The following is a 72,089-nucleotide window of genomic DNA, read 5'->3' as shown; positions in this document are numbered from 1 at the left end:
ACCTGGACTTAGTAGTGCCTACACAGGGTATCAGGTAACATTATCTCCACCAAAAATATCGCCGTATATATGGTCGTCGGGACCGGCAATAGGTGATATTTTTAGTGGGGATAATATTAGGGTTTTTTGGGAGCAGCGGTTGAGGCGGTGCCCCCTGCTCCTTTTAAAATAATACAGGGGTTGTGGGAGTGTCCCCCGCCGGTTCCATGCCTGAATATTGCCGCAAAAATAGGGCAATATTTTAGTGTGGCGATATTTTTGCGGGGATCTTAACACATGGAACCCTACGCAGAGGTTGTCTTGCTCTCTGCGACTGACTGGTCTAATACCAAATGTAACTGTGGTCGGCCCCCTCCCCCAAATAACCGAGGTGAGTCTCTGATGGATAGCAATTTTTCCACGCTAACGGGGGACAACTTGGAACATAATGAGGTCATGAACTTTGCACTTGAAATTGTGCAGTCACATATACAACGAAATGCAGGGACATTCTACCTTACTTGAGGATTTCAGCAAAAATGCGAGTAACTGCTCAGTATTTCGTGGTCATTTGACCAGTGGTGGCATAAATAAGAATGAAGATGACGCAGAGGGATTGTGGAGGCTGTGGGGCCTGTGGAAACAGAATGAACGAATGATGGTATATCTGAGTCTATATCGCTGGAGCAGCCAAATGAGCTTGGAGCACGAAGTGCATGCAAAGAGCGCGCGAAGGGCCTACGTATGGCTCGGTGCTCACTAGAAAAGAACGCCGTAAATTAAAGACAGCTGAAAAGGGAAAAGTAAGGGAAAATCCTAGCGATGAGCCACCACCACCTCCTGTTGATATATCTGAGTCTCAACATGGCAGTGAGAAGCCAGTCAGTAAATCAAAACAAGTTTGCAAAAGAACGGCTAGAAGAGCGAAAAGTGAATGGAAATTTAAGATGTTGACTTCTAGGGACTGATATGATATGGCATTTATAACTCGCCTATACACAAGTGTTTCAAGGCGCTAAAGAGCGAAAGAACAAATCAGACAAACAAGCAACATCTAACACAGAGGACGAGGGATCAGAGAATGATACCTCAGTGCCAGCTGAGGAAATTGATTCTATGATAGTTCTGGAATCTATTGGATCTGTGCCACCGGTAAACGTAGAGAATGTGGTGGAAGAAGTGGTCACTAGAGATAGGACAGTGCTTACCCCTACGACTGACCCGTTACCATCGACGTAATTCACAGTCACCAGATTATTTGATGTTGAGAAAATGCCGGTGAACAGATGATGTATAATGCAATTGTTTAGTCATCTTCCTGCCCTGAGAGTTCTTAAAAGCTCTGACTTCAATTATGTTGAAGGATATGAAGCCCCTCTGACTAAAGTACACTGTCAAGCAACTGATGGTAGGTATAACCTTGATTTGTACAAAGGCAACATCATTGTTGAAATGTCGTCACAATATCGATCAGATGCCAAAATGGGCCCCTGAAGATAAAGGTCGGGGAAAAAGATGTCTGGGAATGGCTCTTATCTTTTCTACCTCCTTTGCTGAGTAAATCCTGATAAACATTTGACTATAAAATCATGGAATACTAGTGGGCCTTCACATTTATTCACACAGGGCGGCTCCACAGATCTTCCTTGGTCTGCCAACATAACCATGCTACAAGAGACATGGCTTATGGGGGAGGCAATGTTTGATGGCTTCCTAAGCTTTTGTAAGGCTGCCAGAAAAGACCAAACTGGACCACCATTTGGTTGGTTGAAAATATTGTGTGCGAACAATTTTAAAGCAAGAGAGATAAAGGTTGGAGATGATAAACCTCTGGGTATTAAGCGTGTTATAAATAACCTATCATATCATTTCCTAACATAAGCAATGATGTGAAAACAGTTTATTTCGATGCTATGTATTGAAACATTGAAAAGAGTTCATTCCAGAATCTGGCCTACAATCAGAGTTACAGGAATCAGTGGTCCAGCTACAGCTCACTTGTTCTGGTTGTAGCTAAGTGTAGCCGGTGAGGCGGCTCAGTGGGTTGAGTGCTCATTACTGTAATCTGTGTTTGATCTGCAGTTTGCAGGTCAACTCACCCTTTCATCCTTCTGAAGTCGATAAAGTGAGTGCCAATTTCGATTGGATAATAGTAATATATGTTCTATGTAAAGCGCTTTGGGCAAAAGTGCTATATACATCAGTTATTATTATAACAAGTTATAGCCAAGTACAGTACAGACCTAAGACATCTTTCTGTTGACACTTGGCTGATCTCAGACACATGCTGTTACAACTATATCACTGCAGTGCTAATCTCACTGCACTGACGCTCCGGAGAGCAGTCTATACTCAAGACAATTTCAGTCCCTTATACATCCATTGCATGCATCTCACAAGTAGCGCACAATCTCCTTAATTCCAAGTTCCTAAGAACTCCACACTGAAGTGTGACTTGTCTCTAGATCCCCAATTCCAAGAGACAACACATCCTATTGTTAGGCTCTCTTTACGTGGTTGGGGGGGAAAGTAAAACCATGGGATATTTTTAATTCTGCATTTCTTCACAGACCACCAGTTTATGATGGTGAGGCCTTCTCCCAAGACGCTGAGTAATGCACATGCGAAATTACATGAGTATGTAGCACAGGTATATATCAATACACTAATTAGCAGTGATCCATGTGACCTAAACTCCCAATGGTCAAAGGTAATCAAAGTCTAATACCAGTTGGTTATTCACTCATTCTTGGATCATCCAATTATAATTGCACACAACGAGCCTCGGGGCTTTTTTTTTTAGCAATGTAATATTAGGTTTAAATGTGCATACCCAGCCTGATGTTAGGTTTACACACACACACATAGCCAGCCGACATGCGTTTCAACCTCTACAAGGTCTTCATCAGGGCTGTTATCATGTTGCAAAGTAACATTGTTTTTCAGAAACAGAACCTTGTACATATGTATTCAGATCACCAGTACAGTGATAGTCCCAAACAACAAACTATGTCAAGGAAAATTGTCTTCTCTCGCCTTCCAATAGTAAAAACCACAAACGTTTGTTTGAATTGAGCTCTATTTAGAGCCTGTCCCCAATTGACTTCATTGCTGGTTTCTCAAAACGAAGCTCAAGTAGCCATCCTCCCCATCTCTCAACTTCAAACTGCTGAAAAAGCTCAGAGGCTCTGTGCGTCACTATCAGCTGTGTGCAATTATAATTGAATGGTCCAAGAATGATTGAATAGCCAACTGGTATTAGACTTTAATTAGCTTTCACCATTGGGAGATAAGGTCGCATGGATCGCTGCTAAATATTGCATCCTTACTTATGAGTATCCTTGGGCTTAGGTCAATAATGTGTATCCGTGCACGTACCCTCCAAGGGAATACATTAGCACATTTCAGTGCAATAGAACAGGTAGTTAGCTCAACTCGATAACACCCCCATGTAGTTTTCTTTACATATATCAATACACCCAAAACATGTGCAGAAAATAGCATGCAATAACAAGTTTGTGTACCACACCAAAAACTCGGTGAACACTACAAAATGTCCTCATATACAAAGATGGTGGGAATGACTTCCAGATGAGGTCACCACATCACATCAAAAATCAAAAGAACATCATGGATCAACATGATCTGGGTTGGAGCTTTGCACCTAAACCTACAAGAGATAATGATAACTATGGATGGAGCAAAGGGCCAGCCGCAGCAAGAAGGGTTTTTGAGGAGACAGTTCAAGTAGAGGATGGAGATAAAGCGAATGAAGCGGTCAGAGGGAGCGAGCATGTGCCTGGATGCTCAGCAATGAGTCCTGCACATGATGAACAGGCAGCCCATCGCCTTCAACCTGCAGCTCATCCCGGGAGAAATTGAGAGCACCATTCCCATTCGCACCGGCATACCCCTGTCCTGAACATTCAATCACACTGTTGAATTACAAGATGGAATGCCAAGCATGCATTGTTTTTAGTTCTCAGCCAGGGTTACAATGCCCTTCTGACACATGCCCATAGGTACACCTCTTAGTTTCCATCTGCCAGACCGGAATCTATGACTCCAAATGTGGTTGCTTTGAAATCACTGTCTTCCCCAACATTATGGATGCAATGGACTGTACTCACATGCCGCTCTAAGCCAGGGGGAACATATTTGAAATGCGAGACAGCAGCACAGCAGAAGCATGCCAATGGCAAGTAATGTTAATCTCTACATCGAATGTGGTGCACACATCCCAGGCTCCACCAATAACTCCATGACCCTGCGAAAGAGCATGCTGCTTGCTGTATCGATTGCGTTATGCCCACAGGGAGCTGGCTGCTAGGTGTGTGACATGCCCACTGCCACTTCCACCACAACCCTTCAAACACCACACCACCCTTCCCTATTTGCATGCACGCCCTCCACACTTGTGCACACCACACCACACAGGGTTACCCCACTCACTGGATGGGAATGCATGTGCCTAAGAATGAAAGGCAGAGCAATGAGGGATCACCATCCTTTCATGAAAAACATATCTTTTTTTAATTTTGTTATTTGCATATGGTTAACAATACATCCAGCCTTTTTCAAAGCAAACAATAAAAACGATCAATTAAAATAGTTCTGTGATGTGAGTAAGGTGCATGAAGAACATGATCGCGCACCACCCATAAGGATTTTTCTTTCTCGTGAAAAGGTAAGGCCTTATGGGCCTGTAAATCTGTTATAAGACCTCATGTTCTCTGGGCCCATAAAACTTGGTAAAGCCCCCTAGGACCGGTTCTGCTACATTTAGTTATCCCCCTGGAATGTGCTGTGCTGTCTTTAGATCAGCCAATCCACAGTAGCCCACAAATTATCCAGCTAGCCTACTATCAATGTAGAGTGTACCTTAAACCTTGTTAAACTCCCCTGTTGTGCTTGGGCCTTTAACAGTCTTTAGGGCTCATAACACTTGATATGGCCCCCAGACATGCTCTATAAAGCTCAGTTATACCATGGGAATGCTGTCGAGCCATTGTAAGCAAAGGGCATTCACCACTGTACAAGGCTTGATGTTTGTCGCCCACGTTTCACTGCAATGCTCAGTGTCTCTCTAGGCCAACATTCCACCGGGACATTGCTCAATGCAAGATTCGGAGCACCTTCGCCAACCGTTTTGATTTGTTTCTACCTTGTTTTCAACCACCTGTTTTTGTGATGTTTTCCATGTCATTTGGACATTGCAACCTTGGGGGCAGGGGCTGTAACAGGTGGTATCGTGCCCTACCCTCCTTATGCACCCTCAGCCCATACCTTCGGAGTTGCCTGGCAACATGTTACAGTTCTCTCCACCTTGGCTCTAATGCCTCATGTAGAATTGAGTGAGGCCTCTTTCCTGCCTGTGTCATGGAATGCCTTATAATACCGCACTACCATCCAAATCGATGGTGTTTCCCAGGGTGCACCACTTTCCTCTTCATCCTAATGCATCCTTTGCTTCTCTCTGAAAATTGGGCTAATGAACACATTACCTCACCTCTGAATCTCGCAAAATCACCTATCCACACGTCATAGAAGAGTACGGATATAATATATCACAGCAGTCTGCAAATGTTGGCTCTCCAAATGTTTTGGACTACTGCTCCCACCATCCCTAACCATCATAGTCAATGATGAAGGATCATGGGAGTTGTAGTCCAAAACATCAATGGAGCCAAAAGTTGCAGAGCCCTGACATGATGATTGATATGATTGATTGATATATGGCCTACAACTCCCCCCACGCGTTACATTATGAAGATATTGCACGTTACATTATGAGGATATTGCAAGTCACTGGGTAGTACTGTGACCAAATAGAGGCACTCTGAGGTGACTTGCGAAATCCTTATATTCTAAAGTAGGCAGTGCCTTTTTTCTTATGATGCAGTCACATCATAAGCTGCATTAATATTTGATATTAACCACTGTCATGCAAAAGCTCTTCCAATTGGTGCAATGTGGATTACATGTGTAATCAGCTTGTTTGAAAAACCAAGCTATTGTACAGATTGTAATGTTTAGCAAACTCACATTTTAAGCATTGTAATAAATACACATCTAAAAGGCCAGCATTGTGGTTATGAATAAGTGGTCATGTGCAGAGATTCCCGCTCTCCTCCCCTGTGCTTATTCGCAGCAGTTCGCTAGATACCCAAGTGTCCATGAAGGCCTCCTTATGTATCAACCGATGACGTGACAGCACAGAAAGCACGTTTACACGGCAGGATTGTGAAACGCTGGTCATTGCTTTAATTAAGTGTCTCAGGGGCAGCGTGACATCTGCCCAGAGAGTTTCCATGTGTGCGTTGTGCTGACTGTGAGGACAGGAGCAGTTCCATCACGAATCACCTAAAAGAGGAGTGACGCCATTTTCTTCTTACGTGATGTTATCACGTTCCTGCTGACCTGTAATAGTATGATCAGGCTTTTTTTACAGGTGTCCCATACTTCTGTGGTTTCTGTATATATCTTTCCTTTTTCTCCCTGGTGCGAAACTGTGATTTTGCAACCTGGTTCTGAATGCCAATGCAATCAGTGCCCTACAATGATCCTGCTTCCCAATGCCCAATGGATTTTGCATTACTGGCTCCTGGAAATTGCACCTTGAGCTTGTAGCAGGCTGGGTTCTTCCTAGGGACCCCATCTGGACACAGCCCTCTATGAATCCCTGTTCTCACCCACTGTCCACTTGCTGAGAGTGTCTGCTGCAAACACCCTATATCTTCCACTCCTTCCCCGTGTACCCCCCACTTCCATCAAGGACCAGTCACTGGGCACTGCCCGCTGCCAGAGGCCCCAGCCCACACCAGGGGGCCACAGCACATCTCCTTGCAAGTACCTTACGTGAGGGGCACTGGCACTGAGATGTCGCCCACAGAGCACTCCTATGCAGAGGCTGCCATAGCCCACCAAATGTTCTCACTGGACCCGCCGCTAATCTCGCCCTAGCAGTATCCCTAACTGCTAGGCTCAAACACACTGCACCAGCTAAGCCACTCACACACGGCCATTGAATAACCCTCCCAAAACATATAGCCCGCTACAAATCTTCTATTCCACGAGGTTACATCTCATAGTCCAGGCCAATGCATCCTATCATCACCTCCGGATTCACATCCCTCCATGTGAACACTGGGTGCCTAGAAACAGACACACATTCAGAGTACAGACCACTTCCAGTCTGCATGCATCATAACAAGAGCAAGGGTGTCTAGCATGCTCCCTCACTCCCTCCCTCCCTTCTAACCTAACCTAACCTATCCCCCACCCCTTCCGCAGCACCTGGACACCATGCAAACGGCAACAGGAGGCGGTATTAATCGCAGTAACTCCCAGTAACCGAACATATAACAAATATTAAGAACTACTTGCATACCATTTTTTTTAATTTGCATCTTATGTTATACAAGGTCTGCGCCTGTTAACATACTGCAGTCATTTGCTGCTCAAGAGTGAGTGTTCCAATTAGAGCTAGCGAGTCAGTTAACATATTTATATAGCGCCTCTCCACATTGAACTGTTCCTAGGCGCCGGTCTTTAGATGCTGTTAGAAGGTTCGAGTGATTTACGCAGAGAACTCGAAATGGGCCTCCTTATGAGCTAAGTAGCGACAGTAAAATAGGCAGGTTTTCCAAATACTGCCTGTTGTACCCTAGGCCAGTTTATGGGCCTGCAAACTCATAAGCAAAAGAAACGACCTACTTGTGCATGTTGGTATTACCTCCACAAAGAATGGCAGTAATGTTACCGGCAGTATCACCGCATCTGGTATTACCGTCATTCCCCAATGACATCCAACATGAATTCTGAAGGGGTAATAGCGAAATCTCATAATTAAGTGGCAATGCCACCTGCAGCAGCCATAAATACATTTGAGAGTATTAATGAGTATTGCCACCAAAATCATAGTGCGATCCTATGGCTATGAATACACACATTTGTGTTTTACGTACTTTGTGGGAGGATAACAAAGAAGGGGAATTTGGCAATATCACACGCAGAATACTACATGCCTCGAACCCCCCTCTTCCCCCACTCTGCAAACAGCACACCTCTATTCCCCCCTGCTGGCAAATTTAGCTGTGGGTAATTTCTGTTGCTGATTGCAATTACCTCTAAGAGATAGAATAGTAAAAACCTTCTGTGTTCCATATGTTTGAGGGTTTGGTCCGGGAGGCTTCTAAAGACCAAATGGAATCCTTTAAATAGAATCCTGTTAGGTACAGGGGGACCAATGGAGATTCCTTCTTACCTCTGACCCCATCACACGTCTCTTCACACCTTAATGGTGTGCACAGCACAGTGCACGACTTTTGGAAATGTGGTTTTACAGACACTGTGGCAAATCCTCATACATTTTGCAGCTGTAGTTGAGGCGGGAGTGAGTCGTAGCTCCTCCTACCACTGCATGTTGATCGTTACAAATAAAAAGCAAACTCCTCTACCTTTTCATTTATCTGGAGGACCATGCAAAGAGAGGATAATAGAAGCATTCCTAGGCTTTAGATCATGTCTGGAGAAAGCCGGTCCTCTCCAGATATGTTAGTCTACTACCGGGTCTTCTTCCAAGTGTTACAATGGTGACTTTGGTTTCGGTTGTATTACATTTGAACCAGCTCGTCTACCTCCAAGCTATGCTAACGAGGAAGGATATGACAGGAAGCCAACAAGGGAAGGAGCTTCAGTTTTGGGCCAAACAATTAGCAACAATTATGCATTATTTTTACTTTTACCTATATCAGATTTGCCATCTCATTTTTGGTGGTGGTAGAAACAAAAGGTGATTCATCAATTTGTTTGCAAGTCAAACAGACAAGCCCCCTGCCCATTAACCCATTCCCTCCTAACTGACTCGACACGCACTCCAGGAGGTCCATCCTCTTTATATGGCATCAATCACATGACCACCGAAATATAGAGAACATCAAAGCTAGGTCTTCTGGCATGCTATTCCCGCCTACCGCCAACACGTATTCATGCAGACACCTCGGTTGTCTTCTCTGCCTATGATGATTGGCAGTGTACCTCTGGCTTACTGTATCCTAATAGAAGTACTTATGGCCTCGTCCTCTCAGGTGAGGAGAGTAGGGCCTTCAGCCTTGTGATGACATTCAGCTTGTGAAAATGTCTAATTGTCCGATACGGCCTGAGCTGACATGATCCACTGGCCTTAGTCCAGCAACCTTGTTCCAGTCACCTCGGGCAATAAAAGGGCTTAAAGTCAGCAGTCACTGCGGCTCATGCGCAGTCCAGTTCATAACGGACAACCATTGTCTTCAGTAAACTGGGGAAAAGGGGCGGTCTAGGAAAGTCTGCTAAAAGAAAGGAAAATGTAATGAAACACTAAGGGCAGGTGCATAGTCCCATATTATTATAAGAGGTGTTAAAACACTCCTTACAAATTGCGATCCTGAAAATAAAAGATCCCATTTTCCTCACCCCATCCTCATTGTATTTTAGATTACTTATTTATTCAATACTTCGGGGGGGCTGTTTGCTGACACTCCTAAGATGCCTCATTGTACGAAAGATCACCAAAATTGAGAGCAGATACTCATGGCCAAGAACCACATTTGCCTTCAAAGATTGCTTTACTTACCGTAGAACACCTGTGTTGAGAATCTGCTTCAAAATCCATGTGTCTTTTCTCTAATTAAGGAAAGACACAATTGCAATGTATTCCGTTCAAAGTGAATCATTATGGCATTGAAAAGGTAATCAATGTAGTGTAGAGGAGCAGGTAGACATGTCATCCCTAGCTCCTGCCCGCTTACCTCCGTCATCCTGGAACCGTAGGAGAAGAGCCCTATGTGGGACACCAGGTATCATCTTAATACTGCATACCGAGTGTATGAGAGACGATATGCACTCAGACATCCGTATCAAATGTACCCTCGCACTGAGAGGGTGAATGGATGTCTGCACACAGCATTGGAAATCATAGAGCTAAAAGTGAAATTTAACAAGAGCAGAGTGACATCCGAGAGGAAAGATACTGAGATTCACTGAAACGATATGCAAATACTCAAAGAATAAATGTGTAACTGAAGTAACAAGAGAAACATGTAATCAAATATGAAGAAATCGTATATGCAAAGAAGATAAAGTAACCTGCTGACTAATAAATGTATATACGCACAGAAATGCAAGGTAGATGAGATATATAGAAGCTGGCTTGTTAGATGACTCCAATCAAGCAGTCCCACTAAGTCAGTGCCTTGTCTGGGATTGCTCAAGGGAAGCCCTTATTTATATATTTTTATGTCCAGTTTGTGTACTCTGGATGACAACCCTTATATAACACCCCTCTCTTAGAATCCCCCTGACCCCACTGAGCCAAGAAGTAAGTTTGTTTTGCAAATTTGAAAGGTTTATTTGAGAATTAAACAATATATATATATATATATATATATATCGCACTTTTATAATAAATTAATAATTGATATCACACTTAGACATATGACAGTGAGTGATCAACAATGGATGATGTGATACTAGCACACTGGGTAATTACTTAGGAGTAGTATAGAGGATAAGGTAGCTGAGAATGCTTTATATGGTACAAGGAAATGCAAGGTGGAAAAAAAGCAACACAGGAATAAACTTGATATGATTTCAGCAAAAGGTAATATAATCACTTTTCCCCTTTTGGCAATTCACCCCCCCTCTATGCAATGTAAGGAGGTGGAAGTAACACAAACAGTCTTCAGGAATACAATCACAGTACAATACGAATTCAGTTCCCCCCTAGCAAGCTTAGAGAAACAGGGATGATTTTAAACACAGGCAAAGTACTTTAAAGGTGGTATGCAAAGAAGGGAAAAATATGCTAAAATGATTTTTATTCCCTCCAGAGGTTCAGGGTGAGTGATAGCTACTTTAAATTAGTTCAGGATCACTTCAGCAATGCTCTATGAATGATTGTCAGGTTGCAAACGAATTTCAGCAAAGGAAAGCAAGGACAAATATTTTTACACGAGGCTGAAATGAAGCAAAATGTCAAATCGCGGCAATTTAGTCACGTGCGTCGAGCGCAATTACGGAGGAAGTATAAGGAGTAGCAAGTCGGTTTAGAGCTCAGCCCGGCTGTTTTACTCTGATGTGCCCCTTGGAAGTCTGGGGTAAATCAGTTTTGCAAAAGATTTTGAGGCCTGCTGACAAATTCTGAAGTCTGAATTCAAAGTTCTGGTCTCTGTCTGGATTTGAAGTCTAAGTGCTGGATCTGGTGTCTTCTGGCAAAACGCTCCGCAAGAAATCAGCTTGAAGTGGGAAGTGAATGTCCCTACCTGTCCTGCACAGTCTCCTTTTATGTGTTTAGAAAGTGAGAGGGTCGGCTCATCTTCTATGCCCAACCCTCTCAACTTATCATTGGCCAGTTCCTCCTCTCTCCCTTAATTGGGGGAACTGGGTTGTGAGTCAGAGTGATGAGGTAGGTTTATGGTCAGAGGATCCTCCCCTTGTCAAATTGCACACAAATCTATTTCTGATCCAAATACATATTTAGCTATGTACCATTTTTCTAATATTATATGTCCAGTTAACATATCGTCTGTAGCACCAAACCATCCGATCCCTGTCTTTGTAAGATGTTGTGTCCACTTATGACAGAATTCTCCCCTTTTCATCCAGATAACAACCTCTAAACCTTTCCAGATTTTACACAAATGTGCACCAGGGATATGGGTTTCAGATGATAAAGTGTCAGATTTTTAACATGCATACATTTGGAGTAACAACCTTTTTTCCGCTACTATCCCCAAGAACATACACCAGAGTCCTAACACCTCTTAAAATGTGCACAGAAAAATCACAAGAATGATGATGTTATTTATATAATTTTTACAAGTCCGCACTATGAATTATCCATCTTTTTAAAATTATTCTCTGGCCCCAAAGGGGAGTGGTTTTCCAAAGCACATGGTCGAATTTCTGCTTTATCCACTTCCCCCAAGCTCAGCTTGCTCACATGCAGTGCCCCTCCCCGTTTCCTTCCAAGAGGAAGCCATTTACGACCCCCCTAATTTAACATTTGTCTGGGCCAAGGACAGTGCTTTGTTTAGTTTGGTGCTCTTCCCCTGATTAAATCAGGGAGGTGTCAACTCCTTTTGGTGGGGCAGCAGAATGCAGCCAGGGAAGAGCGGCTGAGCAAGTTTCAACTCCTGTCGGGGGTAGTTGCCGGGCAGAATTCACTCTCTTCAAGCCAGGCTTCAGCTAAATGTCACTTTAGTTCCCAGTTTTCTACATTCCAACCAAACTTGCCATTTTTTACACATGCAGCTAGAACGCTGATTCTAAGTTCAAAACTATGGCATTTAACAGTTGCAAACTATGTGCCACTCAACAGTAGGTCACTCATTTATTTTAAACATTTAGATTTTAGTGTCTTTCAGTCCAATTTCACTTTAGCTGCTGACATCCACAGCTCAGCCAGTTTTGTTATAAACATTGTTTTGGGCTCTTTCTCTTTCCAGATTTTGTATGCACACAAGTCTACCTTCTGCTAAATGTCTGCTGGTGTTCATTGAGATTTTTTAATATCTTGCAATGTTTAAAATAGGCATTTTTAGCTTGCATTTCAGAGAAACAAAGGTGATTTCAAAGCGCTTTTTTTTTTTTAGCCACCGGTACTGCTGTTTTTCCTTTGGCACACATTTCACTCATGGCACTCCTGGCCTATCACGCTCGTACTGGTGGCTGGCAGGTCAGGCGACCATTTTGGTGTGCGCAAAACTGCGCGGTTCTCCTGGTTCTGGGATAGAATGGTGGGCGGCGACAGCTCATCCCCACATCTACCCAGTCTATTGATTTAGCTTTGTTCTGGGATAGAATGATGGGCGGCGACAGCTCATCCCCACATCTACCCATTCTAATAATTCAACATGGGTCAAAACCCTTGACAGGCTGCAGATGAAAACATAACATGGCCAGAGTGGCCATGATGGAAGATGGACGCCAGACTTGTATTAAAACCAATCAACCTACCTCAGAGACAGATCAGGGCTGTAGAGTCAGGAGATGCTGGAAAAACAGCTTTGTGTGAGGAATAAAGAGTCGTCTATTGGCCTGGGATCAAGTATGCTACTTCAAGGAATAATTGCAAGGCACAAGGGGAGTCAAAAGGATAAGCCATGTACGTAACACATATTATTCTTAGATTAAGCAAAGGAGAAAACAATTGCAAGAGCTAAGTATTAGACAATTAAAGATGCAGAAAACCTATGTAAGATCGAGTGAACAAGTTTCCAGGGGCCAAGAAGTGTAATGACACCCAGCTCAATTGAATCAAATAACAGTAAATAGAAGTTCGAGGTGGACTCATTTGTGGTCTCCTCACACGTGAGTCAGAAGTTGAAAACAAGAGGTATTCATTAACCTCTTTAGTGCCAAGGATGAGTTATCTCGTCCTTGACATTACCTCTGTGTTGCCAAGGATGAGATAGCTTGTCCCTTTAGGCACAAAACAGTAATCCAACCCCCAGGCTTTGTGAGGGAGCGGTCCTTCCTCACGTCCTGGGGGTTGGATTACCTTCAGTTTCATGTCGGCGTGCATAATGCACGCTGACATGAAACTGAAAGTAATTTCAATGCGGCATCCATTTTCAGCTGCCGCAGTGAAGAGAGAAGGTAAGACCCCTTCTCCCTCTCCCTCGATCTCCGGCTTTATTGAGCCGATGAGATCAAGGGAGGTGTCGTTGGAAAGGGGAGACTCTCCCCTTTGCAACAACACCTTTTTTGTAAGCATTGCTGGTCACAGAGCGCTCGATCCGCGGCCAGCAATGCCACTAGACCACTAGGGATCTATTTGTGACATGGGGGGCTGCTTACTAGGTAAGCAGCTCCCTCCCCCAAACCACCGAAGCATGGGGCTGTAGGTTTGGGCCCCCTAGGGAAGGGCGCAAACCTCCTAAAAATATAAATAAGATGCAATTGGGGTGGGGGGACCACAGGATCACCAGGCAATTTTGTGAAAAGAAAGGGGTGGCCATCTCCCCCCACCCTAAGTGGATGGGGGCACATAATGCAGCCCTCCCTGGGGGCAGATTTCTACTGTGCCCATCTGCCCCAAGGGAAGTTGGGTAAACAAAAACACATTTTGAAAATGGTAGGGTGCATTTTAGGGGGGACTGAGGAGCACCCTAAACCACCAGGGAATTTCGTAAAGGAAAGGGGGGGCACCCCCTAAGTGGATGGGGGGCACTTCATGTAGCCCTCCATGGGGGCAGATTTCTGCCCCTAGGAAGGGGCAAGTGTGTTTTTACTGTGGGGGTGAGGGTCAGTAGACCACCTGGGATGGCTTGAAAAGGGGGCTGTGATCGAAGAGTAGTAGTGATGATTTGTTTTTGCTGGGTTAACCATAGGTAACAAATGTTGTTTGTTTAGTTTACAGCTTTTTCTACGCGAGCAGCTGCAACGTTATGTGAGTATTGTTTTTTATTATTCTACGGTTAGGGCCCATTGTCAGTGGAGTGGGTGAGACTTGGGCTGGATTGTTGGTGGTGTGGGTGGGAGTGGGCTGTCTGGGGAGATATTTTGGCGGGTTGGGACACAATTGCAGGGGCAGGCCACAAATTGCCCCCCATGCCAGAAGAACATTGGTATTTCCCTGGGAGCGGATGTCTCCGCAAGCCCAGACTGCACCTCTGGCTGTGCTACGTTACAGATGTCACCTCTGGGGAGGAATGGGGATCCTGCCAGGGCTCCCTGGGACTGCAGTTGCACTTGGGGATGGTCAACCCACATGGGAGACGGGTACCCAAGGCCAGGTACATGATCCCTAACCATCCTGGTATTCTGGCGGGACTGTGTTACAGCTTCTCCCTCTGGGAAACGACGGGGAATGTCCTGGGCCTCCCAGGAACCACTGCTGGGCTTGGGGACATTCAACAGGAACCACTGCTGGGCTTGGGGACATTTTGACACCCTACACCCCTTGAGCTCTGGCTGGGTTGTGTTACAGCTTCTCCCCTCTGGGAAAGGACGGGGACCCTGCTGAGGCTCCCTGGGACTGCTGCTGTACTTGGGGATGGTCAACCCACATGGTATATGGATGTCCAAGGCCGGGGCCATCACCTCCAACCGTCCTGGAGTTCTGGGTGGGCTGCGTTACAGCTTTTCCCTTCGGGGAGGTATTGGCACACTGCCGGGACTTCCTGGTGGGGAAAATCTGTAACACAGGCCAGCAAGAAGTCCAGCACGGTTGGAGGTGATGTCCCCAGCCTTGCACATCCGTTTACCATGTGGGTGTACCGTCCCCTAGCACAGAGGCATCTACAGGGAGCACCGACAGGGTCCCCTTCCCTCCCCCAAGGGAAATTATGTATCGCAGCCCGCGCTCCAGGATGGTCGGGGATGATGCCCCTGGCCTTGGGCAGCTGTCTCCCATGTGGTTTGACCACCCCCAAGCCCAGCAGTGGTTCCAGGGAGCCCCAGCAAGGTCCCTGACATTTCCCAGAGGGAGAAGCTGTAACGCAGGCCAACCATAGCTCCAGGATAGTCGGGGGTAATGTCCCTAGCCTTGGTGGGCTGTGTCCCATATGGGGCGACCATCCCTAACTCCAGTGGCAATTCCGGCAGGTTCCGCATTCTTCCCTGGAGGGAAAGGCTGTAACGCATCCCAGCCAGAGCTTCAGGCTGGGCTTGGGAATGGTCGACTCACATGGGAGAAGGGTGTCCAAGGCCAGGGACATCACCCCCAAGCATCCTGGAGGTCTGGCTGGGATGCGTTACAGAATTTACCAAGGGAGGGGGACTCTGCCGGGGCTTCCTGGGACTGCCGCTGCACCTGGGGATGGTCAGCCCACATGGGAGATGGGTGCCCAAGGCCAGGTACGTGATCCCCAACCTTCCTGGTATTGTGGCTGGCTTGCATTACAGCTTCTCCCTCCGGGAAAGGACAGGGAATGTCCTGGGCCTCCCTGGAACCAACACTGGGCTTGGGGACGTTCAACCCACATAGGAGTCAGCCGCCCAAGGCCAAGGATATGACCCACTACCACTCTGGAGCTCTGGCTGAGAAAGGACAGGGACCCTGCCGAGGCTACCTGCGACTGCCGCTGCACTTTGGGATGGTCAACCCACATGGGAGACAGCCGTCCAAGGCCAGGGACAACACCTCCGATTTTTCTGGAGCTCTGGCTGTCCTGCGTTACAGCTTCTCCCTCTGGGAAAGGTCGGGATCCTCCCGTAGCTCTCTGAAACCATTGCTGGGCTTGGGGACGGTGAAACCACAGAGGAGACCACCGCCCAAGGCCAGGGACATTACCCCCGACTTTACTGGAGCTCTGGCTGGCCTGCGTTACAGCTTCTCCCTCTGGGAAAGGTCGGGGACCCTGCCGGAGCTCCCTGAAACCGTTGCTGGGCTTGGGGACAGTGAAACCACATGGGAAACCGCCGCCCAAGGCTAGGGACATCAGCCCCGACCATCCTGCGATACATAATTTCCCTTTGGGAGCGGGGACCCTGCGGTGGCTCCCTGGAGTTGACACTGAACGGTACACCCGCCTGGTAAACGGATGTGCAAGGCTGGGGACATCACCTCCAACCGTCTTGGAGTTCTTGCTGGCCTGTGTTACAGCTTTTCCCCCCCACCCTCAGTGCAGTCCCCCCACTAGTGCACTTCTCCCACTCCCCCTCTGCCCCTTTGCACTTATCACCTTCTCAATCACTTGCACGTTAGGATTGTCACAAGGACAATATAACCGTTTCTTTGTCCTTGTTGCTGTTTTCTTATTATATACCATGCCCCCCCCACCCCCCTTGTGGCACCTGCAAACACTTGTGTATAGGCGCCATACAAATGGCCAATAAATAAATAAATAATCACCCAGCTAAAACTGATACTCATTTAATGACCTCGGAAGGATAATAAACTTAGTTGGCGTTGCTGTGATCGGAACCTACAAAACACACAAATATCTGAGCAGGGAGCACTTCACCCACTGTGCTATCTTACCAGGCAATGATTATTTAGGATCTTTTGTGATTTAAGTTGCACTATTTATATGGGCAGGTGTGTCCCTCCTTTACATCCCCTACTCAGTTGCATTCCTCCAGAAACACCCTTTTTGCTTATTTAAGTGGGTGTGTCCGAAAGTGCACCCGCCCCCTGCCCATTAACCCAGAGGTGCACTTTATTTTTAACTTCTACAGACCACAGATAGCTATCTTCATGGTTTTGTGAATGAAACACAATTAGCACAAGCCATCAATTTGGGGATTCTTGCTGCATAAATGCGCGTGCGCCCATAAAAACTGCTTTGCGAATTAGTCCCGATCATGTTCCTTCAAACACCGAGCCAGGATGTAGAAAGGCCGGAGCCCTGGCAAGGTAGGCAGCAACTCCTGGAGCTCCAGGCCGGGTCATTTGGGAAGCAATAGGCAGTGCTCCTGGCAGTGGAGGCCTCCCAGTTCCAGGCTTTTATCCAATTAGCATTCGAAAATAGCCCCCCATTGTTCCAGCCACACCTGTTGAGTGTTTTATGTGGTTTTAAATGTTTATTTCAAGGATGGTTTGCATAAAATGGACACTTAACCCACTGACAAATTATTTCTGCCCTTGATCCACTTATAAAGCGGCCAGCACGAGCGTTCAGGCCATCAGCTCTTTAAATCACTTGTGTGCTGTTCCTTAATAAATGGAAACGCGTTACACAGGCGGGATGGGCTTTGCTCAGATCTGAGATTTCTCTCCGGCTCATATTAATAATACTAATGATGTCACAGTTTTATGTAGCACTTCAAGCAGGATTTCTCCCGCTTCCAAGCACTATAATAAGCGGTGTTATTACTACTATCCAATTTAAGTGTAACCTACCTGCAGGGTTGGACCATGCCACCACGCGCCCCCATTTGACATGGGACTGACTCTCGGACCCCGGTGATGCTTGATACATTGTCCCTCAACCTATCCGCTTTTGGCAGATGCTGGCCTGTCTGCAACTCTGACCGACCTCTTCTAGGCCAGCCTTTCATTGGTTAATTGCACACACACTGTTGCCAAGGCACCAAGTGTGAATATACCAAACCCGCCAGTTATGCATAACTCCAGTCAGGCAGGTGCATTTTGAGTATTAATACTCGGTTCTCGATGTCTCAAAGGCTCTATTAAGTGTTCCACTTTTTGGCACTGACATCTCAGAACACAATGAACCTTTAACCGGCCCCTAGGAAGGCAATTAGCCGGCTGCCTTCGCCCTTCCTTCCTAGCCGTGAAGTGGTGCCTTTAGCCACGGGACCTATGAAGTCGCAGGTTATGCAGCTCTGACGTCAGCCCTCCAATCAAATCCTGAGGTCAAAGGCTCGGACCCAGGAAGCCCGAACTCAGCCTTGATTTCTATTCGGTTAAATGAAAGCGCCGTAGGCCCGGAGTGACACTGATGTCTTTATATGGCCGCTTGCTTACCCCGTGGTGACATAGCACAGGCCATCTTGGGGGATATTTAACACAGGCAAAATGCATGATTTGTTTGGAAAAAACCTCTGTTCTCTTCCCCCTCTCCATCCACCGTTTCTCTCGCCCTTCCCCCTCCTTCCACAGCTCGTGTTTTTTAACCGTCACAGGACCCTTTTTAAAATTCTGCCTCCACCACGAGCCCGATGACTCCCGTCTGTATCCCCACATGTATGTGTTGCATGTTCAGGTATGCCAGACCCTCCTCTCATCATCATTGTGGCCGACTGCACAGCTAGAGTCCACATTTCTCCCAAAGCACAACACAAAAAAACCTCGAAAAAAGTTCAAGCTGTTTATCGTGACTTCTCAGCTTTAAAAATCAGCCCCTCAACATCACTCAGTCAGTCAGTACAATGCCATAGATCCTTGTGGGTAGTGAGTGCGAATATTTACAGGGCCTCTGATTGATATTAGTGTAGTGCCCTCCTATTGTCTGCCTGCAGCAATGGGGATGTTCATGTCCTGGTCCTCTTCCTGACGATTCCTATCTGGAGTTCAGGCTCACTGTCTGAGATGTCTCCATAGTTTTACTCTACCGTCGCTCGTTTCTCTTTTTTGGCTTTCGTGATAGTTGCTGTATTCCTGCTCACCTTTACGGACCTTTGTTGCGCTGTGATCTTCGTTCCACGTGGAGCTACCACTGTGAGTGGCCAAGGCTGGAGGGCCTTCTCTGGTTGCTAGTAGGCCTCCAATTAATCACAAATGCATTTCCCACTCATAACGTTGATTCATGGGCTCATTAGAATCTCCTTACCTGGACATTGGTTAGGGCGCATTGGTCGGCGCGCACCACAGACATTGTGCCGAGACGGTCGGCTTGATGACGCACCACACTAGAATAGACAGTAAAAGACAGTCAGCAATTGCCTTCACAGATAGGCCTCCTGCTCATGTGCAATTTGCCATGCTTGCTTGATCCGGCACATAAACCTTTCTGCGTCTCATTTCGCTCGTGGTCACCTTGGGTATAGGCCTGATTCCCCATGAAAGGAAACCCTCTGTCCAGTTTCAGCACCTCCGAGAGTCCATGTGTAGCTAACATCTTTTCCAGATGGGGAAGCACGGACAGTGCAGAGCTAAGGACATCACCAGATCCACGCCAAGAGCTAACGGACAGTGGAAGCGAGTAGATGCAAACCTCTGCCCATTGCTATCAGGCAAGGTCAGTTAGGAGACTGGGGTGGCTGTTGCCTTACACAACAATCACGGGCGCACTATATCTTCTACCATGGACTCAAGGCCAGGAAACCATACCTGCTTCCGAAGTTGAGCCATTATTGTGGCCATCCCATGATGATCCAGCAGGGTCACACTTCTCGTTAGACTTTGAGGGATAACAATTCAGGAGTTACAAAGTACCATCCTCGCCGGGCTGGTGCGAGCTAGTGGGCGACCATGAGCATGCTTTTCAGCTTTTTGGGTGCAGCTGTAGGATGATGAAGCTGGTTGTCTAGAAATTCTTTCCATTTGTATCCTTGTAAAGGCCCTTTGAAGCACAGGTTTTCTTGAGATACTTGAGATACAGGGCCTGAGTTACAAAATGCTTTAACACGAGAAAGTCCCACTGACATTTGTTTTGTAACTCAGGCCCACATGACCCACCACAAAGCAAATGTGTTAATCCAATCTCTGAGCTTCACGGGTCTCACAAACTAACCCTGGGAAGCAATATTTAGGAAATGATCACTGTGTTGCCGAGTTTGGTAATTTTGGTGATGATTTCACCTGCTGTGTGAACCTTACCAAAATCTTGTCCTTCCGTCTTCCTCAATTTGAAGGACTCAATTGTTTCAAGAGGAAAAGCATATCACCCAATTTGTCTTTATTATTATTTTTTCATAAAACCTTGAATTCAGTTAAAAAAAAAGATATGTAAATCTTTTTTGTACACTCATCTCCGATAATTCCCAACACACCTTCCCTGTGTGGATGTAATATTGTATGCAGTGTATTACCTTTCACCCACTAGGGATCACGTGACCTAGAGTTTTCAAGGTTTTAATTCCTCTACAGAGGAGTTTGTCACCATAGTGGTAAACATTTCCCCAGTATTTGTATACCAGTGGCGATAGAGACGTTTATTGACGCATGTCACATTACCCACTTCAAATATATGCACATATCTTTCTACACTGTGTTTCGGCCTATTCGTCACTCCAACCTATTTATTTATTACCCAGCCTTCCTCAGGCCATCCAGATTGCACAAAGTAAATCATTAGTCATTCAACTTCAAAACCTCCACAGGGGTTAGATACTATTCCATGTATGCTAGTATTCTTCCTAGAGTTGAAGTCTAGACATAAAAATTATGTTCACATTATGGCACTTATTGAGTGGCAACTGTGGTAGTCGTAAACCCACGGGATGTCAGTAGCTGATGTGTAAATAAACAACTCACCTTCTGTGTAGAGCGGAAGATGTACCCAGTAGATGGGGGAGACATATTCTTCTTCATTGTTATAGGTTTTGCGTGTTGAGGAGAAAGGGTAATTTCTTTATTCCAATTAGTCCAGGTCCCATATTCTTGAAAAAATAGCATAGTGGTGTATGTGAATCTGACTATTTTCATTTACATAAATAAAGCTTGTTATGAAACAAATCCCTGTAGTGAAATCTATTCTAATTCTGCTGAGGATCCAGAGCTCATACCTTTTGGCAAATTTCCACATTCCCCAGACACAAGTACTTGGGTACTCTAGTATATATTATTGCATTTGAATGCATTGAATGTATCAATTGGAAGATCATTTGGAACAGAAATTACATACATAGGAAGTGATACAGATACCAGAGGCAATTCCTGGGTACGGGTGTTTGCAATGGGGTGATGTGGTGGCAGTATACAAGCAGGGACGTCAATTCACCAAAATGCCAGGAGTAGCGGAAGTGACATCAGATGTCTGATGATATCACAGGAAGTGATGTCACGTGACCATTGACCGTGGTGTCATCCATTGCCATTTAGCCCTTGTGAGATCACAAGAAGTGGCTTACAAGTGTAAAAAAACATACATTAACTTACAATTCATAACATGCCACATACGTACTAAGCAGTCATATGATAAGTAAAGCCCTACTTTCAAGTTTCGGCGATGTTACAGTATGCCAAATGTAGCCCCTATCTGTGGTTACTTCCATCTTCTACCTTTTATAGCCTTACATCCTAGGTATAATCAGAATATGTAAGTTACAACTGTACATTTTTAGTTGCTTTGATCATGTGCTCAGTGCAGCCTCCTATGCCCAGTAATGCCATTCAAAGTTATTTGATGTCTGATACACCTGATATAGTTATCATTAATTGTATCGTCACCAAAGGTGATGCACAGCCTCAAATTTCCAGTTATTATTATTCATTTATTATGATTTATATAGCGCAGATCCACTGACCCTAAGGCTTAAGGGTGCTGACAAATACACAAAAACAAATAAAACAGCTAAAAAGCCACAGGAGCTGAAAGAGGTGCAAGAAAACAGATGCTCAGACCCAGATAGTATTAGTTAAACAGGTAGGTCTTCAATCCTTTTCTGAACACTCTGTTGGAGTTTTCAGTTCTCAATTTCAGGGGAGGTTATTCCAGGCAAAGATGGCCACAGAGTAGAAAGCTCCGACCTTAGTCTGCGATAATCTGCAAGTTGGGACGGTTAACTGGAGAAGACCATTAGATCTGAGACTATAGTTTCTCAATTTAGGCCTAAGTTTATCATTGAGATAGATAGGACCAGAGTTTTTCAAACAGATGAAAGAGATAGACAGGAGTCGAAAAAGAATACGCTCCTTTATAGGTGTTGTGGGCGAGCCTGTGCCTCGGGCCGCCCCGTACTATCGCACACGCACACGCAAGCATACAAGAAGACACGGGACATGTGTGTGTGTGTTCCGGAGTTCTTTATTCCGAACGTGCATGCGCGACCCAGAGCGAGGCTCGCGCATGCGTCGTTCGTGATTGCAACGTCACATCGTCCCGCCTCGTCGCCAGATGTTGTGGGCGAGCCCGTGCCTCGGGCCGCCCCGTACTATGGCACACGCACTCGCAAGCAAACAAGAAGACACGGGACACGCGCGTGTGTGTTCCGGAGTCCCGGCGGCAACTGCCGCACGGACGTTCTTCATTCCGAACACGCATGCGTGACCCAGAGCGAGGCTCGCGCATGCGTCGTTCGTGATTGCAACGTCACAATAGGGAGCCAGTGAAGCTTCCTTCTTGACAAGGAGATATGGTCTGATCTCTTGTTATCCATAACAACCCTGACAGCATTGTTCTGCACTACCTGCAGTTTATTCACTTCACAGTTTGGAAGGCCGATCAGGAGACTGCTGCAATAGTCTATCCTAGAGCTAATCAGTGCTCTAGCTAACATTTCTCTACTAGTTTGTGACAGAAAGGAGCATGTGTGAGAGAGCAATTTGATATAATATGTGGACGAAGCCACCAGACTGCTGACCTGCGCTTTCATGTTCATATTACAATCAAGATAAATCCACAATGTCTTCGGAGATAATTGATGCCATACAGTGCAAAGCATGGCCTCAAATGTCCCAGCAATGCCAAGTAATGAGAGGGTGAAGGAGAAGGAGGCAGGCAAGAGAATGGAAGATAAAAAAAAGACATGTAAGGTGGAAGAAGACTTCAGAGTGACAGATTATGTGGGGTGAGGGAAAAGAAGAGAAGTGGACTGATGCAGTGGAGGAAGAGTGAGAGAGTGAGATGCAGTAGAAAGATGGAATGGGGAGAAACAGGTGGGAGGAAGGAAGCAAAAGAGGAAAGAAACAAGCGAGGGAGGAAGTAAAGGAGCAGGTGGAGAGGGGATGCATTGACTACATAGGGCAATGTAGAATGATGAGAAAGAAAGCATGAGCAGCGAACGCGAGTGCCCCCATTACTTCCAAGTCACTTCTTAAGCAAGTTATATTTTCACTTTTGAACTGGGCCACTCTACCCCCTCAACAAATAAGCACACACCTTGCTGAGACCGTTCTGATTGTACCCGTTGTCCTTCCATAAATCCCTCTTCCTTTGAGTCCATGCTTGCATATTAATTGTACTAATGAAACTTTGAATCAGTGACATGTATGAACATGAAGCCTCTTCCTCCACTCTCCACATTCAACACTCAGCACTGGCTGGGCATAAACACAGGCACAGTGGTAATAAAGGGAAGTTCCTGCCCCGGGAAAAATTGCACTTTGCAGTATCCGCCTCCCATCCAGTTATTATGGGGAATATAGAACCATATTGGAACCTTTTGTCATTGCTGGTATTTACTCCTAAAGTCTTTATGGATTGTAAATGAACATATTTAATGGAATCATATGACGTGTATCATGTGTACATGCCTTGCTCTAATACATTAAGCACATGGCTGAAGATGTTGATTACTGGGCTAGTGGCCTGTGATTTCAGTTTACAAACATATCTCTAGAGAGGGTTTATTAACCCACCTTGCTTTGATAGGAACCATTAGCCACTCTGAAAACAGTTGTGTTGCCCTGCTGCAAGTGCACTAACCTGCTTAGCTAGCATTGCTGTGTCTCTATGACCAGCATTTTACACACATATCTCTGCTGCAAGCGTTTAACCCAATAAGATACACACACACACACACACACTTCTGCAACATGTGCATTAAAACACGTTCTGCTACTGTTAATGGCCCCTATTACCAGTACATTTCATACATCTCTCCTCTCGATCGGATGTACATCAACACACTGAGCTATATTAATGGGTTTGGAACCTGGGCACTACACAGATCATTGCAGCAGATGTGTTTACTTCTCACCAGCTCTAAAAGTTTATTTAAAACTCTAAATGAACCATAAATATGTTTGTCACGTGCCTGACCTCATCCACTTTAATAATCATTGTCCCTCAGTCGCATACTGTTTGGTCATAAACCAACGAGAGCATTTGCTGAGAGTGTTTCAATATGTTTGCAGAGCTGTATGAACACAGAAATGGATTCATTCATTCCCAACTGGGCAAAGAATAGATTTAAGTGAGAAGATGTCCGTGCAAATGCAGATCCAGGAATGGGGCCCTGCAGATTATACATCTCCTGGGGCAGGGCAGCAGCTCTGCTGCAAGGCCCAGTGATCCAGCAAGCACTCGCCTCTGCACACAGCACCTGGCCCTGCCCATTGGATGCTTGTAATGTGTGACCCCTTCAGACAGGCCTAATTTTGCAGGTTGCATGCTGGGATTTGTAGTTACATTTCTCCCATTTAAAGTATAGGACTACACGCCCCAGCATGCAATGTACAAACCCAGCACTGCCTCAAGGTGTCACACATGACAATGGGTCACTTGGCAGCTAAAGGGTAATGTATGTTGGGGTATGGCTGCCAACCCACAACAGCCACAAGCACCTTATAACCCAGGCCAGTATGAGTTGTGTCAAAATTGGCAAACCACTGCAAATATTTGGTTATTCGATTACACCGCAGCAATTGAATCAGTGCCTTCCAAATGTTTCAATGGAAATGTCCTGAGCCTTAAGAGGGCACGAGCAGCTGCCCCATGTTGGCAGTCTTATGACACAGCAACATATATCTTTAATTCAGGCGTGCTTTGCCGCACATACGTTACAGACTGTCTTTGCTTGCACCCTCAGGCTGCCACTTTAGTTCAAGACTTTTAATGTGCACTTTGCAATTTGCACGTCTGTCTTTGCTGGTGACCAGCATCAAGCAGCATTGATATCATCTGTTTGCCTTTCACACTGCATTAGCACATCACTAACAAAGAGCAATTACTCGTTTTTCTATGGACATTTAGGCCCTGATTCACAGAGCGTTTGTCAATGGGATTTGGCATTATAAAATGCTTCTGTGAATTAGGCCATTACTAGTTCAGCTCCCAGCTGGCTAATGGCACTGTAATCATATGCAGCCATTAACCCCCCTGCTGCATTCCTTTGCCTCCATTATAATTTAAACCCTCCACAGGTGCCTCGGACTGTTTTGCTGAACTGTAAGCAAGGTGGCCCGCAAACATCATATTGAAATGGGCCTCCACGAGCCCGGACAAATCTTCAGCCAACCCTGCTTTTGTGCTACCATTTTAATTATCTTTAAAATAGAAGATAACAGGTTGCTTACCTTGGGCCTACTGATATTACCCAAACGAGAGCTCGCTCAGAGCAGCCAAGGCTCTAGCCAGGCTTCAGAAACACCCACCGATGTATGCTAGGAAGGAGATCTGCTAAGCCCCCTGTCTTTACGTGTGAGCCCGGGAACACGGTAGCAAAATAGATGCATATTTGCTTAGTTGTCGAGCAATGCAAGCCCTCGTTGGAGTTACTGCTACTTTGGAAGTCGAATTTAATGCATGACATGACCAGGCCCCATTAAGCCAACTCTCAATTGGGAGTCAGAGGGGGTGCTCCTGGAGGGAAGGAGGAAGCCCCTGCTCTCTATCACGCTTGGAAATTAATTTTAATGGAATTCAGGGTTTTCAAAACTCTTCATGGAACACATGAGAGTGAGCTGCTGAAATCAAAGAGGGCTCAGCTCTGTTTCTCACTGCCTCTGCGAGCCTTGACCAGGGGTCATAGAGGCAATGGCAGATGTCGCAGGGGCGTTGGCTGGGGTCGCAGCTGTGACCTCTGGCGACCCCCAAATGACATCCCTGTATACAAGACATAGACCAGCTACAACACTAGGAACAGACATAAACATGTTAGAAAAGATGTGATTAATATACATATTTAATTTAAGTACATGCAGGTGGGTCGAATTCAGGATGGATGGCCAGGTTCCTTTTGAGACATTGGTGAAAGATAGGGACGCACCCCTTCCTTGCCTAACAAGTGTGCCTTCAATCTTATCTTAAACAATTCCTCTGATGAGCTGGCTTTAATGTTTGGAAGGACGGCATTCCAGTGTAGGGGGCGAGTAGAGACATCGGGTGGCATCAAGAGGAGCAGTAGGGGTGACGACAGAGAGGTAGCAGAGAGAGATCACCAATTTCAGAGAAGGTGAGTAGAGGGAGGGAGATGCAATCAGCAAGGTGGGGGGCAAGCAAAGGATGGCTTTGCAGACGAGTGATTTCAATTTAAAGAGAGAGCAGGATTTTGAATGGGGAGCCAGAGCCATCCAGGTTGGTGTCAGTATGCAGAGGGGGTGGCGGGGGGCACTCTCTCTTCATAGGTTTTAGAGGGGGTGTGTGTAGTAAAGTTGAACACTTTGTTTAGGAAGTGAAGGGGTATATGGGAAGACCAAGGGTAGAGTTTTGAGTTTTGATAAAGTGGTGAAGGAGGTGGAGCAGATGCTCCTTATATTGAGAAGAGTCATCCTGGCAGCAGAGGTAGGCCCCATGGCGAGCTGCCGGAGGCTTAGATCACTGTCAAAGGTACCCCAAGGTTGCAAGCCTTGGATTTCAGGAGAAGGGGAGTGCAGGGTCAGAAGGGAAGAAGACGGGAGATGGATAACCTTTGTCTTAGAGGAGTTTGGCATCAAGCATCCATTTACGGGTGGCTGTGATGCAAGCGGCGATGGGTTCAGAGAGGGCAGGGGTGAAGGAGGGAAAGGTGCAAAATATCTGGGTGTCATGAGTAATCCGGTGGTAGTGAAAGCCAAACAATGAGAATAGTTGGACCAGGGAGGACGTGCAGAGGGTGAAGAGCAGCAGGACAAGGACGGATCCCTAAGGACTCCCACTGCTAGGAGTGTGCGAGGAGCTGGTAAAGTTCAATAAGATGGGGAAGGTGCAGTCGAAGAGGTGGGAGGCAACCCAGGCGGACCTCACAGCTATCAAGCTGTTATTTACCAGGCACAACTAACTCCTCAAGTCCTGGCTTTATTCTTTGAAAATAAATACTAAGGGCAAGATCACAGACGTTTTGCACTGATGCAAGTTTAAAGTTGCAGAGTATTAGTACTATGGAAAAGTTTTCCGTATTTTTAAAAACACTGGGACATTATAGAAAATCATTGCACCATGACAAGTGCAGTTTGGCAAGATATAAGCACCAGGGGAAAAGTGCAAAAAAGATACATTTCCGATGGATTTTTGCACCAGGGCAAACTTTGCTGTACTGCTAATACCGTGCAACCTTGCACTTGCACTGGTGCACAGCTCTTATAATCTGGCCATAGGTAGCAAATCGTCCCATTTTTGCACCACTGCCCTGCTTGCAGTATTGTGCCTGCATGCCTTATTTAGCCTGTGCAAGATAGCGAAAAATGTAGATCTTGTTTGTAGCCCTGCTGCTGACCAAGCCGCAGGACACTTACTTATGTTTGCTGCTCGACTTATACTGCCACCAACACCTTCCTGCAACTCTCACCCTGCCCTTGACTGGTGGCATTCATCTACATTTCCTCTCTCTCAACTACCTCCCACTTATCTGCTGCTGCGTCCCTGGCATGGCTACTGCCTGCTGTTGCTCAGGCAGACTACAGGTTTTGTATTTGTTCGTTTATATCGCGCCAAAGCCTGTAGGCATCAGATGATGCCAATTGTTCTTTTTAGTATCAGGGGGTGGTCCCTGCCTTCTAAGGGGGCATCTTTTAAATACAGCTCTTTGTCCGTAATAACAAATCTGCTGTGCTGGGGATAGAACTATAGCACAGTAGATGAGCTGCACGTTTTTATTTTAAGTGTCCAATTTTGAAAACTATTACTGTGATGTGTGTATTTTATCTAAATATGGTGATTTCTACAATGATAAAATATAAGGCATATTTTATTGGCTAACATCTCACTGGGCAAGTATCAAAATGCAATAGCAGTAAAAGTCACAGACCACATCAAACAAACTTTTAGGGAAACATACGTGTGAGCCCCGCTTACTTTCCAACATGTAGTACCATTACAATACCAGCAACCACCACTCACCCCTTCATCCTCCCGGGGTTCACACATTTAATACAAATATATTGTTTACCAACACATAGAAGCTCAAATTGAAAAAATGAGTAATTTGACTGCGGGGACCTGTTATGTTTACACTTTAACGTAAGGGGGTCCCTGCTACCTAATTGTGGTCATTTGCAGTGCGGGTGCAAATGTAAAGGGCAAAAGGCAGCATACAAGCGTGTACACCTCCTTTTGCCCTTCACAATTGCACTCTGCAAAGTGAGTAAACGCTGCCAGCATTTACTTTTGATTGTAAGCGCTGCTTGCCATGTAAGCATGGCAAGCAGCACTCACAATTACAATTAAATACTCTCTGACCTGCTCTCATGTTGGAGAGTGTTTTATTTTCACTTGTGAACACTGCTTTCCATGCGTGCATGGTAAGCACTGTTCACAATGAAAAATAAACACTGTCCAACATGCAATCATATCGTATAGCGTTTATTTGTCATTGTAAACGTCATCTGCCATGCGATCTAGTGCAGGGGTGCACAACTGATTTTGACAGAGGGCCGAAAGTACCTTACATGAGGGCTATAGTGAGCCGAAAAGTAAATGTGGGCGGGGCGGTAGGCGGGGCATGGCAGGAGGCTTTTTAAACCCCTAATTTGTACTAAACACATGGAAAAAGAATGTTTTTGAGGGTAACGATTTTTATTTGCATTTCAAACTTACATTTTGTACTACACATTTTCCATTGTTATAATTTATTTCTATATAGTTATTGTATCTCGCCTGTTTAATTAACTTATATATATTTTATTGACCCTAGATTGGACATGCCGTTATTTTGGACTGCTACAGTTTGCTATTTGGGTTGCCCAAGAGGAGTATGGCCTTTGTTGAGTCAGGTTTCCTCAAAAAGCCAAAGATCAAAATCTCCTAACTGTGCCTGTTTTAGCTTTATTATTGGGTTCACTCTTGGAGTGCAACACTATGCCCCGTGTCCCTCACCCCCAACCAAACACTATGCCCCATGGCCCCCTCACACCCACCAAAACATTATGCCCCATGGCACCCTCACCCCCAACCAAACACTATGCCCCATGGCCCCCTCACCCCCAACCAAACACTATGCCTCATGGCACCCTCACCCCTAACCAAACACTATGCCCCAGGTCCCCCTTACCCCCAACCAAACACTATGCCCCATGGCCCCCTCACACCCAACCAAACACAATGCCCCATGGCCCCCTCACCCCCAACCAAACACTATGCCCCATGGCCCCCTCACCCCCAACCAAACACTATGCCCCATGTCCCTCACCCCCAACCAAACACAATGCCCCATGGCCCCCTCACCCCCAACCAAACACTATGCCCCATGGCCCCCTCACCCCCAACCAAACACTATGCCCCATGTCCCTCACCCCCAACCAAACACTATTCCCCAGGGCCCCCTTACCCCCAACCAAACACTATGTCCCATGGCCCCCTCACCCCCAACCAAACACTATGCCCCAGGACACCCTTACCCCCAACCAAACACTATGCCCATGGCCCCCTCACACCCACCAAAACATTATGCCCCATGGCACCCTCACCCCCAACCAAACACTATGCCCCATGGCCCCCTCATCCCCAACCAAACACTATGCCCCATGGCACCCTCACCCCTAACCAAACACTATGCCCCAGGGCCCCCTTACCCCCAACCAAACACTATGCCCCATGGCCCCCTCACACCCCACCAAACACAATGCCCCACGGCCCCCTCACCCCCAACCAAACACTATGCCCCATGGCCCCCTCACCCCCAACCAAACACTATGCCCCATGTCCCTCACCCCCAACCAAACACAATGCCCCATGGCCCCCTCACCCCCAACCAAACACTATGCCCCATGGCCCCCTCACCCCCAACCAAACACTATGCCCCATGGCCCCCTCATCCCCAACCAAACATTATGCCCCATGGCCCCCTCACCACCCAACCAAACATTATGCTCCAGGGCCCCCTTGCCCCCAACCAAACACTATGCCCCATGGGCCCCTCACCCCCAACTAAACACTATCCCCATGGCCCCCTCACCCCCCCAACCAAACACTATGCCCCATGTCCCTCACCCCCAACCAAACACTATGCCCCATGGCCCCCTCACACCCAACCAAACATTATGCCCCATGGCCCCCTCACCCCCAACCAAACACTATGCCCCATGGCCCCCTCACCCCCAACCAAACACATGCACCCATACAGACCCGAAAGCCCCCCCAACTCCAAACCCCCACCCCCCAAATCAGCACACACACAAACCAGCACCCATACAGACCCGAACCCCCACCCCCCAACTCAGCACACACACTCTCAAGCATGCACCCATACAGACCCGAACCCCCCACCCCCCGACTCAGTACACACACAAACATGCACCCATACAGACCCGAACCCCCCACCCCCCCAAATCAGACACTCTCAAACAAGCACCCATACAGACGCGAACCCCCCACCTCCCCAACTCCAAACCCCCCAAATCAGCACACACACAAACCAGCACCCATACAGACCCGAACCCCCACCCCCCAACTCAGCACACACACAAACATGCACCCATACAGACCCGAACCCCCCACCCCCAACTCAGCACACACACTCTCAAGCATGCACCCATACAGACCCGAACCCCCCAACTCAGCACAAACACAGACCCGAACCCCCCACCCCTCAACTCAGCACACACACAAACATGCACCCATACAGACCCAAACCCCCCACCCCGCAACTCAGCACACAAAAAACATTCAAATCAAAACATTCATACACATCCGACAACCACCCACACCCGCATCTCAACATACACACAAAAAACAGTAAAATCCAAACATTCATACACATCCGACACACATCCGACACCCCCCCACCCCCGCATCTCAACATACACACAAAATGCATTCAAATCCAAACATTCATACACATCCGACACCCCCCCACCCCTGCATCTCAACATACACACAGAATACATTCAAAGCCAAACATTCATACACATCCGACACACATCCGACCCCCCCTCCCCTCATCGCAACATACACACACAAACATAAAGCAAAACAGACCCGACACACAAACACAAACAGACCACTTACCGGAGACGTGCTGGAAGGCAGGCAGGTAAGCGGCAGGTAAGCTGGAACGCTGGAATCGTCCTACGGCTGGCGTGGTCCAAGGCTGAAATGCCTTCCGGCATCAAGCCTTATGGACCACACCAGCCGTAGTGCTGGCCCTCCATTGGTGCAGTACACACGCATTACGTGGCTCGTAGGAGCGACGTGGTGCGTGTGTGTGCTGAGCCAATGAGGCCAGTGTTTTGTCCGGCCCGGAAGACAACACAGACTTTCCTAATGGAGGGCGGCTGCTGGCCGCCCTCCATTAGGAAAGTCTTTGTGCCTCGCGGGCCGGACAAAAGAGCATGGCGGGCCGCAACTGGCCCGCGGGCCGTATGTTGTGCACCCATGATCTAGTGCATAAATCTGGCGGACGCCACAGGGATCTCAAGCATTTGCGCCAGCATGAAAATCCATGCCGGTACTAATGCTGGAGCATTTGTATGGCAACCCTCCTTTCTGCCATACAAATGATGGAAAATGGGGGCTAACATTCATTAATGGAAGATATAAAAGCCTTATGCAAAGGCTTTTACGCCTTCCATTAACGTTACACCCTCCATTGAAAATGGCCCCCAAATTGTTCATTGCACTACAGAATGCAAAAATTGTAGCTGCTTGTGCTATATATTTAAACAATGCTATCATTATAATACCGTAGTTACGGCAACATGGAAATAAATCTGCTATATCTTTTGATCTCAGGCATGGTAGGAATAAAAATTGGGAACATTAGAACAGCATGCCAAATTTGAAGACATTTCATGAACCTTTTTATAATAATAATAAACGGTTATTTACAACACGCTTAATACCCGAGGTTTCTAAGCACGGACCCGGGGATCGAACCCGTGTTGCTTTGCATCATCTTACTGCCAAGGGGAGCAGGTTGACCTTGAGCTATCCTGATGTTTAAAATTCGATCTTTTTGCAACTCGTTGTCCATATGCTCAAACAAACGTGCCTTTTACACAACAAATATTTCTAAATTGTGTTCTTTAATTGTTGGCATACATTTGTACCTTCTAGGGCCCTTGTACATGCAGCAAAAAAATCTGAAATCTGATCAGACAATTTTGAGTCATTCGCTCATCAAAATTCTAAATATATCTCTATGACAGCCTCGTAGGAAATGCAGAAACCTGTACTGAAATGGAACATGCATGCGCAAAGTTCAACCAGTTTACTTTGGGGATGTGCTTTGCCTGCGGAAAACACATTCGGAAACAGGATGGAACTCATTTGGTTAAAAAAGTAATTGCACAGAGTGGGGCCGCTTGCGTTTTCAGATACGTGCAAACAGGTCTCCTACGGGCAATTGTTGTCCTTTGCATTTGACGGCGGAAGCCTCTTTCCACTTCTCTATTTGTACTCCACAGTGCAAATAGAGTAAATGCTGCTTGCCATGACACAGGCCAGGCAGCGTTTACAATGGTTTCCTATGGCAACCGCCTGATTTTTGCATCATGGGAAATCACTGGTTTCAATCCAGCATGTAAATCTCATGCTGGCATGACACCAAGTTGTTTTTGAAAGCAGGTGGCAAATGGGAGGCAGAAACGTATGGCCCCACCCTCTGGCTTAAAAAACAATAAAAAAAACCTTCCCCCACCCCGCAGCATGAATAATGGAGGCGTTAAGACAGCAGTAACTGGGTTACACCTGCCTTTAGTGCCTCCATTTTAGCTCCAGAGTTTGTAAATGAGCTCCTATATAACGATCATGCACACAATATGGAATGCCGTTGCGAACATCCCTCAAGTTGGGCATGCACACAATATAGGCAGCAAACACACACATACGCAGAAACAAAAAAGGAAAGTATTACGAGAATGATTGATACATAACTACACATGCAAATTCAACTATGGCAATGTGAGTCATGCACACAACACTGGGATGTTAAGCTATGATGTATGGAAACAAAACCCACCATCAGAAACACGCATCCAAAACACGTTCATGGAAAACATCGATTCCACGACATGATGGAAACATCTGCACATACAGAAACAGCAGCCGACATCACAGTCAAGCAGAGCAAAAAGGAGGGAATTAAAGTTTGCTAAAAACACTCCCTCCAAATGAACTATTTCCCTAATGCAAGCAAGGTCCGTGTAACTAAATAGCTAAAGTGAGCTTTGCGAAGAAGTGGTGTACCTTAAATGGTAATAGCATGCAAGGCACCACCAACACCTGTACGTATGCGGTGCTGGGCTCCTGCATGCAATTTGCAACACAAATGCATGAAGCATTTGTAAGGCGAAGAAGAAAGGCGGTGGCAGAATCGTAACTTAAGATCCAACCCGCCTCTCCGCCATACAAGTCAATGAAAATGAGCCATGATGGAAATCTGATGCATAAAAGTCTTACGCATGACTTTGACACATTACATTTCCATTAAGGTGCATTGAAAATGAGCCACTTTTGCTCTTTACTTTTACTCTCTGCTTTGAGAGAAATGAAATTCCACCTCCAGATATGCTTTTTGGACAGCGTTTCATAATGGATTCCAATGAAATCTGTCTGCCTATTGCCAGCTGTTAATATGAGGTATATTCCAATGGAATCCATTCGCTTTACACCTGCATGAAAATCTCATGCAGATGCAAAACAAGTGCTCTCCTGGAAGCGGGGAGTAGAGCAGATTGGAGATACAATCTCCACTTTGCTACATGTTGACTGTAACATGCTTGTTTACAAAGTGGGTAGAATGTCTTACTGCCCCGAACTGTAAGGCGGAGACAGCTGGTACGCTAATGATCAATCACATCTTCTCTCGTTTCAGCCTCACGCAAAGGATTGAGTCGCACCAATGTAATTTTACCAGTGAGGTGATGACCAAAATGTGGGAGATTCTAGCTGTACAGAGAAAACTGCACATCGGCTTCCACCGGGCATTGATCAGAGGGTTGAGAGATACAATAAAACAAGTGTAGGCATATTAAGAAATTTGTGGCTGACTCTGGGCCCAGTTGGAACATTCGGTTACCGCTTGTCCTGATGTCTGTTAGGTCTACACCATCTTCTGCAACTAAAATGTCTCAATTTGAGTTTATGACCCGAGATGAAAAATGGTGTTACCTCAGCATCTGCTCTATAGAACTCAGGAGTAGACACTGATTAACGCGTCCACTGTTCATGAGTACATTGAGAAACTAAGGAAGCCCCTCAGCAAGCTTTTGCTTATGCTCAGCACAACTTAGAAAAGTCAGCTGAAGGAATGAAATTGTACTACGACACCATAAAAAAGTTGTGTGAGGCAGGTGACAAGGTTTACCTATACAATTTCAAGAGAAATCAGACCAAGGAATGGACATTTCTTCTGTCTTGGCGTGGTAGTTTTGAAACTGTGGACAAAATAACACTTGTTGCCTATAAGATCTGCATTCCAAAAGGAGAATAGGTGGAAGAGAACTGGGTCCACATTAATCAGTTAAAAAGCTGTAATCCCAGACAAGCTGTATGAGTGATTGAGGAGCCCACTGAATTTAGAGTCGAGGAACCATCCGAGGAATGAAGGTAAGATAAAAACCCCAGACAGAGACTAAAATATATAGAACTGTTGAGTAATTAATTTAAAGATGCATATTATTTAAAGTGATTTGATAGAAAATGGAAATGTGAAAATGTAATATATTGTTCTGAAATATATCCAGGGAATTATCATTTGACCAACAATACTTAACAATTATTTTTACCCCTCTCATTCGAATCATTAACATCCTTCCATTCCAGCCTGGGGCCCAGGAAAATGAAAGGGAAGGGACAAGAGGAGAGAAAGGAGTAGGAGGCCCCTTCCAAACCCCGGGACCCTTAAATGCGGCGGTAATATCGTTACTGCCCCATTTAACTGCTACCGCCCAACTCGTGATGAGGCCCATGTTTCTACTTCCAATTAACAGTACCGACACAAGTGTTTACCTCTCGGTTCATTCTTTCTTGCCCCCATTGCGTCTCTAGATGCATATAAATTCATTCGGAACCTTAAAATTCATAAGTATGTAGTTATGTTGCTATAGATTTACAAGGCAAAGCATATTTTTTCCATGTTCTTGAGATCCATACGTCGCAGAAAAATGATTGAACTATTATTTTTAAACTTATACCAAGACCGTTCGGTTGCCACAACTTCCATCAAAATTCAACCTTGGGAACTCATGCTACAACCAAAAATGTGTTCCTAGCTCCCCAGAATATTTCCCTATGCTGGAAGTTGGGGAGGTGGTAGCTTATGAGAGGAAGCCAGAAACATATATATGTATAGGATTCATCCCTCCCCTACTTTAAGTTTCATAACTCCAGGAGCCTATGCCCAGAGAGAGGCTGGGCCTTGGGGGTGGACATGCCTTTAAGGGTCCAATCAAAATTCAGGGTCAATAAGCTAGCACCTCCTAATTTTAATATTTTGTAGCTGTAGTTTTCAGGTTAAAAGGTGTCGCACCATGGGAGAAGTGTTAGAGCTGTCTAAAATCACCTGGGTGAATACTGAAGGAGGGTTGCAGAACCTTGCCTGGATACTGCCTGAAACTACCTGTGGTGGAATTGCTGATGAGAGTGCTGATGGAAACCAGGTAAACAGAGACAGATGCTGGGATCTTTGCAAGGAGAGCCAAATAGAGGGATGAATTCTGGTGGCTATAAATGACTGATATATCTGACCAGATCCCTGTTTTCCCCAAGGGAGGGTCCAGAAATGCTGGTGTCTTTCCTGAGCGCCAGCCCCAGAGACAATCTTTGTAAGTAATGTGTCTAATTTAGCCAAGTTTGGGGATTTGTTTGATTTAATACCTTCCCCAAAATTAATGGGTTGGCATATGGAAGTAGACCCTTAGCATTTTGCAAATAAATTATTCAATGAATTTCCCATTAGCTAAATAACGTGTGGGAATTTTGTTAAAGTTCTAAATTAACAAAACCGCTCTGAGTGTGAATAAGAAATATAGTCATTTAAAGTGAGTGGTTATTCCTAATTTCATTCCCAACCCCAAAACTTCCTCAAGGGAAGGGGTGTTCTTGCCTAAAAACTAAATTCCTAATTGTTCACCGTTCCTGAGACCTGGCCTTAAAGCAGAGGGGTGATAAATGTACACTGAATGTCAGTTTTATTTTGGTGCTGGAGCAGAAAGGTGTCTTGCTTAATGAAATCAAGTGAAGTCCCTAATTGAAAAGTACACTCTCCACAGAGTGTGAGAAAGTGACTCGTGGTAGCAGAGATTCTGCATTGCATAGGGGCGATAGAAGAAAGGTTCTATACATCTAAAAATGGTGTAATCCAAGTCTCTTGTGCTTTCACATTGCTAGCATTGACATGCACGCAGGGAGATTATAAGTAAAAAGCACTGTGAGTGTGAAATAGTTTTTACCTGTAGAAAAATGTGTATGTTATTTAAATCTAACTTCATCATAATCGTGTAATGTTCCAAGGTACTGCATCAAAGTTGGCATTCAGGGATTTTCTGTGTGATAAAAGTGTTGAAATGTTCATTTGACCTATATTCTATTTAATGGAGACAGAAAAGCAAAAACGCCCGTGTGGTGTAATCTCAGCTCTTTTGTTATTGTTTATCCCCAAAAGGTGAATTATTTGTATTGAGTCTTTTTTTTGGTGCCACAGAGAATGTGGTGTGTCATGTGAAGTAGTGTAAATATTACATTTTCCATAATAATTCATACAAATCCATTCTTTCTATACACCGGCCTGGTTCTTGGTTTACCATTGTTCAAGGGAGATATGATATGATAGTTTATTTATATAGCGCCTATACACAATGTGTTTCAAAGCGCTTCAAGGCAAGGGAGGGAACAAGGGAAAAAACAATGACATTCTTACAGGCCATGAACAGTAAGGATGTGAAATTAATTATCGTACTCAGCCTGACGACATTTCAGATCGTGCAAGAGCTCAAACATAGATAAGGAAGGGAGGGGGAGAGTGGAAAGGAAATGGAAACAGACATGAGACTACCGTACTAGGCCTGACGACATTTCTGGTAGAGCCGGAAAAAAACCAAGAGGTGAGGGAGAGGGGTGCAGAAAGGTAGGGGAGGAACAAAACAAGCGACTATCATATTAGGCCTGACGACATTTCAGATAGTGCTGGAGGGGGTTGGGGACGAAAAAAACAGTAAGCGGAGGGAGGAGAGAACAGACGAGGTTGCTATCATACTAGGTCCAGGGACAATTCTGATAGAGTAAGTGCATAGAAGAAAGTAAGGGGAGGAGATAGGAAAAGGGAGAAGGGAAAGGAGGAGAGAACAGAGAGTTAGCAGTCAAAAGAGTGGAGAAGCAAGAGGGGAGAGTGAATACAATTGCAGAAGTTAGTAGTAACACATAATGTTGCAAGCCAGGATACAAGAGGAAGATGGGAACAGCATGATTCAGGGCCACCGTGAGTACAAGATGCAAAAGAAGTTCAGCATGAGAGTTGAGAAAGGGTGATGCACCATGAATTAATGAAGTCCATAAAAGTCAAATCCAGCATTGTCCACAAGACGGTGATGGTGAAACCAGAATGTATCAGGACATACTCCTGCAGAAGTAGGCTTGAGAGAGGTGAGGGGGGAGAGATTCACTGGTTCTAGATGAGCCATAGACAGGGCTAGATAGAATATCAAGGTCTATTGTGTGGTGCTGTTGATTGGGGAAAGCAGAGCCCTCCCCGCATTATCAGTGATCCCATGAATATATCTCAAAGCGGGTCCTCTCACAAACTGAGCCAGAGCTTTCACATCACATTTTGTGTTTGAAATTATGCAGACAATGCTCTCTGCGTCAGTGAAGAACTTGGAAGTCGTCTATGACATTGAGCTTACTCTCATCCCTCAGAGTGCACAGCTGGTTAAGACCAACCTGAGCTTTTATCACCTAAATGCCAACAATTCTATTCCCTTAACATACACAAGTGTTTTGTATATGCATGCATGTGTGTATTATGTATATATGGTATTGATAAAGCGCAAAGCAAACTGACAAACAACCAAGCACTGTACATAGGGGAAGCACACAGGTGTTACAATTAGGGTACAGGGGTAACAGAAGTGCTAAAATGGCAGAGCAGGAAAGGATGGAGGTACAAAAGAAAGGGTTGAGAGGAGTGATATATAGAAAGTATTGCTACTTGTTCAGTCAATCTTGCACTATGGTAATACCATTTATCTGGGTCTGACAAAATATCTCAATAGCAGGCATCAGAGGCTCCAAAATGCTTCAAAGTTCTGCAGCCTGTCCTTTGTGAAAATATCCCAAGTCTCACCCCTAAAATTTAATCCCCGTTCCTGATCCCAGGATCCAAGACATTTTCAGTTCAAGACTCTGGGTGTGATTACTGAGTGTCTGAAAAATTGTGCCTATTATGAAGGCGGCCCTTCTTCCACCATTGATCGCCTAATGAAATACTCTTCTACAAGATGCCCCTGCTCCTCATCATCCAGGAACGTGAGCAGCTACCCCTTCTCTTTACCAGCCCCGGCATTATGGAGTGGCTTACCATCACACCCATTGCCACCGATAGTAAACCCCGCTTTTTCAAAACGTGTCAGTTTCAAAGCCTTATCCAGAGGGTACAACGTCCTTTCATCGCGGAACGTTTTTTCGTGGGGTTTTTACCCCGAATTTTTTATCGAAAAAAACCATCCAATTTATTTTGGGGGGAGTAAACAATTATATATGGGATGTTGGTTTTTGGTAATAGATATAAACTGAAAGGGAATGGGGTATGGGGGGTGAACCCCCTAAAAAAATGTTTTTTAAAAAATTTGATGGGTTTTTTTATAAACAAATTTGCAGTAAAAAACGCTGCGAAAAAATATCCCATGATGAAATGACATGGAACCATCTAGAGCTGCAGGGATTATTATGTATACCCAGTGGATGATTTTAAGACTTTGGGCCTCATTACACGGTAGGCGGTAAGGGTTTACCGGTACCAGTATTTTACCAGTACCGGTAAACCCTTACCGCCTTACTACGAGGTCCCTTTGCGGGTTGGAGAATTTAACGCCTGCTTTTTGCAGGCGTTAAAAACCAACCCGCAAAGGGACCAGGGAGCTAATTACGGTACCGCAATTTGCGGTGCCGTAATTAGCACCTTCCCCATTCACATTATACCCTATGGGGCAAAAATGGGAATGGGGAAGGGCAATGGGGGAAGGGGGAATTACCACCCCACCAACCTTGGAATAGGGCGGTAATTCCCCTTTCCACCAAGGCGGTGCCGGTATTTTACCGGCATGGACCAAGGTGCTAATAGCACCTTGGTCCACCGCCGTCCGTGTAATGAGGGCCTTTGCCTTCATGCACTTTGTGAAGTTGAATACACAACTTTGCAGAAAGGAATGAGCATTTCTTGGCCTGCTTTACATCCTGCTGGTTTTAGTCCTAATTTTGTGTGTATTCTTTATTCTTTTTTACATGGTTAGTGTCTTAGCACAGCTCCACCTTACTGATGAGCCCCAAGAAGGCTGTAACACGTTTATGGGGTTGCTGTTGGTACTCTTGTTCAGAAGGAAATTGCCATAGCATTTTGGTGCTGGACTGCCCATGTGGGCAGGACAAAGACTGATATGCAAATGGTTATTTCCCATCTGTGAATGGTACAGTGAGCTAAAGTGTGGCTGCGGACTCTCGAGTGGGTACCTTCCCAAAGAACAGGTCAATGGGCCGTGTTAGTTCTCCCAGAGGAGCGCCTGTGGACTATTTTTAAATCTGGTTATGTGTCTTTTGTTTCGGGCATAATTCATGGAACGTTTAGCGCAGTAGCGCAGTACAAAGTGACTTTACACTGCCAACAAACACGTTGAACTGTGCCTGATTCACACAGCGATACATAGTGGGCCTCATTACATGGAAGGCGGTAATGGTTAACGGCCACCGTTAATGGTAACGGTGACCGTTAACCATTACCGCCTTACTACGAGGTCCCTTAGCGTTAAAAACCAACCCGCTAAGGGACCTCGGAGCTAATTACGGCACCGCAAAATTGCGGTGCCGTAATTAGCGCCTTCCCCATTCCCATAGAGCCCTATGGGGCAGAAATGGGAATGGGGAAGGGCAATGGCAGAAGGGGGATTTACCGCCCCACCAACCTTGGAATGGGGCGGTAAATCCCCTTTCCGCCAAGGCGGTGCCGGTATTTTACCGGCATGAGCCATGGCGCTAATAGCGCCATGGCTCACCGCCTTCCGTGTAATGAGACCCAGTGTATTTTTGCTGTGCAAAGTCACTCTGTACTACTTTGCGCTGCAAAAGTACTCTTTGCACCACACTAAATGGGCCTAATTCATGGTGAAAATAGTACTTTTGCAGTGCAAAGGCACTTTGCACTGCAGAAATACACTTTTCCCCACTCTGTGAATCAGGCCAATTCAAAATGTTTGTTGGCGGTGCAAAGTCACTTTGCACAGCGCTATGCATTCCATGAATTAGGCCCTAAGTGCACAGGCGTAACAGGCGCCTCACAGCACCTGCAGGTCGGGGGGCCCAAACATGTCCTAGGGGCCCCACAGACTAATAAATAAATGCATTTTTTAAATGTAAAAAACTGAAAAAATAAATCATTTCTGTTTGAAGTCACTCTGCCTTCATAGATACATGATTTCTGTTCCAGTTCAGTCCTTTGACGGAAATAATTTCTTTATGAAGTCAGCGTGACTTTAGAAAGAAACCGTTTCTCTTTGAAGTAATGGGGCTCCCCTCCACCCAATGATACAGAGGCCTCCAGATCCTCTGCGGATGACGGGAACAAGCATTCCTGGCTGCTGCAGGGAGTTGAAGTACTTGTTCCCTGGACCAACCGATTAAACGGTTATAAAATCGATTTTCTTTAAATGTGTCTGCGTGCATGTAAGTGTGTGTAAATATATATATACATGTATATGATGTAAAGTGCTTTAATGAGTGAGTGCTTGATGTGGCCTGGGTATGCTTTTGTAAGTGTATGGTGAAAAGGTGCACACTCAAATCTATGGGTGGCTGCCTGGGTGTGCCTGTATGGTGAAAGGGTCCACACTTAAATGTATGGGTGGCTGGGTGTCCGTGTGTGGGTGTGTGCATGTACCTGTATGGTTAATGGTGTGTATGCTTGTGTTCAGGGGCTCAACAAAACCTAAATTCCGAGGAAGGGGGCTAACCCTTCAAATGTTGGGAAAGGCGCTAACTTCACAGGCGCTGGGGGAGTGGCAAATTATTTGTGTGGGGGCATCTAACTTCTTTGCTCATTCTAATGCGGCTATTCTAGTGCAGCGTCAATGTTACAAGCAATTAACTCTCTCCTTTAAGTCTGAAAGCACCCACTTATGGACTGTTGTGAGAATGAGCAGTATGCTATCACCTCTCTACCCTTCCAATCATTCCCCTGGCATGCAAGTACTAAACACACATCACAATTTCAACTACCTAAAAATTAACAGTGAAATGCTTTACGTTAGTAATTGCGCAGCCTTTGTTAATGGCAAAACACAGATGCCGTTTAGCATCTGTGTCCTGTTCTCTCCGGCAACGGCTTTGTAGGTCAGCTAGGTCGAGTCAACATAGCCCAAAATTTCAGTGGGTGGGGGAGAGAACTGATGCCCAGTCAGATCAAGGCTGTTGTGCCACTGCTTGTGTTTAATGCCATGATTACCTATTGGTGATCTTCATTACTCATAGCCCCATTCTTCCTCCTCCCAGTACTTATGAGGCACTTTGGCTCATACACAAGTACTGGAATGAGGTAACGGGACATGGAGATAATGCCTGGATTAGTGACCTGTAATTGTCATTACTCCTAGCCCCACTCTTCCTTGTCCTAGTTCTTACCTTTGAGGCAAGGTGCCTCATACATCAGCACTGGGACAAGGAAGAGGGACGTGGAGGTAATTGTGGGCTGATGTGCTGATTTTGGGGGTTCGGGCAGGGGGTTGGAGGGACAGAGGATGTGTGGGTGGGGCGGGGATTGTCCAATAAACTATAATGATAATACATCTCCAGGTTAAGCAGGCATGATATGCGCTATTAGTGGCTAGTTAGGCATTTTGGTGCAGCTAGTCTAGTCATTTCTTAGTTTGGCTTGACTTTTTTTAACTGGGCATCTCTGATAACGCAGTCATGCTAAGTGTAATTATCTGGCTAGGCTGGCATCTGGGTGCTGCCAGAATAGTCATTTCTTACTATGGCATTGTATATTTTTCTGGGCATCTGTGATAAGGGTTATTGCTTTGACTGGCATTTTGGTGCAACCGCTCTAGGTATGTCTAAATGTTGCCTGGCATGCTTTATTGTAATGGGTCTAGACTGGGTCTATAATGTGCAGCCAGTTGGACATGTTTTCATTGTGGCATGGCATTTTTAATAGCAAAGCATTTAATTTGTTAAAGCATTAATGTTTCTGTGCACTGTTGGTGACCTGCATGTATTGGATTCCTGGACTTGTGTTACCCTACAAAACAATTGCAAACACTCTGGCTTTTTAACCAATTTTAGTCAGGGCTTGTGCTGTATAATGCATTAAAACACATATATATGCTTCTCCTAGGACAGTGTGCGGCGTACCCCTGTAGCAGCACATTCGTGTGCCCCAAAGTGTGGCGCGACCCGTGATTTGTTCCCGGGATTGGGGTGGCTCTCACAGCATGGCTCGCAGGGCGACCACAGATTTTGTGTTACGCCACTGCCTAAGACCCTGATTCACAGAGCCTTTTCCAATGGGGTTTTTGCTATTATAAAACGCTTCGGGGAATTAGGCCCTAAATATGCTCTTGCCAGCAACAAAGATTGAAAATGTGTTTATGAATATTTTATGCTTGGCTGAGTGTACTTTTGTAAGTAATAATCTTCCAAATCGGGTTGTGCTTATCTTTTCTTTAGTACAACAGTATTTTTGTAAGCTACTTCTCCTACATATGTGTGTTTGTGTGTGTGTCTGCACATACATGATTTTTAGATGCCATGAGAATTGGTGGAAAGTTTCATCCACTAAATGAAAGATGCAGGCAAAAAACATTTGTTTTTGACGTAATTGGTGAAAAAATGCTAGCCTCACAAAGTCGCACAGCTGTGAAATTGAAATAAAACTTCACACACCCCTGTGTCATTAGTGCCAAGAGGTCACTTTTGTTGAACTCTACAGTTTTGAAATCACTTTAACAGAACAAATATATAAAATAATCGCATGGCAGACATGTTTTCCACAATGCAAACTTGCTGTTGCTTCCAGAAAACCAATATGAGTTATTTAGTTACTGGAGAACGAGTTTGTTTACGGTGTGCGAAAATGCAGTCCACTCTGTTTCATTGAGAGATGGACTGGCACAAAGGTAAAGTTGACCATGTCATGACCGGCCAGACCACTCCTTATCGGTGCACCCCGCTTTGCTGATGTAGTAAGCAATAACATTTGCTACTAAAACTTTGTTATTTTGTTGTTTTTGATTCTGATTTTGAACACATCAGATTCGCTTTCAATATATAATGGGCCTCGTTCCAAGTATGGTGGAAGTCATGGCGCTATTTGCGCCATGACTACCTTCCATACCAGTACCGACTCCGACTTGTTTCAATGGGGACTTACCGGTGTAGTCCGACCTTTGCGGGACCGGCAAGTCCCCATTGAAAAAGTAATTCCCCATTCCCATTTGAGCCCCCATAGGGCTCAATGGGATTGGGGAAGGTGCTAATAACGGTACCGCAATTTGCGGTACCGTTATTGGCTCTGAATTCCCTTAACGGGTCCCGTCCATAACATCTGTCAGGAGGGACCCGCCAAGGGACCTTGCAGTAGGGTGGTAAGGGATTACCGGCACCGGTCTCCTTACCGGTGCCCGGTATCCCTTACCACCCTACTCGTAATGAGGCCCAATGTGTTTCAAAAATGGTATGCAGAAAGCATGGTAAAACCAGGGGTCAAGTCCTGAAAAAAAAGAAGTGGGGGCACTCATTAACATATCAGTTGAATGTAAGGTCACCAGAAATTAGCATATCAAGGTGCCCTCTGAAAAAAGTGGGGGGACTCTTCATCCACCCACGTGCACACTGGACTTGAGCCCTGGGTAAGGCCATCAATAGAAATGCAGTTTGGATATACCTTGCGCTACCGGTATGTTCTTATATTCGCAATACATTCATTTAAGTTATATATATATATATATATATATATATTGTAAGGAGGGATATAATTTATGTCTTTCGTAATTCCCCCCGACCCCCTGAAATTTGGGGCTATGTTGAACTGATCTGGCTGTGCGATAGAGCCGTAGCCGGAGAGAACAGGACACAAAATATAGAGGGGGCCTGCGGCTGCATAGTTAACAAAGCCTTGACAATTACTAACGTAAACGTTTCATTGTTAACACCTGAATTTGTATGCACATATTTTTAGGCAATTGAAATCGGAATGGGAGCTAGTACTTGCATATCAGAGGAGTGATTTTAAGGGTGAGGGCCTGGGGGGTCAGACAGCTCATTATCCCATCAGTTCTTAAGTGTATAGCTTCAGACGTGAAGGAGAGAGTTAACTGCTTGTAATATTGCAGCTGCACTAGAATGATCTCATTAGAACGTGTAAAGAAGTTAGGTTCCCCAAAAGCAAGCAAGTGTGCGCCTCCCCCACACCCTCTCCCAACATTTCACGGGTTAGCCCCCTCCCGGTGCCCCCACCCCCCAAAAATGTAGTCTAGGAGCACCCCTGTCACCCAGCTTCATGTCTACGGGTTTCCCAGTTGCAGGAATTCTAGGAGGCGCACGAGGCACGCAAGGGGAAGTTGACAAAGCCTGGGTCGGCCCAAGCTGTCGCTCATGGACTGGAGTCACGTTGCTCTGATAAGCGACTGCAATGAATCAGTTACTGTCCTCGGGGCCTCAGCTGCAGAACTGGCATTGATTTCCTTCCGACTTGGGATGCAGGCAGCCTTGTAATTCATTTATCGTGTTGCCGGTGCGATTAAGTGATGTCAGAAGAGAGGGGACACCGTAAATGATATGTTTCACTGTCTACAGTTGCTGCCTCCTACTGAAAAGGAGGCTGTCTCTATTACTTTAATAAGCCTAAGTCCCCTTATCCTTCTCGCATCTCCCCGGCCAGTGTCCTGGAGTGCAGCCTGGAATGATGTGAGCGATTCTGTACCATAGAGGAAACGGGCAATGATAGCAGTTCACGAGCATCACTTGGTCTTTTCTGCAATGAAATCCCAGTGAAGGAAACCATGTTTGCTCATCTGCCCTTCGAGGTCAGCCTGCGATTGCCTGCCAACCTCTGTGCCCCCAATTAGGCAGGGCCCATCAGCCCGTAAAAGGCCAGACAATCCTACTGTTTTGCAATATTGTATCTGCCCCACGACCAGACCAGCCTTAGGGCCGTTGTGCCAGGTTTTCCAACCACTGTTTGCATCCAAGAGAATGCCCAGGGTTTGCCCCTCTGGAATTTGGGTACATTTTTCGGGTCTTGGTTTTAGAAGCCATTTTCTCAGGGTCACCCATGTTTAATGGCCCCACGTATTTTTTGCTATATTTCTGCTGTGGATTTTTCTCATAAGCTCTATAAGCCACCCAGAAGGTCTTTCCTGCTAACTGCCTGCATTGATAAAGCATAGTTTTAACATATGTTATGTTAGGTTACCAATATAGATTTAACAACTGGTTAACTCCCCCACCGCCCTATCCAAACGGGTTCAATGTGATTCGGGCGACTTTTTTTGTCGAATTCGATTTCGTCGAATATTTCTTTTCTTTTTTTACATTTGGCCCCAAATATATGCAGGGCAGAGACCCACAGCTCCTCCCGCCCCCCCCCCCGCACTCCCCTTTCTTTATTATCACGATTAACCACCCCCCACATATATTTATGGCCAAATTCGTCTAAAATAATTCGACGAATTCGACAAATTCTGCCACGATGTAATCTCCCTATCCGAACATGATGCAATGTCCTCCTGCCCCTGCCTTATGTTCCTTATCTTGCCCCTTCACCACCCAGTATTCATCATTCAATCCAACAATTCTCTTATGTAATGGCACCTTACAGCGGAACTCCCCTTCTTTCTGCTATTGCATACTTTGTACACCATTTCTGTTTGAAATGACACCCTGTACTTAAATAAATAGATAGCACACCTGGGTGTGAAGAGTCACATCTTGGCAACGTGTTGGCATTTGACGCTGTGGTTGGTAGTCTGCGAGAAGTTGTGGTGTAAGCACGAGCGTTGCTGAAGGCTTCACCACTGGTACTGTGCACAAAGCAATATAGTAAAAGCAGATTTGATCTCACCATATTTTGAAATGCATTTGTCCCGTATGAGTGTGTTGCGCTTTGCTGGATACACATCACTTGGCCAGTAGTCATATGCAAGATGGCTTCTGCCCGACATGTTTTTTAAAGGATTAGGTGCTGCTCCACCCTCACCTGATTCGCTTCTGACCATGCACAAGCCACTTGTGGACTTAATCTCCAGGTCCACCTTTCCAAAGACATACCCTAGATTAGTACCTGGCGAGGGTCAATGAGCTTGTACAAGCAAGCCTCGCCGACAAGGCTCTGAAGCCTCTGCTGCTACGCCGCGGCATCCGGAGTGGCCGCCATGGAAAGGGAGAAGGGACTACGTGTAGTCCGTTTGCCCCTTACATGGTGGCCATTTTTTTTGGTTGACTTTTTTTTCATTGGTTTTAATGGCCGCCGCTGAAATCCATGGCTGCCATTTTTGTTGCTTTTTTTCTCGATTCAAGAGACGGTTGCAGCTCTGTTTCTCAACTCGAGAAAAATTGCTATTAGTACCCCGGTATGACATGCAGTGGTACTAATGGCAATATGACCCTCAGAGGGGGCGCATTAAAAGTTGGTAATCACTCGGGCTTCACTCAGGCTTCTAACTATGTCCCGCGGGGCATTACCCGACCGGTAATGTCCTCCTCCTCAAGTCATATTGCCTTATTAAAGCCTATGTAGAGCAGCTGAAATCTGCATCACGTAATACAGTCCTCACAATAAGGAAGCCCTGTGCACAGGCTCAGACTGGCGTATACAGCAAAAGGGCAACGCCTGAAGTGAGACTCATCAGGCTTGTCTGGGCCAGGTTTTTGCTCAAAGTGGGGCAGATTGATGAATTACTTAATTGTGCAGCTAGTGGTTTTGATCTGATCTGTGGGATCACTGCCACAAACAAATACAGAATGACAAAATAACGATTTTTTGTTTCGATTGCGCAGTTCTATGCAGTGGCAGACCACCCTGCAGCCCATCCCCATACTCCCCTTACATAATCGATTACCCTTACCCAGCCCCCTCATATAACTGCGCCAATTTTCGGGCCAAAAACAGAGGCATTTTGGCATTCAGTATTTTTGGAGTCACTGTAAACGAGTGATACCATATTGACCAGTGTTACTGGGCAATTTTTTTTTTAACTGCACAACTTGCTCGCGTTTTTTGGTACTTACTGAAACAGTCTGTCACAGGAGGAATAAGTTCCCATTTGCCACAACTACGGCCCACTTTTTCATTTGGAAAAAGTGAACAGTACTACCCGACCTCTGCAGCAATCATTGTTAACAGAAATGTAATTCTGGAAACTTAAAAGGGACCAACTGGTGAAAACTGTAAATTAATACATTCAAGGAACTTTTGCAAACCCCCCCACCCCAAAAAACAAATCCCAGAAACAAAATGGATTGAACAGTATGTGAAAGGCTTTTCATTTCAGATGCAGACCTCAGCCCGACTGTCCGGAAGGGCTCTACCATGCAGGAGGCGCTAGGATGGTCAATGGATGTTGGTTGGATTAAAGATCAGTGCTTGAAAATGTAGGCACGGGAATGCCACCCCGCCCAAAGCAGCTTCCTGTTTCAAAATGACCAGTGATGTTGCGGCGAAGCCAAAAACGCTGAATTCAAGGAATTCTCCATCGTAGAAAAACGTTAATTGGGCCTCATTACACGGTAGGCGGTAAGGGTTTACCAGTACCGGTATTTTACCGGTACTGGTAAATCGTTACCGCCTTACTGCGAGGTCCCTTTGCGGGTTGGGGAATTTAACGCCTGCTTTTTGCAGGCGTTAAAAACCTACCCGCAAAGGGACCAGTGGAGCTAATTACGGTATCGCAATTTGCGGTACTGTAATTAGCGCCTTCCCCATTCCCATAGAGCCCTATGGGGCAAAAATGGGAATGGGGAAGGGCAATGGTGGAAGGGGGAATTACCGCCCCGCCAACCTTGGAATGGGGCGGTAATTCCCCTTTCCTCCAAGGCGGTAGCGGTAAATTACCAGCATGAACCATGGCGTTAATAGCGCCATGGTTTACCGCCTACCGTGTAATGAGGCCCATTGTCTTGTGAAACCAATATTATTCTGTTGTATAAAAAAAGACTATCGGATGTTCCCGTCAGTTGATAAGCTTGTTAGACATTAACAACAAAATATCTACAAACCTCGTCCAGCAGGATTTTCTAGAATGGATGGCGCCTGAACAGATCCTGCCCCGGATGAAGGGGGGCATTTGAGCGACCTACACACTTTCAGCTTTCATCCTGCATCCTTTAAACGGGGGGGAGGTGGCTCCCAACGCATTAAAAAAAGAAAAAAGTACAAAAAACATTTTTTCGAAATTCAAAAAATAAATGGTTGTTTTGGGCCTAGTTTTTTTCTCGTTATTTTAACGTAGCTCCTGCACAGCAGCCATTTATATGGTTGACCCTGTCAGGCAGATGCAGATTTAAGGAAAGGGTCCCCATGGGCAAGATTGATAGAGAAGGTGGCAGAGTGGGCAGGTACAGGGCAAGACTTGGACTGGCAGAGTTTACGGAAATCTTTAATACAACAATGCTGATTTGTAAGGGTAAATGTTTCAATTGTTTTTTAAATTCACTTTTTTTACTTTTGGACTCCTCTGTTTAGAGGAAATTGCTATTTGTCACCACCTTCTTCAGAATTCTCAAAAAGTACTGCTTCCCACCACAGAGTCCAGCCAGATCTCCTCTCCTGCTATTCTCCATCTATCCTTATTTTCTAAGCCTATTCAAACATAAATTGTAACTTGTTTTTTACCTCCTCCCTTTAAAACTTTGTAAAGCACCCGTAGACACTCTGGGTAGGGCCAGCAGTGCATACAAGTCAAAATAAATCTCATCACCAAGCTTTGTTGATCGGTTACACTCAGCATATTGTGGCAGCACCTGCAAGACTGCATCTTACATATAGTGGCTCACTAGGCACCTGATTGATCCATTCATTTTTTATTTATGGTGCGCTTATACACAACTGTTTCAAAGCGCAAACATGCATGGGAGGGGAAGATATAGGGAAGACAAGACAAACAATCTTACTAGGCACGGTACATTCAGATCATGCATGTGAACAGGACAGGAAGTGCATGGGGCAGGGGGCAATGAGGACCAAGTGTGCCCAGTCCCGTCAGAACATGGGTTAAGTGTAATGAGATACCACTCTCATGGGTCGTAACCGAAGTGCAGTAGTGCTGCGGCAAGTGCAAGGCCCGGGGGCCTTGCATAGAAGGCTGCACTTTGCATATGATGGCAGCACCTGCAAGTCTATAGCTTACATGGAATAACTTACCAGGCATATGACAGCATTGTGGGGGAATTTCAAGCTTAACTTGGCCTATGATTGCCCCACCTGCAAGGCTATGACCACACGTAGGTTGAATATACAAGGCTTTTAAGGGCGTTTTAATGACTTTTGATGCAGCAAATGACATATGATCTCTGACCTTCAAGAAAATACATCACAATCAATCAATCACTTTATTTTAGATCCAATAAATAGATCATAAAAGCCATACACAGAATATACAACAATACAGATCACACAATACATTGTGATAAATAAAAAATAAGGGAAAACTCTGTACAATGCGGCACAATTATACCAAAGACCAGGGGCCACAGGTTTGAAAGCAAAAATAGAAAAAACACTGGATTTAGCGATAAGAGACTGACACTAAGGTGATGTATTTACATCTCACCCTCCAAGATTGGAGCAAGTAATTCCCCAAGCAATTAGTTGCCAACTCACAGTCGCTCGCCATACAAATGTCAAGCGTTACATCAATTCTTCTGATAAAAAACTGTTTAAAAAGCAGCATTAGAAATATTTTCCTAATATGAGAGTACTTGGGACACAACCAAAAAAATGCACTATCCTTTCAATCTCACGTGGACAGAAAGGGCAAGCTGCTGATATACTCATATTCCAATGATCCCTGACCTAGGGAAAGATTGCCAATGCACAGTGCTTTCATTGGTTTCGATTTAATTCTGTCCAGATGTATTTATTTAATTGGTGTTTTCTAACACACCTTATACTGTACCTCAGTTCGGTTTCTAAATACGGATCTGGATTTGAACATCTGTTGCTTTGTGTGGTCTTGTTTCCAAAACCAGCTCGTTGCCCCTGTGCTATCCTCCGTTCGATAATCTTCAAGTCCAGGATAATCTTTCCTGGACAGATAAAGAGACAAACTGGCCGACCTTGCAAGTTTTGCTTAGGTTTCTCTCAACCATTTGCTTCCGTAGGCTTTTTTAACTAACATTTTAGAGTTTTCAGGCATTGTGTCCCGGCGAGACCAATAATTCTCCAGCCCCAAGGCAGTCAATGCTTTTTTGATGGCTGAGAACCAGGGTAAATTAGCTCCACCTGGCTGCGACAAAACATCTTTGATGACATCTCTGTACTGGCTCAGGTTGTCGCTTGTCCAAAGTCTCACCCAGTAAGACACCGGCCTCGAGCAACATAAGAAGCCGAAGCTTTGCAGGCCTAGCTCCCAGAAAAATGGGACTTTCGGGGTGCTTACCGACACGACCTGGACTGCTTTAGAAAATGTCTGCTCTATGACCCTGAGCGTATCTGAATTGTAGGTACCCTACATCTCGGCCCCCTAAAGTGCAGTCTGTCTGGCCTGGCACTTATATATCTGTAAAATAACACTTAACGGGCCTGTCCCATGGGCCTGCATACATCTAGACATAACTCTGCAGTGCCTGGTCAGCCCTGCTCTATTCACCTGGTCCTACCAAACACAGTTTGCAGTCACTTGAACCCCCAAATAATCGTACCTCGAAACCTGTTTAATCGCCCCACTCCCAAGCTGATTGTTAGCCTTGGCGTTTCCTGACCCTTTTTCTACTCTACAACAGGATCTTGTTTTTTTTCTACATTTATTGAAAGCCCATTACTTTCACAGAAGCGCTCGAATATTTTCAATTGGCTCTGCAGGCCTTTGGGCATGAGAGAGAGAGAAGAACCGCATCATCGGCAAACAAAAGGATCGGGATGTGCTCACCGGCCTACAGTGGGGCATCGGTCTTCTCGGCCAACAATTGTTCAATAACCCCATTTATAAAAAGGCAAAACAGACTTGGTGCAAGGACACAGCCCTGCCTAATTCCAACATCAATTTTTATTCTAGCAGTGGTTTGCCCCCTTGACCCATACCTGATTTTCACCCCATTATTAAAATAGAGAGATTATATTGCTCTTAGAATTCCAAGTGGCACCCTCAGTTTAGTCAATACAATCCACAAGTTGCTTTGCGGCACACTGTCAAACATGGTTTTTAAGTCAACAAAGCCGCATGGATGTTCATGGCCCGTAGTACAACATATTTTTCCAGAATCAGACAGAGTCTCAGCACTTGGTCCACCGTGCTAATATTGTGCTGGTGCAAAACCCCCCTCTCCCGGCTTCATGCGTCCAAATAGCCCAATACTGCTGTGTCAAAAACCTTTCCCCCACCATCCAAGAGGGAGACAGGCCGGTAATTTTCCGGACAGCCCCTGTCTCCCTTCTTGTATATGGGAACAAGTGTAGAGGAGGTCCCAGATATGACCTGCACCCCTGCCCCCCATTACGAGTTGCCAGTAAGGTACTCGCCGTGGTACGTGACGTATGAGGAGCAAATGAACTAACAGAGAGCTGCACTGGGACTCTGCCCCTTGTACGTAAGGAGATCAATACCAGTTGAAGCAGCCATAACGCGACAACCCTGGGCAGCACAATACCCTATCAGACAGCCATACCAGCCATTGATACGAAATGAGGAATACCTGCACACGGTCCACGAGGAGACCCCTAAGCCTTAATGGAAGGCCAATGAAAATAAACCAAGGGCCCGAGCAGCCCCGAGAACAAACAGAATTGGCTACTGAAAGCACGAATGCCAGTACTAGTAACTGCAAGGATAATAATAATGGATGCAGGGGAGAGACACTGTTAAAACATAAGAGAATGGTTCCATAAGACAATATGGAAGCAACCGCCCTGTTGAATGTGTGTAAATAAGTTTGAAATGCAAGAGGCTAAGAAATCGATACTGCTTGCTATGCCTAGTAGAAGAGTAGAGCGGCAAGCGCCAACCATATATCTACCTCAATACTGCACAATGTACACGTGCGACTCCATTTTGTGAAAGCAGACATATATCCAGGCGGCCAAAGGCCTGACAGGCTGATTTTAGAAACCCAGCAAAGACCAGAGAAGGAGCGAAATCGAAACTCAACAAAGAGAGGCTTATGCCGGGGAGATCGAGGTCAAGCAGAGAAGGGGAGGTGAGCATGAGCTCACGAGACTCCAACTACAGAGAATACCAGCCCGCCCGTGAAGGTCAAGGTAAGAGAGGCCCATGCAGGTGGCCAAGCGCACACAGAATTAAATGCACAAAAGGTTGGAAACTGAAGGAGATTCACAGTGAACCAACACGTGACTAGACAGGCGCGAAGATGTACCACCGCCTGATGTCATCCAGAACCAGGGGGTGCCATAACTTTTCCTGATAAGAGACTAGAGATCCGAGGCCATACCAAGCCAACTAATTGACATACAGCCCTCAAACACTGATTGATGGAAGGGAGGAAGTGTGAATCTTGGGACACTAGGCACCTGCGTGTCTACTCTAACGCTGCTAATTAAAATGGAGATTTATGTTTATGGGTGTAACATGCCCAATCACAAGGGACCATGTAATTTAGGGTCCTATAGACACTGTAACCAATGAGACGTCGTACTTGTAGTGACGTCAATCACGTGTGGTGTAGAGGGAAGGGCGTAGTCGCCCATCCGATAAGAGTTATCCAATCCACTTGCGTTATTTCCATATACAGATATAGCACCTATACTTAAGTTACCTTTCCCAACCAATTGTATTGCATGATGATTTTTTGTAGAATTAGGCGTCAATGATGACGGATTTTGCCCATAAAAGAGGCTGTTGGACTAATGTTCGAGGAAGTCGGGGTGAGGCAGGTGTTCGTGATGCTGCTGATTTCCATAAGCTGATGTATGTATCATCAAACAGACTTCCCTTTGCCAATTTACTGAGTCCTGATTATTGAACCTTGCCGGAGTATGTGAATCCTGCACTCTGTCCTCGCATGGTGCAGCTATCTTGTATTACTAGTTTTCGAGGGTGAGTACTGACCAATGGGTCCGTCAGTAATTTCCTCTCCTCGTCAACACAAGTATTGCCCGGGTCTAGGAGTAAGGTACTCTGTTCACTTTCAACAAAGCGTTAAAACATTTTGCTAGATAAGGGAGCCATATAACCACCTCCTATACATTACATATGGAGACTTACTAGGCATATGATGCCTTTTTTGGGATATTTCAGACTGCACTTGGCATATGCATGAGTACGCTAATACTTCAATATATGATGACCATAACCAGGAATTGTATGGAATTTCTGGGGCAGGAGAGAAAGGCTGCAGACTCCTGTCTGGGACTGTGCATCACCTTGCCTCCCACGCGAGCAGTTCAGGCTGACTTTACACCTTATGGTTGCTCTGCCCGCATCATATGCTGCTGGTGTGTGTGAGCCAAGGCTCCACAGCAAATGCCTGCTGCTCTATGCCTGAACACTACAATGGAAACACTCGACCCCCAGAAGCTCCCCAACACCATCTGACCCAATTGGCTGGTCAGAAAAAGTAATGGAGAAGCAACTTCCAGCCAGATGGCCACTACACACAACTAGGACTACAGGTGTAAGCAAAACAAACCTTTGGTATAACTCTGTACCACACAGTTTTTGGTAGCGAGCTGAGCATCCAGGCTTATCTCAAGAGGGAATGTGAGCTTGTAAGGGTGTTACACAAAGGTCTACAATAGCAAGTATTCAGATAGACACTTTTACTCATGGTTTCTTGGTAAAACAATTATTAATTTATTACACATTCATTTAAAAAGCATTCACTAAAAGAGGCAACCAATATCACACAAAAATATACTACAATATTGATTATTAAGCAATTGAGCTCCCTTGAAGTCGGAGCCAAATAGCATTGAAGTAGGAGAAAAAAGGCATAAGTTGATAAAAAAAATTACAATTACTTTAAAATAGTGCAAATAGTTTGAGTTCACCAGAGGAGTTGATTCAATGCAAAAGGTAGGCCACAGTCAATGGGCTAGTGTCTTGTATAAGTAAAAACGGTTCTGGCATTTAAAACGGAAAAGTCTTTGCCACAGTTCTTAGAAGTAGTTTACGGAAGAAAGGTTCATATGTCGGGTCACAAGCTGACTAGGCCTGCAAGTTACCAAAGTTGTGCGCACTTTCGCAATGAGAGGTAAATTTTCTCGGTCGGGTTTTCACAGTACCTTATATTGAAGAAAAGGATGCAGCTGAAGAATTCTGTTCCTGGCAGTTCCTGCAGATCTCGCTGTTCCTGAGCCTCAGTCTTGGGGACAAGAGGGAGGACATCGGGGGACTCCTGCACTGCACGGGGACGGATCACAAAGCTGGCAAATTGGCAAATCTTCGATTCCGGTTGCTGTTCTTCAAGCACACAAGCTAGTGTCCTTCTCTCTGGTTAATCCTAACTAGCTCCAAGAATGGTATCCAGGTGGCTTACGAGTTGATTGGTCCTACCAAGCCAAAGGAAAAATTTGTCCTTGAAGGGGCTTCTCTGTCGAGGTGACCTTGGCGATTCGGACCTGCAGCAGGGCTCTATCGGGCAAACCAACGGTCCAGTAGTTGCAGCAGTCATCCTCTTCCAGCTCGTTCTTTCATTCCAGTGGTCGACTCTGCCTTTCAGTTCAAGAGACACGCCTTTTAAATAGTTTTCTCCCATTCATTCCAGCCTAGCTGCCACTAACCCAGCAGGGTGGCTGTCCTTGCCGGACAGTCAGCCAGCCAATCACGCCAGAGTGCATTCGGGTCTCCTAGGAGACTAAGCACAGGGAGTTTCGGGCACCTCCCTCACTTCCTGCCCACCCCAGAGACTCAGGCGCCAGAGGCGGTCTTCAGTCCTGAAGCCCTCCAAAGGCATAGAAACAAAGAGACCAAACCTAGTTTGGTTCGCAGAGACAAACTCTAGAAGGACCTTTCCAAAAAGAAATGGCGTAAAAAGAAGACTGGGACCGGTTTAAGCAAAGGGGGATCAGGCGCCATCAGGCGCCATCTCACGGTAGGAAAAAATCATGGTAGTTTGTTGTAAAACCACTGCCATCAGCCATTTTGATAGGAAAGGGTAGTATTTGACTGCTACATGTGTTTCTAGACACAGGGGATACTAAGTAACCCCTCCAGCGCTCTATTGTAAGATATTGTGTGCTGGGTTTAGGAATTTAAAAAGACTAGTAAAGTCAATTAAACTTTACATTCTCTGGGAAACAGTAGTTTATCCCACAGAAGGTATTTAAACCTTGGACAGCCTTAAAAGGCTTCCCTGTGTTACTACACTGAGGGTGCTGTGTAACACACATGAAAAGATGATGCCTATGGAGTTGTCTAAATCTCCATAATAAAAAGAAATAAACACAGAAAACAAACAGAATTAAAAAGTACAGAGTCCCAAAGTTCAGCAAAAGAGCTGGGGGTCTCTAAGGTAGAGAGGAATTAGCACATTTTGAGAATTCTCCCTAACAGAAGCACAAAGATAATTTAAACTGTGTAATGCCCTACCTGCCAAATTTACTGCTGCATTTTTCGACAATCGCCCCACTGTCTTTCTAAAACAAGCTCTCCACGCCGCTTTGCGTCCCGTGCCTCTAGTTGCAAGCTTACAAAGCCAAGCCAGCCCTTCCTTCAATCGCACCATCTCCCTGCGTTCCACAATGCGCCGTGCATTGGCTCCACTAGATATACACACCTGAGCGCAAGAACACATCCATCTAGTGTATGCTTCCCACTGCCCATCCCTCTCAGAAACAGCAGACTGTGCACGCGAACGGTTCTTGCTCGCAATGCAGCCTTGCCTGGCTTTTGCAGGGATCCCTTAGTCGGCCCAATGTTCCATTACTCCATTATGCAGCCTTCAAAGACCACTCCCTTTAAACCCCAACCGTGGTGGACCAACCTTTCTCTCCTCTCGACCAAATACAAGCCTGCAACGCCATTTACCCAGCCCTATGCCAGCATACTTGCCTTTACCAACGAACTCCAGCCTGCAAGCCGTGCCTCACTTTAACACAGCCTGCCTAATGAATAATTACTACAGTGACCTGCTGCAACTACACATTGTACCACCACCAGAAAAGCCCACTACACTTGAAAGCACAGTCTCTAAGGACCTTAGCAGACCCACCACCTGACCCTCACACCACACAAGAAGATCAGATAACGCAATTCCACACCTACATTGCCACGATTCACCAGCCTCATAGCCCTGAGACACCTCTTGCTGACAGCCCAGCATGCAAGTTCCCTGTTTGCTTTGCCAGCAGCAGCAAGAGAAGCAACCTCTGCTCCCACTGCACCAACCCACGATTCGGGTGGACATCCCAATTCTTGTACCTAATACTGCAGTGAGCGCTTGCAGTCACACACCTGCGCATAGCAGTATCCTGTTGACCCATGCACCCTTCAAGACTGATAGTGCCAGCTCGCGAACGCTTGCATACAGAAACATGGCCACCAATTGCCCAACCAGCCTCGGTGATGTCCCCCATCTAGGAGCCACAGACAACACTCTTAGCCCACCTCTTCTTAACTCTGCCAGTAGCAGCCTGCCACCTTCGAACGCCAAAATACTGTCTAAGGATTACCTTGCTAGCACACTACACACCCTTGTGCCCCAATAAGGCCACCCAGTCTCCCTACTGCCAGCGTGACTACTATCAACACACACAACACACTGGCCCCCAAACTTTATCCATAATCAACGCCAGTTAGGTCCTAACCCACCCTTAGGACATCCATGACCTCAGTGTCTCAAAAAGCCTGGACCTCCTTGTGATTACTGAAAACTGGCTACATGATGACTCTGTCCCGCCCTGTCTATCGCTATCGTGCTAGGATTTACCATCCATTGGAGGGATCTACCTAATACTAGAGGTGGAGGTGTCACAAGCATTGTTAGAGACAATGGGCCTCATTACGACCCTGGCGCTAATGGATTAACGGTGCCGTAAAAGGCTGCAGCGCCGTTAACCCATTAGCGCCTGATTATGAGGTTCCTTTGCGGGACCCGACCTTAACATCTGGTCTACACCAGCCGTTAAAGTAAGGACCCGCAAAGGGACCATGGTGCTAAGTACGGTAACGCAATTTGCGGTACCGTAGTTAGCGCCTTCCCCAGTCCCATTGAGCCCTATGGGGCAAAAATGGGAATGGGGAAGGGCCAATGTTCAAGGGGGAATTACCGCCCCGCCAACCTTGGAATGGGGTGGTAACTCCCCATTGAACATTGGCGGACTCGTTACGATACCGGCACCAACCATGGTGCTAATAGCGGCATGGTTTAGCGCCAGAATCGTAATGAGGGTCAATATCTCTATAAAACAGTTTACCACAACTCAGATACCTACCTGTGACACACTCTCTCCCAAACTATCTCTATTCCACACCACCACTATTACCATGCATGTCATGTACCGCTCCTTCAGGCCCATCTCTATCCTTCAAAGAGGATCTTCTGCATTTGCTTAACGGCAACCTTAAACCCACCTCAACAACCATCCTACTAAGTGCCCTCAACCTAGGCATAATTACAAGGAAGACACAAAGGCGGCTTTGATCACCATTACACTGAACACCTCAGGTTTTGCACAATGAATATTGGCACCTTCCCAAGTCAAAAACCTCACCTTAGACGAGCTAGCCAACCTCAACTGGAAAGTTTCAATCATTTCCAACCTACCCTGTCCATGGTCAGACCACCATGTCATATTATTCACATCCCCACCAGCGACCCGCCGAGATGACCCACTGTACCATAACCCCGTACCATGGTCAGATGTGTGAGAAATTCCACTTCCCTACCACTTCCAAAGAATACAAATGGGCTATCCTACTAGCAAAAACCACAACCTACAACACTTGAATTGCCAATGCCAAGTCAAACACGCGTGAGCACTTCCCCATCGACTGGAATCCTCTGACACCCCCCCCCCCCCAGCCCCCTAACCGCATCAAAGACAAAGCTTGGTCCTCCAATATCCAGAAACCCCTCCTAGGTAAAATCTCCTCTCTCCTTGAGAAAATCAAACTCAAACAAAACTCCATCTGCAAGAACACACAGCCTATAGTCCTCGATCCACCACTCTGCCACATGCCAGCCCTTTCACCATTCTGCTTCAACCCTATCTCTGAAGCGGAACCCACCCAATCCTGAAAGGCCTGAAACCATAGAGGTGCAAAGGTGATGTCTGCCTAGCTTCAATCATTCAGGACTGTTCTGAAGACATCATACCATTCATCACAACATTCATTAACGCCTCCTTCGCCGCATTCATAGTTCCCACCAGTCTCAGGTAAGCTTTCGTTCTTCCACTGTTAAAAAACCTTCCCTGGTCCCCAGTGTACCTAACAACGACTGGCCCATCACCACAGTCCCCTTCCTCTTAAAGATCATGGATCGAGCAGTATACCTCCAATTCCAGCAATACTTGGAGGCCAACAGCATTCTGGGTATCCCCCAATCTGGATTCCGCCCTGGTCATGGTACCGAATCAGCCGTACTTGACCTGAAGAATTAACTGGACGAAATCTGAGACACGGGAAAGCCTTAACTCCTGCTATTACTAGACCTCTCAGCAGCTTTTGAACTGATAGATCACAAACTCCTCTTCCATCATCTCACCTCGGCTACGAATTTCTCACTGGAAGCAAGGAGATGGATCACATCCTTCCTGACTGACAGATTGTTCGCTGAAAATGCAAGTGCCTCTCTTGCCCCAATCTCCTGCAAAGTCGCTCAAGGGTCTTGTGTCTTCCCCACCAACTACAACATTTTCACCAAGCCTCTGTTTGACCTACTGGACCCTCACGGCATCTAATACACAAACTACGCCAACGGCACGCAAATTCTACTCCCCCTTTTAGGTGTCTACACAGATGACTCAGCCACAGTACTTGCAGTCTACCGTACCATTCAGGAATGGATGGTCTCTCACTTGCTTTGTCTTAAATGATGTAAAAACAGAAATAATTCTCCTTGTGGGTTCCCCTGCTGTGTTCAAATTCCTCAACAAACTATATTGCTCCTTCATTGTTGATGGAATCTCAATGCCAGTCTCTCCGACAGTGAAACACTGGAATGAATTACCACCAGCGCTAAGAGCTGAGCAATCCCATTGGACTTTATGTAGACAATTGAAAACCTGGCTCTTGACATAGGGACCCATGTAAACTCCAGCCCCCGACCCCTCTTTGCCACCTACTCTGACTTATGACTGCATATATAATGCCAGGTTATTGTACCTTCTACTGCAACTAGCACCTTGACACCTAAGGGTTTAGAGTGCTGCTATAAATGTAACAACAAATATGATGCTACATGTGGCATATGAAAGCAGGGCCTGCACATGTGAGGGTACATCTTATACATGGTGGGTATTGGTGTGTGTACTAGGCATGTGATGGCATTATTGGTTTATTTGCAGTGCAGTAGGCATATAGCAGTACTGGTGAGGCAATTCCTTACATATGGTGACTACATCACTGTGCACATACATGCACACACTGCACATAAACCCACAAAATGCACACATACCTCCAGAGTGTACATTTACCCACACGCTGAAAATACAATTGAACAAGTCACCTATATACACTTACGCCGACAAATCGGATTGCAGTCCCTATACAAGTACCAGCTATATTGGCATGTCAATGTTTGTTTTGAAGAGTGTACACTGTGAAATGATTCCTTTCTGACAGATCAGGCACAGATCGAGTACATTATTTGTCCAGCATCATACATTTCTTTACTGTTAATTGGTCATCTCGATGTCAGTACAGTATGCATTTCAGACACTTGACCACATAGCTTCCACTTTTAATCTGTGTAAATATCTGTTAACAATTTGTTTTCAAGAGCTGAAATTATCCTCTGTGTTACAGAGATGGCTTAGTCAGTGAAGAAACCACATAATAGGCTAATCTGACAGCAAATAAGAAATCCATTTAGAAACAGTTTAAGCAAGAAATGTATGAATGAAGAGATGCTTGCTCCACCCTGAAGGAATCATAGACCAGGCTGCAAAATGATGCCAGTCTAATATGACGTCTATGAGTTTTGCAAAACGTAAAGACACACAGCAAAAGAAACTGTTGGATAAGGTCACCTCATTGTGGTCATTGTTTGACAGAGGCATCCAATGTGTTATCATGCATGATAGGAAAGGCAATCGAACGTCCACAATAAAAAGCAAACGTAATTTGCAGGTCAAAGAAGAAGCTATGATTGAAATGAACTAGACTGTTTAAATAAAGTTAGCATATTTTGTGATGACTCAACCATATTAAAGGATATGACACATATCATTGCCACTACCAATGATCTGGACCCACTCACTACTGTATATGCTGTCAGCCACCACCAATAAATTGCCCTCCATTTCAAAAGTGCTACTTAGAACATATGCATGTGTTGCTAAGTATTTGGAAGGACACTCTGCCAGACCCTGCAGAAGGTTCTGTATGAATGATAACAGGATCATAGTCCATCTGTGACATCCTGATAATCACAGCTCTGCCAGCAAGCCATGACGGCAAAGATCCCATGAGAAGGAGGCATCTTTTTCTGACCTTAGAAAAGCTTTGAGGGACCAATTCTATGCGTCGAATCCACCTGGAGCACTCCACACGTGTCCCACCAGGCCACCAGAGCAGTCAACAGTCACTAGCGGCACATTCTCGGTCCACGGGCCTCGAAGGGATCAACCCACACAACAGCATGCGTTGCTCTCGATTAGGAGTCTCCGCCAGCTCTGAAACGTCTGGTTCCACAAATAAAGGGAGCACAAGGGCCCACAGCATCCAAGCACACCCAAGCGCGTTCCCATGTTCCCACATACAACCTTGTATCTATGTAGGTGCTCATAGGATCTCAGTCTCTCAGTTACAGTTGGAGGGACCCTCAGGATATTGCTAACAGTGGCACGCTCCTCGGTCAGCACGACTCTTGCCATGCACCCCTTTCTTTAGCAGTAGATGTTCAGTCTGCGAGATCTCACCTGGCAGATGAGATAGTGACCAGCAGGAATACTCTTGTCTGCAACTGGTCAGCAATATTGCGGTCTGGTTGGGCCACTTCAGAAACAGATTCTTAAAATTATATTTTTGTGTTGCTATAGAGGACATACCTAATGTTTTAATTACTAGCATGCTGGATATGAAGGACATACGTGGTAATAACGTTGGGGTATCTAAGAGTCAATGGGCCTCATTATGACAATGGTGCTAAGGGGTTAACGGCGCCGTAAAAGGCTGCGGCGCCGTTAACCCCTTAGCACCTAATTACAAGGTCCCTTTGCGGCTCCCGACCTTAACGGCTGGTCTGGACCAGCCGTTAAAGTAGGGACCCGCAAAGGGACCTTGAAGGTAATTACGGTACCACAATTTGCGGTACTGTAATTACCGCCTTCCCCATTCCCATTGAGCCCTATGGGGCAAAAATGGGAATGGGGAAGGGCCAATGGTGCATGGGGAATTACCGCCCGCCAACCTAGGAATGGGGTGGTAATTCCCTATTGCACCATGGCGGACTCGTTACAATACCGGCAGCAACCATGGTGCTAATAGCGCCATTGGTTACCGCCGGTGTTGTAATGAGGGCCAATGTTTAACAGAACATGGGAGGGATTAATCAGCAGTTATACCATTCACCTTCACGGGAAGAAATGATCCTTTATGCCCTAAATAAGGCAGGTTGTAGATAACATCTAGTAATACTCTAGGTAGTACTGTGTGGGAGCTATTCTGGGTAATTATGCCCATTATTAAGAAAAGGATCAGGTGGCACTTAATCTGGTGTAGGCTGTAACTTTATTTGTGAGAGCATGAAGAGTTAATGGCAAATGGCAAACATAAATCCTGTATTCGCACAAAGAAACTGATTGCCCCTTTGGTAAGTCACTTTGCCATAAAAGGACACACACAGGACGATTTTAAATGGACCATTCTGGAAAAGCTAAGACCACCCAGGAGGGGTGGGAACTTTGGAGAAATGCTGCTTACACGCGAACAACTCTGGATCTTCCGATTGGATACAGTAAAAATGGACTGAATGAAGAAATACAATGGCATGATCTGGCCATAATGAAGTAAATTCACAACAGCACATGCCCATTGCCCCATATAGGGCAGTTAAGGATCATCGACCTTCCAAGAACGAATAAGATTTCTCCTCCAAGAATGAACAATAATTGTAATATTGCAAACATGTAACCATCATCCCCTTTGCATCTTGCAACCATTGAACACCTAATCACTCTGTGTCCAGCAGTTTGATCACACAACAATAGCCGTTAAGATTAAACTAAATTGAAACATACAATACACTAGAAAAAGCGGCAAACGATTTAACTACAACTGCCCACGGTTATAGACTGCCGTCCCCTGACACTGCCCTGCATTTAGCAGAATAACCAGACAGCAGGCGTCATTAGTAGCGATTTGGACTTAGCGGTAAAAATATGCTGCAAAAAATCACCCGGAACACTAAGAGTGATTACGTATAAAATGTCAAAAGGGGGAAATGGTCATGGGCGTAACTGTATCCACATATTCATCAATTTGAGTTTACTTTTCGATGTAAATGCACATCAAAAAATATTTGCACATATGTATCTCCTGACAACCAATGGAATGAATAACAGGTTGCCTCTGTGCAGACTTGGCCGCCGAGGAATTGGGGCACAAACACAAATAACGCACTATTTAAGCACGGGGAGGGTTGCCGCGCAACCCTTTTGTTTGCCGGACACGAAGCGCGCGCCACAGCGTCCAGCATCTCCATAGAGATGAACCCTTCCTGAAGCAATATGGTAAGTGCCTCCCGGGTAACTGACATCGCAGCGGGGAAACCTTCGCATAATTCTAAATGACTCCCGCTATTGAAAATAGACGCATCAGGCACCGGATGGACCAATAATGTTTACAATCAAATCAAACCCGAATTGTACTTATATGGCGTCTAAGCCACACACCTAAGCGGCACTCTAATGCAGCCACGATCAAGCCTCTGAATAATTCATGTGGCCATTACAATACGAGCACAGCAGCCAAATAACATAATACCGAGTGTGGTTGTGCTAATCACTACATGATGCGCAGAATATAATATAATTCACGACTCACGGAGCCAAACAGCATTACACGTCTGCGACCGGACACACAACTTGAAACAGAAATAAACACAGAACTCCAGACGAGATTCCTAAATCTAGAATGCTAGATCCTTGCCATTCAGGACTGGCGGCGGTATAAACAGCAGACACCCAGTCCTGAATGGCATTGAATTGAAATATCTTTTTGCAGTGGGCAATCAGATACATTACTGATACATTCCGTATCTTTTACACCCCAGGAAGACCCTGATTTACACTGGGCGGGTCCAGACACCTGATGAACATCCTACGCCTGGACATCTGCAGAAAGCATACAGAGTTTTATCTTTAGGTCTGCGGAAAAGGTAACTTTATGTAGTGGTGGTGTATGAAAACAAGCACGTAGAGTGCAGGGGTCCTGTTGGCAAATTATCCAATTATGTTATGGTTTCAGAAGTCATGACCAAATGTGAACAATTAGATTCATATAAATCAATATCATAAAAGAAATACTTGCCTCACAAACTCAGATAAAAATCAACTTTGGTTTTTTTCCTTAGGTAGACGGGGTGATGGTTCCCCTGGTCCACCCGACATTCTGATCTCGTGCATACAGGCCTTAACTAACCAGTCCTGAAGAAGATGATAAACTAGAAAATCATCGAAAACGGTCAACCCTCTACAAGCAGGATATCCCGAAGAACAAGCTGGGATACCGATTAGGAACCAGGCTCTTTTAATGGGAAAAGGACTCTCCAAGAATCTATATCTCTGTGGACTCCTACTTGTGAATTGAAGAATTGGTCATGATTCACAAATCAAATCATTAAGAGACAACCATAGGGTTGGACAATTGAGTTCAGATTTCCACACTAATTAAGAGGTCTCAATAGAATCGTTTTTATGATTCACTGTTGGATTATAATTCATTGTATTTGTGTATGTTTATGTGATTATCTATATATTTTTAAATTGCGCAAGTGATCCACAACTTGGGGCACACACACTTCCTTGAAGGTCAATTAAGGAATGATGGGTCTACTACCCATGGGAAATAGTTCCTCATAGAAATGTGACCCTAGTGTTTGAGACACTGCCCTACAGTAACCACCATCGATAAGGATGTTTTAAGTAGTCTAAATGTAGCATCACTACGGACAAGACCCCGCCATTTTCCATCCCTAGACGGACAGGTGACACCATCGCGCCATACCTAAGGACGGAAGCTCACACATGTGGTGAGGACTATCCGCTATGAGAAAAGTGTTGAGGTTATACATTGAATGTTTAAACTAACAAGCAATCCCACGTAATACAGTGGTTTACTAGAAGTGTTTTGTGTGTGAAAACTATGCACTAATTAACACGTCAGGCTGAATTGTGAACTGTAATCAATCTCTCCCTGATTGTGCACTTGGATATGAAGGACATACGTGGTAATAACGTTGGGGATATCTAAGAGTCAATGTTTAACAGAACCTGGGAGGGATTAATCAGCAGTTATACCATTCACCCTAACGGGACGAAATTATCCTTTATATCCTAAATAAGGCAGGTTGTAGATAACAGCCGCCCACTTCTCTGATAAAGCAACAGCCTGGATCACTTAATTCCTGGAAAATAGATCCATGAGGGTTTTTTCTCCTTCTGCCACCGTGTCAAAACTGATATAATATTGTTTCGTCTTCATTGTATATGTTGGCCTATGCCCAGTCGCTTTGCGAGGAAATCCGTATTGCAAGGTCGTGACCTTAAGTTAATCAAGCCTCCATTTTAGGTTAGACTACTGCAATTTTGGTTTATCGTGCAAAGTCACCCTGTGGCCTAAAATGGTCGACCTGTGTCCTCTTGTTTTCACTTTAACCTCTTCAACCTCTGCAGGCGAGTTAATGTCCAACCTGCCTGCAGGCTATATGTTAGGGTCATGTAGACCTTGTCCTTTCTTGAACTAGGGATCAGGGGATTACTTGAATCGGCGATGTTAACCTACAAGTATACAAGAACAATAATGCTGTTTAAACATGATATGCGAAACATCTGTTTGACCTGCATTGAAGCAAATGTGTAAAGAGTGTAAAGTCACATCCAGAGAATAGTAGTACTTGTTAGTAAATGTATTAAGATGTAAACTACATGCACGAGATATGTAAATTAGGAATGAACCTGGCGCGAACCCTAGCCCAGTACATGATTAACTTGTAAGAGGCTAGACATTGTTATGAAGAAACTGTATAAATATGCTGATGTCCAGCTAGCAATTCCTGTTCACTGCTCACATTGAACCTGTCTCTGTGAAGTACTGACGGCCAAATAGCTATTTGTGTACTTTGTTTTGTAAACTGTTCAGTGTTGCAATAAAGATTCTGGGAATCTTTACAAGCCCGTGTTGGTGAATTTCTCTTTGCATGGTGTAAAAGCCTTAATATTGTATTTTCTGATTCCACAACCGCTGAACCCTCGCCAGTCACCTGCGGGGTACCACAAGGATCATGTGTTTCTCCAACACTCAACAATGTGTTTACGAAGCCACTCTTCGATATCTTGGATTATCTGGGTGTCACTTACACTAATTATGCTGATGACACCCAGATACTCATCCCTATTACAGGTGACCACCAAACTGATACTACAGCAGTTAACTCTATCTATCAAGTCATTCAGGCCTGGATGGCGCAACATGACCTTTGTTTGAACGACGAAAAGATCAAGCTCCTCATTTTAGGCTCTCACCAAAGACTTAGTAAACTAGACCCGGCGTTTAAAGCTTTCGTCATTGATGGCAATACTATCAAGGTCGCTAGGGATACTAAAACGCTTGGCATCTATATCGACTCCACCCTCTCTATGACCAGACAAACTAACGCAGTATCATCTGTTGCAGCATATACATGCAAGCTCATTACAGCATGTCGACCGTTCCTATCACCAGCCAATTGCACCACCCTAGCCAGGACATTGGTTATGTCCAAAATTGACTACTATAACACCCTCTACCTTGGCACTTACCATTGCAATATCAACAAGTTACAAGTCATCCAAAATAATGCTATCAGAGCGGCACTCAACATCCCTAGGAACCTTCACATTTCTGACACCAGACGGAGTATCCGTTGGCTCTCAGTATCTCATTCTCAAAGAGTATCACTCAAAGCGCTAGCGCTAACTCATAAAAGCCTTGCCAACCAAGCACCTAGTTATCTGGCCAGCAGATTTACTATCCACACTACCAAAAGATCACTCAGAAGTGCCCAAACCAATTGCATTTCCATACCGCGCTTTAATCTTCAGAGATCTGGTGGGCGTAGCTTCCCAGTCCTAGCAGCGAAACTGTGGAACTCTTTAACGAATCCTCTCAGAGGGGAATCCTACTTCTTGTCCTTCAAGCGCAAAGCCAAAGCCTGGTTATCTGTCCAAGACCTGCCTTTACTCTGATTCCCCTCTCCTCCCCTCTTCATAACACTGGCGCTAATTTGTAAGTAATTATCATCTGACTGTTAATATGTATATAACTTGTATATTATCCAAGTTTGTCCTTGTTGATTGTACTATACCCTGACTTTGCTATGTATTATGTACTATGTCTGTAACCTAAGTGATGCGCCCGGATGCCCTTGAGCCTGGTGCACTATACAAATAAATAAAATACAAATAAAATACAAATACAAAATAACATCTAGTAATAGTCCAGGTAGTACTGTGTGGGAGCTATTCTGGGTAAGTATGCCCGTTATTAAGAAAAGGATTAGGTGGCACTTAATCTGGAGTAGGCTGTAACTTTATTTGTGAGAGCATGAAGAGTTAATGTCAAATGGCAAACTCTACCAAATATGGAAACTCCTTATACAAGCACTAGACATACATTACACGGAAACAAGCACGTATGCAGGGGTGGACTTGGAACCAAAAGAGGCACCATATTAGACATTTTCAGCAAGCCCAACCCCTCTTCCTAGGAGAAAATTTGAAATTGAAATAGGTTACAACATAAAAGAGGCCCAGGGTGCAGAGGCCTACCTGGAAATCTCCAGAGTTCCCTATAAGCCATTCCACGCCTGCATGTATGACAAATATACATAGTTGTAGTAGATCAGTTGGTGTACAGACATCTTATACATTGTAGTTATGCACTGATGTGATGCTCTGCACTGGCTGCCGGATCCCAAACACCAGTTTGTGACTTCCTAAATCACTGCCGGGAAAAAGTCAAGACATGAGCATCAGGACATGAGAACTGGGATATCCAGATACACATGGCTAACAATGGTGCCTACCACAAAGCAATGTTTCCTTTGTGTGGTTCTCCTCTCTTTACAGCCTAATACATGGCCATCAGGAGCAATGTTCTTGGTCTCTGGGGATATACGAAGTAAATAGGACTCCCATAACCTCCGGGATGGAGACAGAGATTTTGGGGCGAGGGTCTGTCTAACAGCATAGGCCTCCAATCTATGAGTACAGCAACATTGAGTCTTCCATTCCTTTAAAGAAATTGTATAGGCATTCTTCAAGGAAGATGTGATGACTTGAAACACTATAGCAATCAACAGGTCCAACATTCTACTTGGCTCCTTTTTGGCCAAATTATTGATCAGCCCCCTGCCACAAATGTGTGCATACACAGTGAGTGGAATAGATGCCATTCATATGCTTTCATCCAGAATTTTATTTTGCAGGCTGGCATTCCAGAATCACATGTTTGAAGGTGCTAGCTTGCGATTGACAAGAACAGCAAAGGCCTGACACATCATTCACCCCTCCCCCAGCTCAGTGTAGCATGCCAATCAGGGTGGAGGCGGAGCAGTTTTATCAATTTGAATGCAGATAGATTTTCACCTCTCATCCGAAGATTGATACAGACATACCTCCTGCCATTGCCTTCACATCACACTGTTCGCAACAAAGGAGAGGTCCTCACAAAGGCATCTGTGAAAAGTAGTGGTGGCGTCATGCAGACGATACGTACGGTATAAAACCAAGGATCAGCGTCAAGCTCCAACTCCCCGTTCGTAGAGACCACATTGTCCCACAAGCCCTCTGATTGAATTGTATAATTGTCTATACCTTCGAAACTCTCTTCCTGAGAGTGGATGTCTGTTTTATAGTTGAGGGAAGGCTAGTCGTGGCCTGGTGCCCTGACTACTGCGGAAATCCGGTGAGAAAATGCTATTCATGAAATTGCCCTTTTACGGGGTTGCTGAGTAGCATGTTGACCAAGGACGTAAAATTGGGTTTATTATACCATTTCAAGGTTGCTCTCATATTTCTGCCATCCCGCACTATCAAATGCCTGTGCTGCATCCACTGCAATTGTGGCACGTGTGCCCGGAGACAATGGTGTGTGCCCAAAGACACCAGATAGAAGCCTGGGATTAGGTCATGCAAATCTTCTACTCAAGACCTCTAGTTTGTCTTCCCACTGATGTCCAAATACGGGGTATACCTTTTCAATTCTAGCACCATGGATCTTGGCCAAGATATGGCTTTGACTATTTTTTAGGGAGGTAGGTCAATAATATTTGGCACGGGTGGCATCTCTGCACCCTTGGAAATAACGTTGAGCACATCACGATGCCCTCAGGTGCTATTCTGGAGGCAAGACTTTGTGTAGTTGAAGCTTCAGAGGAGCAAGCAGGGTGCAGATGCGAGGTAAACTATCGATAGAGAGACCACAGAATACTGCAGCCTTACTTTGTTTCTTGTTTATGACACCTCGTCAAGGGTGGCAAATGTCTTTAATGCATCGGGCCCCAGCAATGGACAACCTGCAACATGAAGTAGCTTAAATCCGACCTTCCTGTCCTGATTACATTTAGTGTTGATCTTCATCAGAGTATTGCTCGCCTTGAGAGAGAATCTTCTTTTAGATTGAGCTCTGATCCATTTGATTCATCACGTGATGGGTTCTACTCGTATGGCAGCTTTTGTCACCTGATGGAGTTAGCGTTTGAGAGGAGATTGTCTGCACGCCCTGCCAATTTTCATTCGTTTAATTTATGCTTGGCCCTCCTCCGGTCACGCAGTTGAACATCGCTCAATGAGATGGAGTGTGCTGCCTCCCATTCTCCCATGGATGGAGCCTCCCAAACACTCTTTCTTGGGTGAATGTGTTCGCCTGGAACCCCCTTACAGACTTCTAGGTGTCAGGGTCCCCACCAGCGTCCCTTCATACTCTGGCCCGAAATAGTCAACTGAAAGGTTGATCTATTTCTGTACAGGGTTTGTCCTGGTTCTGTAATCCCATAGGGCCGAGTAAAGGGATGGGCAGCATTGGTGCAACCACAATGTGTGCCGCGCATCCATGGCACGCTCCACCGGCGGCCATTTCCAGTGGATTCTTCTGCTCAGCTAAACTGGCTGTGTGGGTATAGTTTTAAACACGGCAGCATTACAGTTATTGGCGTGGTATTAGCATGGCACCGGGCAGTACATATAGGTAATGCAGGGCAGTTAATTCCAGCAACTGACTTAGTATGGACTCGCATCGCTTGTATGTCGGATAACAAATACTTTAAAAAGTAACGCATAAAGAAATCAATTATTTATGGTGCCATTTGAATCAAAGATACTCATGCTGTATTAATGCTGAAAAACGTTGATGGGATGATCTAATATTTGGCCACATTGCCCATAATATTTAATTGATGAAACATTTGAATTATACATGGCTGTGTTTTCAAGTTAATTGAAATTTAAGATAACAACAAAATGTATAAACATTTTTGAAAGCTGTTGGAGGGAGCTGAAACAACCCTTGATGCTTGAATTTCTTGCTGAAGCTCTTTAAAGAGGGGAATAAATACACGAAGCTTATATTGTGCTTTAGAAGAAGGCTTTTCACAAACGTTGCTTTTCAACCTGCCCGCAAAGCACAGCTTCCAACCAAGAGCCTGCCTAGACGTGTCAGCTATGTGCAGAAAAGCTTTTAAAGCCGAGTTTGGCGGGCCCGAGGGGCCGTGTAAAAAGACGTTGGCGCGCGCAGCACAGTCCTGCGTTCCCTAATTGACAGAAACCCCCAGCACCTATTATTTGTCAGTGAATCTCTGGTGAGAGAAATGTCTTGGCGCCATTACACCGGTGAAATTCTGCCACTTTGATAATCAGAAAATAGCGCCGGCTGCACACTGACACTGAGGAGTTAACTCGCAGCCCCTTTCATCGGGCAGAAAGGCTATGATTATGCGTCATTAGCCAGCAGACAGACAGCGCCCTGCCAGCGCCCACAGGCCTAATGTTCAGCAGCGAGGGGAGCCGCCAGCGCGCCCTTTTCGCTTTCAAGAAGAAAGTGCCTGCAACTCTCTCACAGAAACAGAGAACATATAAGCCGCAGTTAGAGCTGCGTCGTGGGAAAGTGGGGTGCATTCATGTTGCTCTTTTTTTGCTGCTTGCACGGTGGGGAAGCCAGTAAATACGTTTGGTCAAGTCCAGGTTATGTAAAGATGTGCGCACTAGACAGAGCTCTCAGGTTGTACGGTGTTATGCACGAGTAGCCCAGTCCTTTTTTTGTGTTTGTATTTTGGACTTGTTTTTGGATTTGACGCTGGCATAGTACAAGCAAAACTTGCAGTAATGTCCTATGCCAAACACCTGTCTGCTTACAGGAACCTCAGAGTTACCCACCAGATAAATATAGTTGCTGATGGTAACTGCTCTGGGAAGTGGGGCCTGTATGCTCGTTTGATAGGGTGGCCAGATAAAAAATAGGGTCAGGCTATAGACATAGAAGTAGGACTACTATAAACACAAACAGGACTCTTATAAAACTGTAATCCTACTTTTACGCTGGCCTGTTGGGAACCTATGATGGAGGGTGATTTCCCAGGACTGTCCCGGGAAAACCGGGACGTCTGGTCACCCTATCGTTTGAACAGGCGTCCTGTAATGGGACAAACCAAGTGTTGGCAGGGGTGTTGCGAGGTCTAGAAAAGAACCGGGGCTATGTTATGTTATGTTACTTGGCATTTATATAGCGCCTTATGTATCATTGGTATGATCTCAAAGCGCTGGTAGGTTGAATGCCCTCAGGAACTGTAGTTCAAGTCAGTACAGAGAAAAAGAGTCATAAGGTGCGTGGGTGCACCGGATATGTGTGCAGCGGGTGTGGCAGTTGCATAACAGCTGCTTCTTAGCGCTAGGTGTGGTTGTTTCGAGGTCAGGAATATGTGTTCATTCTGGAGGAATGACACCCAGACTGATTTGTGGCTGCGTTATGCCTG

Source organism: Ambystoma mexicanum, chromosome 10, assembly GCF_040938575.1.
Source record: "Ambystoma mexicanum isolate Mex_15411 chromosome 10, UKY_AmexF1_1, whole genome shotgun sequence".
In the NCBI taxonomy this organism is placed as follows: domain Eukaryota; kingdom Metazoa; phylum Chordata; class Amphibia; order Caudata; family Ambystomatidae; genus Ambystoma; species Ambystoma mexicanum.
Note: the sequence above shows the minus strand (reverse complement) of the source record.